The 72,089-nt window shown below is 40.6% G+C and overlaps 1 protein-coding gene and 1 non-coding gene across 2 annotated transcripts; both read right to left on the bottom strand.

The window, feature by feature from the left end:
- Window positions 1–49,503: 49,503 nt before the first annotated feature.
- On the bottom strand, window positions 49,504–49,576 carry TRNAE-CUC (transfer RNA glutamic acid (anticodon CUC)). Its single transcript has one exon. It is a non-coding gene; the product is annotated as a tRNA-Glu (tRNA).
- A 168-nt stretch (window positions 49,577–49,744) lies between these two features.
- LOC111886762 (uncharacterized) lies at window positions 49,745–52,924 on the bottom strand. The gene is made up of 6 exons (XM_023883007.3): window positions 52,575–52,924; window positions 52,343–52,475; window positions 51,439–51,542; window positions 51,201–51,345; window positions 50,964–51,104; window positions 49,745–50,869 (listed from the first exon to the last, which is right to left on the bottom strand). The coding sequence occupies exons 1-6, from the start codon at window positions 52,613–52,615 to the stop codon at window positions 49,922–49,924; spliced, it is 1,512 nt and encodes a 503-aa protein (XP_023738775.1). The 5' UTR covers window positions 52,616–52,924; the 3' UTR covers window positions 49,745–49,921.
- Between the last annotated feature and the right edge of the window lie 19,165 nt (window positions 52,925–72,089).

Genomic DNA, 72,089 nt, shown 5'->3' with positions numbered 1-72,089 from the left:
TGCATGGGTAGGTCGGCACCTCAGAATGGCCGCACGGGTAGGTCGGCACCCCAGAATGGCCGTACCGGGTAGGTCGGGCACCCCAGAATTGCCTGACAGTATGTATGCTATGTGATTGTATGGTATGTGGTACGATGGGGGAACTCACTAAGCTTCGTGCTTACAATTTTGGTTTCAGGTACCTCTTCAGCGAAGGGGAAGGAGTTGGCGCGGTAGCGGCACATCATACACACACTCTTTGTTTTCCGCACTATGAGTTATTCTTGGATTTGTACTCTGACATTATTATGTTTTTACGATTCGGTTTTCAGATACGAGACATGTTTTTATCAAATGACATGATCGGATGATATTTTGTTACAAATGTTTTGCAAATCACTTAATCAAAAATGAAATTATTGGACGTGAAAATTGGGTCGTTACAAGTTGGTATCAGAGCCCTGGTTTGAGGGATTCGAGCACACCTTCGGGGGTGTCTGGACTCAAACCAAGGGATTAAAAGATTTTTACAAGGAAAATGTCTTTCTAAAAGCTAAGGTAAAAGAGTTTTGAGAAGGAACAAGTGTGTGATGTGCGAAACCGGCCGAGCTCAAGTAAGTATTCCCCATAGTACCCATACAAGTTATCTTATGTTTATCAGTTTCAGTAGAACAACATGCTAGAATAGGACTAAGGATCTAGGAATGATGCCTTATGTGCTTGCCTTATGTGCTTCAACTTATGTGAATTGCATGCTAGTATTGAGTAGACAGCAGTAGGATAGCCTATTTAGGTTATGACTGATAGTATAAGCTTAGCATTGTATGCTAGTGAAGTTTCTCACTATGAGAACATATTTGCTTGAATAGTTTTCCTACATCCGAAAGTTACTTGCTTTGTGCTTACGGGACTCTGAGTGATGGGAGTTAGCCATTAGGTGAATACGTCACGTCACATGTGGTCAGGGTTGAATAATCTCAGAGTGCTGGATTGACCCTATTGTGTGACATCCCCAAAATCACGGCCAGAAAAGACCGGTTTGTTTATGCTTTGTTTAAAAATCAGAGTAACATTTTAAATAAAAGTGTTGCGGATTTGTCCCAAAACAAAATATGATAAAGATTTATCAAAAGCATTTCCATAGAAATGTATTTCATTAAAAGACTTGGGATGTCATGTTCGTACAGATCAAAAGCATAAACAGTACAATATAAGCCTTACTACATTATTTCATATCTATAGGCCTATATCCGATTAATCTCTCATCCCAAGACATCACATCTATGCTCATGCGCCACTACCTGTAATACAAGAAACTGAGTGGGTCAGGCTTGGGAGCCTGGTGAGCACATAAGGTTTTCAACCCACAATAAATAAGTTTATTAACTTCATTAAATTAAACAAACCCGATTACCCGTTCCCGTTATCCTCACATTACGTCCCTAAGCATCTATCATAAGGGACCTACCCTAAGGATTATCATCGGGACGAACACTACTGCTAAGGGGATTCCTCAGCAATAAATGTCCTTGAGGAAACCATGTGGGGGATGGAGTACATCTGGTGAGCACACAGTTCAAATAAACACACAATTCGAATAAACACCTACAGGTTGCGAGCCTGCTAGTGTTCCACTGGACTGTCTAGAATAGTCCGTGGTCGTCATCTATACTCCGCTAGATGACTGATTCATCAATAACATCTATAACGAGGCCTCTCATTATTTTATTTCGTCACACAACAACTATTACATCTACCCATGTTTTACCCAACACATTTTGTAGATATACAATACATATACAGTTTAAATCATTGAAAACATGTATAACAATGTTCATCCAACATAGATAGCAAGTATTCAGATAATATGCACACATAGCACGTAATTTATATAAAATACTTCATATCTATGTGTAAGATGAAAGTAACTATGCACTCACTTGAGTAGGTGGTGACTCGGCGCTTGGACAACACTTCGTTACTCTTAACACACTTTTCCTTTGGCAAAACCTAGTATCATTGCCACTAGGGTTTAGTCTAACGATAACCGCGATTAATTAATAGTCTAGCTATTATTATTATTATATAAGCGTTAAATGATACTTATATAACCCATAATAATAGCCCAAGTACTTATTATAAGGTCCTAATAACATTACTATATTAAAACGTAAGCTAAACTAAAGATAGGTTAGGCGTAGCTCACTTACAGCGGGTTTTCTCGAAAACCGGGCTTCGCTGGAGCAGCGTTCCCGAGTCGAAAGACCCCTTTTCTCGGGACTCCGGGAGCCTTGGGGCTTCCTTCGGGTGCTAGGGGGTTTTCCTAGACTTTAGGGGGCTTAAGGAGGCTTAGAGAGAGATTCTAGAGAGAGAAAGAGAAGTTGGAAGGTGTGAGAAATGAGGATGCCCCGACACCCTTTTTATAGGCTGGAAATCACCAAAACTCATCGAGTTTACCTCAAACTCATCGAGTTTTATGGCCAGGTGTCACCATCTGGTGGCTAGCCTTGGGGAGGAAGCAACGGCCAGGATTGCGCCACGTCACCCGATTTCGCACAACAGCCTCCCGACTTAGAAAAATCATAACTCTCGCATATGAGCTCCATTTTTGACGTTCTTTTTTTCCACGCGTAGGTAAAAACAAGCTCTACAACTTTCATTTAGACTCCGTCGGCTAATTCTTGACCGATCTTAAATTTAACAGTAGGAGGAGATAGACTGCCAAATGACCGCGAAGAATTCGTAACTCCTTCATACGGACTCCGTTTTCGTCTGTCTTTTTACCGTTGAGTTCCTATTAATGAGATCTTCAACTCTCATTTAGGTCGCGTAAGCCAAAAACCGCTCGAACTAAAATTTGAATTTCGGGCTATACACCGCTAATCCGAAACTTCGAAAAATCATAACTTCTTCATACGAAGTCAGATTTGGGAGTTCTTTTTATCGATGTTCTTAGTTTAACATACTCTACGATTTACATTTATATCATTAAGGCTAAAACTCGCTCTATCGTAAATTCACTATTTACGCTTCCCGGTGCCGTGTCGGTTTTGCCGTAAAACTTCGACGGGCCATAACTTCTTCGTTATAACTCGGATTTCGGCGTTCTTTATATGTACGGAAACCTTGAGACATATTATACAACTTGGTTAAGATTATTTATTCTAAATAATCTTTTGTCGAAAAGTCGTTTTCGACCCCTATTGCCTCTAAATTGACTAGCCCGGATCTACGGACGTTACATATTGCGTAGCTCTCGTTTTAGTCTAACCGTTGTAGGGACGAGTATGTTACTCGAAAGATTATCTGAGCCTCATCACATGTGATGGTATTCAGGTAATGGCTAATTGGCATTATAAGGAGACCTTCAGCAGCTGAGGACCGGGTTGGGTGGAGTCTGAGATTTTCCATAGGGCAAGCCTAGAATAGGAATAGCAGAGAATCAACAGTGGTGAAAGGGACTTGGTGGAGTCAAGGCAGACCTTGAGGAAGGTACGGATAGATTTGGAAGGTAGTATGGGCCCGTACTACTGAAAGCTGAGGATCCGTACCCGAATTAAGGAAGACTGAGGCAAGACCAGGGAACTTGTAGTTGATGTGATCCCTCTAGAGGTATCGGTATCACTAACGGTTGGTATTATGTCTTGCAGAATGGTGGTACTACGACAGAGGCCAGTAGTTGGCAGTTTAGGAGAGGGATCGGGTTCGGGGTTAGGTTCCGAGCCAATAGATGAAAGGCTACGCGAGTTCATCGCGTCAGAGATCACCAGAGGCATCCTTGAGTCGACCCCCATCATCTTCGGGTCGATCAAGGAAGGGATAGTTGAGCTGATGGAGGATCGCCTCAGGGCGTTCAGGAGTGATATGGCGTCTGTCCAGTCAGGATCCCGCACACTGTCCTTTAAGGACTTCAGGGCAGTGGTGCGCTGTATTTCCAAGAGGCGAAAGACCCCATTGCTTCCAGACGATGGATTACGGACATTGTGTCCGCACAGTTGACCAGCTTCTGCCCCGAGGGGTCGAAGGTGAGATATGCAGCAGGATGTTTAAGAGACAGAGCTAGAGACTAGTGGGAGTCCGTTGGTGACTCATTGGGAGCCTCGGCTGTGGAGGCTATGACCTGGTTGGACTTTGTGACCAGATTTAGGGCGGAGTTTGCGCCAGCTATAGAGCTTCAGCAGCTGGCCAAAGAGTTTTTGGACATGAGGCAGACTACAGAGACTGTGGCGGAGATCACCGCTAAGTTTCGGGAGAAGGAATTGTTGGTGCCCCAGTAAGCGGGAGATGAGGATATGAGCAGGACCCGCTATCATGACATGCTGCGGGCCGACATTCGGGAGCATGTTAGTGCGTGCCCTACCCTGGATTCCATGATTGCCAGGGAAAGGGAGAGGGAGATCGATCTGGAGCATGTCCGGAAGAGGAAGATTGAGGAGGGTCAGACGACTGGGGCTTCGGGGAAGAAGCCCAAGGGATCAGACGGTAGGCCGAAAGGCCAGTCAGGACCAGGCCGCTGCAGGAAATGTGGCAGGCCACATGAGGGGGCATGTAGATTGGGATCGTCGGGCTGCTATAAGTGCGGCAAGACGGGGCACTTCAGCAGGGACTGTACTACCCCTGCACCGGTTGTTCAGATGTCCGAGTTGCTGTGTTTCCACTGCAACCAGAGGGGCCACAAGAAGGCCAATTGCCCCCAGTTGAGAGCAGCATCAGCGCCAGTGAAGGCGCCAGCTCCAGCGACCCTACAGATCACTGATGGATGGCAGGGCAAGGCAGAGGCTCCAGTGGTGAGGAGTCGGACATTCCAATTAACTACCGATGAGGCACGCGCTGCACCCGATGTGGTGATGGGTATGATTTCTTATTTATGCTGTTATGATATGCTGCTGTGATTTTGATATGTTATGTATGTGCTCTGTTTAGGATCGTTCCATGTGAACGGTTTTCCAGTTCAGGTATTGTTTGATTCGGGTGCTACTCGATCATTTGTCTCTCTTGCGCTTAGCAAGAAGTTCCTTGAGTCTTCGGGCATGTTGGATTGCCGTTTAGAGGTAGAGATTGCAGATGACCGATCGGTGCGAGCATCAACGGTATTCCGAGACTGTGTGCTGAGAATATTCGAGGAGCGTTATCTGGTGGACCTGGTTCCTATTCTGTTGAGAGGGAACAAGGTGATTATAGGCATGGATTGGTTGAGACCCAATGGGGCAGTGATAGATTGCGCGCAACAGCTGGTTTGGATCAGGACCCCAAGTGGGGGAGAGTTGGTAGTTCAGGGCGAGAGGCCACAACAAGGACCAGCGGTATGTTCAGCAGCGAGAGCTAGGCGTTAACTTCAGCACGGTTGCGCAGGATATGTCGTTTATGTCATGGACACCCGGGAGGCGGGTAAGGCGACAGTGGGCGATGTGCCTGTAGTGCGAGAGTTTACAGATGTATTCCCCGAGGAGTTGCCAGGGATACCTCCGGAGAGGCAGGTGGAGTTCAGGATCGACCTAGTCCCTGGTGCGGCTTCGATAGCCAAGGCACCGTATCGGTTGGCTCCTCCTGAGATGCTGGAGTTGTTTACACAGCTGCAGGAGCTGTTAGACAAGAGATTCATTCGACCGAGTAGTTCTCCTTGGGGAGCCCCGATTCTGTTTGTGAGGAAGAAGGACGGGTCGCATCAGATGTGTATAGATTATCGGGAGCTGAACAAGGTAACGGTGAAGAACCGTTACCCACTCCCGAGGATTGATGACCTCTTTGACCAGCTGCAGGGAGCATCTTGGTTCTCCAAGATTGATTTACGTTCAGGATATCATCAGATGAGGGTCAGAGAGGAGGATGTATAGAAGACTGCGTTTCGGACGCGCTATGGCCACTACGAGTTTGTGGTGATGCCCTTCGGGATCACCAATGCTCCTGCCGTGTTCATAGACCTCATGAACCGCATGTGTAGACCGATGTTAGACCAGTCGGTGATAATGTTTATTGATGATATATTGGTTTATTCCAAGACGCAGGAGGAGCACGAGGAGCATCTGCGGGAGGTGCTGGAGACCTTGAGGAGGGAGAACTTGTATGCTAAGTTCTCCAAGTGTGAGTTCTGGTTGCGCGAGGTGCAGTTCCTCGGGCATCTCGTCAACCAGAACAAGATTTCAGTGGACCCGGCCAAAGGGGAGGCCGTGATGAGATGGGAGGTTCCAAAGTCTCCATCTGAGATTCAGAGTTTCCTAGGATTAGCCGGCTACTATCGGAGATTCATCCAGGATTTCCCCAAGATAGTCGTACCCCTGACCAGGCTAACAAGGAAGGCCGTGGTCTTTCGATGGGGGCCTGAGCAACAGGCCGTGTTCGAGACACTGAGACAGAGATTGTGCGAGTCGCCAATCTTAGCCCTGCCAGAGGGCATCGAGGATTTTGTTGTGTACTGCGATGCGTCCATCTCAGGTTTGGGCGTAATATTGATGCAGAGAGGGCATGTCATCGCCTACGTGTCGAGGCAGCTGAAGCCTCACGAGGCGAACTACCCGACGCATGATTTGGAGCTGGGGGCTGTTGTGTTCACCCTCAAGATTTGGCGTCATTACCTCTATGGGGTTTGCTTTACCATTTACACGGACCACAAGAGCCTGAGGTATCTCATGGACCAGCTAAATCTGAATATGAGGCAACGTCGGTGGCTTGATGTAGTGAAGGATTATGATTGTGAGATCCTTTATCACCCGGGGAAGGCCAATATGGTGGCCGACGCGCTTAGCCGCAAGGCAGCACCGATCAGAGATATTTGTCTGAGGATGACAGTGGTGACTCCGCTGTTGGAGCGGATTCGGGAGGCCCAACAGGAGGCCATGAAGGAGGAACATCGAAAGAGCGATCAGATTATGGGGCAAGTTTCCTCCTTCGATTATGATAGCCGAGGGCTGTTGACACTACACTGTAGAGTGTGGATGTCGTATCATGGGGGTGTGCGCCAGGTTCTGATGGAGTAGGCGTACAAATCCTGATTCTCCATTCATCCTGGGGTGACGAAGATGTATAGGGATCTTCGTCTGGACTATTGGTGGCCCTGCATGAAGCGGGATGTGACATCGTATGTGGAGCGGTGCTTGACCTGCAGGAAGGTCAAGGTCGAGCATTAGAGACCACATGGCAAGATGCAGCTGTTGGATATTCCGCTGTGGAAATGGGAGGATGTTACGATGGATTTTATCACCAAGCTTCCCAGGACCGCGCGGGGAGTGGATTCGATCTGGGTAATCGTTGATTGATTGACCAAGAGCGCCCACTTTATCCCGATTCAGGAGAGCATCTCGGCCGAGAAATTGGCCGATATCTATATTAGGGAGGTGGTGGCGCGGCATGGAGTGCTAGTTTTGGTGATTACGGACAGGGATGTGTGGTTCACCTCCAGGTTTTGGAGGAAGTTTCATGACGAGCTGGGTACTCGTCTGCATTTTAGCATAGCCTTTCAACCTCAGACGGATGGTCAGAGCGAGCGAACCATCCATACATTAGAGGATATGCTACGGGCATGTGTTTTAGACTTCGGAGGTAGCTGGGATACCTACTTTCCGTTGGAAGAGTTCTCGTATAATAATAGCTATCATGCGAGTATTGACCGTCCTCCTTTCGAGATGTTGTATGGGAGGAGGTGCAGGACCCCGATATGCTGGGGTGAGGTTGGCTAGAGGGTCATGGGGAGCACCGAAGTAGTGCTCAAGACGACAGAGAAGATTCAACAGGTCTGGAGCAGGCTTCAGACTGCTCAGAGTCGGCAGAAAAGTTATGCCGACAAGCACCGATCAGACCTGGAGTTCCAGGTCGGGGATATGGTTCTCCTGAAGGTGTCGCCATGGAAGGGCGTCATCCGATTCAGTAAGCGGGGCAAGTTGGGCCCCAGTTACATTGGACCCTTCAGGGTGGTAGCCCGGGTGGGCAAGGTGGCATACCGGTTGGATCTGCCAGCTGAGCTCAGACAGATCCACACCACTTTCCACGTCTCTCAGCTGCGGAAGTGCCTGGTGGACGACCCAACAGTGGTACCCTTGGAGGACATTCAGGTTGATGACATCCTGAATTACATCGAGTGGCCTGTAGCGATCCTTGATCGGAAGTCAAAGGATCTGAGGAACAAAAGAATGGAACTCGTGAAGGTGCAATGGCAGCACCGGAAGGGGTCGGAGTGGACTTGGGAGCCGGTGGACGATATGATGGAGCATTACCCCGAGCTGTTCCAGGATTGAGCAACAGACTTCGAGGACGAAGTCTAAAATAAGTGGGGGAGATTTGTAGCACCTGGTTCTTGGTACGTATTATTTTATTAATTCTTTAAAATGTTTTGCATTTTGGCCTTGGACTTGGCAAGTTGAAGGACCAACTCACTGAGTAGAAGCGGGATGAGACGCAGGGTTTAAGCAGTGGACTCGACGAGTCGGGTCCCGGACTCGGCGAGTAGGCTCTGTCTAGACAAAAACCCTTATCCGAGGGTTTGCACCCTATTTAAACACCTTAACTCGGCCTCCTTCGTACCATTTGCTCCCAGAAGACCCCCATAGCAAACCCTAGCTGTTATTGAAGAAATCTAAGGCATTTGGAGTGACTTTGGTGCTTTTGTGATCCAAGGAGGGAAGGAAAAGCTTGAAGGAACAAGAGGAGGCTAAAGGGATCCGAGTTTGTGCACCATTTTCAGCTTATTGAAGGTAAAAAGCCTGTACCTTGCTCTTCCATTTGCTTGATCCCATTTTGTGAAGTTTTAGGGCTTTTCTATGCCATTTTGGTCACAAACCATGATTGCAAGCATGGTTTGGAGTTGATGTTTTAGATCTAGGCCCTTAGAGGGGTTACAAGGCAGAAAGGAGTGGCTCTTGCACTCAAAGAAGGCCCCATGCTTTGAGAGGGCTTGTTTAATGACCTTTTAAGCTCAAAGTCCCATGCAAGCACATAAAGGTTGTAACTTTACGTGCTAGATCGATTGTAGAAGCATAGATCTATCTTTTGATCAAAGGTTGTACGTCAGAAATTGAAGATTCAGTGAGTGGTTGTGACCAACTCGACGAGTCCATTCTGGGACTCGGCGAGTCCAAGGGTTCTGTCCCATATCAATGAGGGTTAAAGGACCCAGTTGAGTATGGAAAGGTGTTAGGAGGGTCCCGGGGAGTGACCCAACGTTCTGGACTAGGCCATTGTTCTAGAAGTTCATGGGACTCGGCGAGTGCATGAACGGACTCGGCGATTCCAAGGCAATCTTCTAAGGATGAAGATGAACTCGACGAGTTGTTCATACAACTCGGCGAGTCAAGGACAGGACTTGTGTATCAGTTGAAGATGAACTCGACGAGTTGTTCATACAACTCGGCGAGTCGGATGAGGATTCAGTCGATGTTCATTTAGAAGGAAAACTCGTCGAGTCATCGCCTAACTCGACGAGTATAGACGAGCATAAGGACAAATGGAAGGATAGGGACTCGGCGAGTTGGCAAGCCAACTCGGCGAGTCAGGTTAACTGGAAGTTGACTTTGACTTTGACTTGGTCAGGGGTAAAATGGTCATTTTACCCTAAGAGCAGTTAGCAGTGTATGACTAAGTGTTTTGTGGGAATTATAGCCGGAAGATTTCTGGAGTAGCATCGGCAGCAGTTAGAGGATTCCCGCGCAGTTCAGTAGCTACTACGAGGTGAGTTACCTTCCAGTAGCGGTGGGTCTACGGCCACAATGCCGACCCACCAATAGGAGTTATATGTTAGATGATTGTCTTTGTGATATCATCTAGGTTGGCTACTACCTGATATGTTATATGCTGGCATGATATGTTATATGTGATAGTAGTAGAATTCGGTTGTTAGGACCGAAGGATAGGTCAGACACCCCAGATATGTCTGGCAGTATGTGATGATATGTTTATATGCTGGCATGATATGTTATATGCGATAGTAGTAGGAGGAGGGGAATAGTCCCCAAGTTCGGTTGTTAGGACCGAAGGGTAGTTCGGACACCCCGGATATGTCTGATAATATGTTTATGTTATGATATATGTGATAGTATCAGTAGGGGTGGAACAGTCCCCGAGGGTCGGTTGTTAGGACCGATGGGTAGGTCAGCACCCCAATATGGCTTGACACGGGTAGGACGGCACCCCAAAATGGCCGCATGGGTAGGACGACACCCCAGAATGGCCGCACGGGTAGGTCGGCATCCCCGAATGGCCGTACCGGGTAGGTCGGGCACCCCAGAATTGCCTGGCAGTATGTATGCTATGTGATTGTATGGTATGTGGTACGATGGGGGAACTCACTAAGCTTCGTGCTTACAGTTTATAATTTTGGTTTCAGGTACCTCTTCAGCGAAGGGGAAGGAGCTGGTGCGGTAGCGGCACATCATACACACACTCTTTGATTTCCACACTATGAGTTTCTGGGATTTGTACTCTGACATTATTATGTTTTTACGATTCGGTTTTTAGATACGAGACATGTTTTTATTAAATGACATGATCGGATGATATTTTGTTACAAATGTTTTGCAAATCATTTAATCAAAAAAGTAATTTTTGGACGTGAAAATTGGGTCGTTACACCAGTTATTCTGGAAGTCAAAACATGCAGAGTGAAACGCAATAATAATATTAATCCTATATGGCTCCAAAACTTTTGAGCGTAAATAAAACACTTTTATTTAAACACCATTTTGACTACTCATTATTCATTGTTTAATGTTTCGGATAAGCAACTTATTACTTGAATTACAACAATAGTTGTCCCATGCTCCGAGCATGCACACTATGTTTCCTATGGTCCATGCTTTGTGAAATAGATCAATTGAAAACTTTTCCAATGAAACTCATTTCACAATTCCCAATCCTTATCATTAGTGTAAGAACACAAGGTTCTTGCCACTACTAGAATATGTTAGACTCTAACATTTTATGCAACGACCCTTTCGCAAAGTCATAGCACAAAAGTCACCAAGACTTGGCCAATGAAATTAGAAGTTATTCTATCAGAAATTGTTACAAGACAATTCCATAGACACGGAGTCTCACATTCAAAGTACATTCCTTTGAACATCCTTCTTGCATAAAAGTTTCTAATCTAGACATAGACTCTCAATATCCAACTCCCAATATGGAAACATTTCCATATTTGCCAAACGACAACTCATTCTAAATAGAATCTTATCTATTCATAATAATGTCGATATGGTCCATCCAAAACTATACTTCCAAGTACTCACAAGCAACAAATCCTTGGCGAACCTTAGATCGTCCTTTGATAGTTGTTTAATTATTTTAGCCAAAACCGTTCTAGTCCTTTTTTCCCTCTTAATACGCTAATCATTTGGAAAATTTTAGAACGTCCAAACATTATAGCATATGCAATCGATCCTATACCCGAGGCGTATGGAACACAATTCATAGTCTCACATGAAGACGTGATACTTTACCAGTCTTCTGATATAATATTTCTAATTGCCATGTTCTCACAATTTTGATTATGAAAAGGGATGTCGTAATCATAACCAAATTTTGAGAATGCAATTATCCTTTCCATATATAGAATTTCCTCATGTTGAACCATTCCAACACAACATTCATATATATTTGACTAAATTTGATTAAAATTCCACAATCTAAGCCTTTAGATTTGAAATGAAGTATAATATTTTCTCCCTTAATAATAGCAAAACAACTTTTCAACCCCTACAACTTGGCAAAGTGAATCTTTGTTTTCTATAATTAATATTGCTAACTTGCAATACACTTATGCTCTCACTAGCTTTGACATATATTCAGAAAACATCTGAACTTCCAGAAAACAATGTTTATTGAAATCCTTAAGTTCATATTTCTAAATACCTGATGCTTTGATAAGCCTTTATCTAAGCTTCTTAACCTCATACACCTTTGCCTTAGAAAGCTCACATGTGTGTCTAAAGAAATTCAGAAGTTATGTTACTAAGTTCCAAATGTTCAAACTAATTGCCAAATCTCACAATTCGAACTATGAAGAGGGATACCGTAATCATAATCGAATTTGAGAATACAATTTTCACAATTGCAATCTTCTTAAAATATCTGTTAGTGAAAGCATTTCGTTACAATCATTTTCATGAAGGAGGGAAACCTCATGACACTTAGATTTTAAAGTGTATGTGTTCCTATCCATGTGAATTTGCCAAAACCAACGTTTGCGACAAATCCAAACTCATATGGACCGAACGTGCTCAGTCTCGATTTCTTGCCTCATGGTAACATGAATGCCCACCATGTCTTCCAAGAAACTCACCCTTTCATATCAATATACTTTCCATTGATCAAGATGCTTTGTCTTTGTGCATTCATATGAGAAATCATAGAACTCACATGCATAATTAACTCAACTGGAATGGCACAGAAAAGGATTATGTCATCCACGATAGGCTTTAAACCTCAAGTAGTGTGCTAGTGATGATCAACTAGGTTTAACTCTTGATTTGTTCTTGAAACCTTTCAAGACCATTAAGACTCCCACTAATTCCTTGACATATAAGATTCTCTTGTCAAGAAACATTCATTGACAAAACAAATATTCAAGAGTTAGTGTAGTTTTTATCAAGACTATTACTTCACATAATTGGTTTTAGTTGGTCTTTGTCTTATCCAAGACATCACAACTTACCAATATCAAATGTGCAGGAATAAGAATACTTTTTCCAATTCCACATTTTTTGAGTGTTATAAACCTACTAAAGACGTGTTACTCAATTCACAATCTTGGAGTATAACTCTAAGACTTGATATTGGAATGATGTATGATTGACTTCTTGATTTAACCATTTCCATAATTCTCGATTCCTCTTCTTAGACATACAAATGCACTAAGACTCGTCTAGAGGATCAATTGAGATATGGTTCTTAATCATTAAGACTTATCATAAAACACAATAAAAGGTACTTTCCCTTCTTCTTAGAATGGAGAAACTTTTATCTTTCTGCCTACTTGATTCTTTTTTATTCGTTCTGCTCTTCATTGAAAGTCTTTCAACCAACTCAGAATTACACTTAATCTTATAAGTATAATCATATTTACTAAACTTTAGTAAATCATGACGAATATTTATCACTCTTGTGGTGGACTTGATTAACGTACAACCTAGTGTACTCGATCTCTTAGTCCTTCACTTGACACTTTGCCAAAGATTTAGTCTAATTTCCAAATATGAAGTTTCTCATTCATCACGCAATGCATGTTGCATGATTCCAAGTTTCTGTCCAATTGAAACTCGTGCGATGAGAAACTCTGCCTATTTGGTAAATTCTTGACATTTCACAAATAACATAATCAAGAATCACATCCAATTCAACATTGGTAAAATTAGAAATACATAAACATCCATTTTCACATATGCCATTGCAAGGATAAATAAGACGAAATCAAAATTCATTTTTATTGCGGAAAAACTTTTCCTTACAATGAATTCAAATGAAAACTATGCTATTTCAATTTCTAAGCAACCTATTCTAACTCTAAAGTAGTAGCTCAAAAATCCGATCTTCAAGCAATGCGATCGAAATCCATTTCTTCATGATTAGATTCAACTTACTTCTTCCCTTAAGCTTCCTCTCTTTTCTTTGATCCTACAAAACATCAAAATGTAATCTTATCACATCATGTATTGAAAATCAAAGAATAGGAACTTATAGAGTTAGTTATTGGATTTTACCTGAAGTAGAGCCATACGTCTTGACTCTGCCATCTCTTAGATCTCTCAGGTAGTTTGGGCAGCTTCGTCTCCAATGCCCCTGCTCTTGGCAATAAAAGCAATTGGAATCCTTTGGCACAGCACATGAGATAATCTCATACTTAGTCCTTTCTGGACTTCCAATGTTGCCAGTGGCCATTGTAGTTTGGGAGTTTGATTCACCAGAAAAATTTGCTTGACCAGCACGCCAAATCATTGCTGATTTAGCAGCTATAAGCAAATAGGTGAGATCAATGAGGGTCACGTCATGATCCATCATATAGTACTCTGTAACAAACTCACTATATGATTTAGGAAGCGACTGAAGAACCTAGTCAACAGCCAACTCACCTGAAATCTCGACACCCTACATCCTTAACCTGTCAATGTGTGACTTCATCTCTAAGACGTGTGCACACACAAGTTTCCCATCCTTGTGTTTACTTGCCAAAAGGGCTTGAGTGAGCTTGAACTTTTCAAGCCTTCGAACTTGTGGGTCAAGGAGAATAATTGGAGGAGGTGGCGGAAGTGAAGCATGATCTCTGGTTCCTCAATCATATCGTGGAATATCATCTCCATTTGGAAAACTTGTTCCATGGGATTTGGGAAGACCATTGTTAGATTCACACATCTACAAAACGGGAGAAATTCAAGTCTAGTTGATTAGAACCCTTGATGTAACACCCAAAAGAAACATCAAAGATAGGATCTAACACAATACTCTACAACCTAGAAGAGAGATGACGTAATCTAGTTGCAGAATATTTGAAGGTAGGTAAATGACGATTTACCAATTTCCACCATGAAAAACAAAAAAGAAATTTAGGTTTTAAATGAATTGAAACTCCTAGATCTTTTGAGATTCATCGAACTTTTCAATGACATGTTTAATCTTGATTATGCCCTTCAAGTTTGCGACTGGGATGCCGATGATCACAAACAAGGTGTGAATAACCATGCGAATCACCTGGTGCACTCAATGCTACTATCACCTAATCAATGTGCCGGTTAGCCACACACACTCCGTTGATCTATGATAAACATCGAGTCACCCTTCGCTACCAATGCCAAACCTAAATTAGTTTGCCAGTTAACCACACACGCTCCACTAATGTTTGACAAGGGTACGAAGTGTAATTCCATGGATTAGCATACAATTTCACATTTTGCCTAAAGTAACTATGATTTGGGAATTTGAAAAACATTTAGTTACTTTGTACTTCATTATACTTATAATGGAAGGTTTCTGTCCTATCCTACCCGTTCAGCTAACGACCCTCCACTAGTCAAGAATGCGGTGGGTAAGAGTGGATACCTATTCAATCGCCATTTTATAGGCAATTTTCTTAAACACCCCTTATAGACCAGCTTCGTGAATGAGACCTACTAATTACGGTAAGACTGACTCTTTACTCATATATATATATATATATATATATATATATATATATATATATATATAATATTAGACCTTTAATGTTACATATATATAGTACAGGGTGTATTTTGTACTTTTAAAATACTAGGTGGTCTAATTTAATAAATTATACTTTTAATTTAATTAAATGTAAACCATATCACTATGGATTTATTAATTCTCTTTTAATTATACACTTAATTAATTTAATAAAATCATAAGGGTGTAATTTGAATTTTTCAAAATCAGGGTTTTAGAATTTAACATTTTAAAATTAAACCTTTTAATCAAAATTTAAATTCCAAAACTTAAGGGCAAGTTTTGAAACATTTCAAATCATTAGGGTTTAGAATTTAAATATTTCAAAATTAAACTTTATAATCAAAAATTTAAATTCCAAAACTTGAGGGCAGGTTTTGAAACTTTTTAAAACTATCTAGATCAAATTACAAATAATTAAATTAATCAAATAATTTGAATTATCTAAATTTGACCTAATTTAATTTCTTACAAGATAATTCAAATAAAAAATACAAATAATTAATCTTTATCATATAAAACAAGTAATTATCTTAAATTTGACAATTATATATTAATTTGATTAGGATATCAATTACCAAACTTGAAAAATCTGATTTTTATTTGAGAAAACAATTTATCGTAATTATCCAAAGCAAATTAAGGAAAAATTTTCGAAATCATGCTGTCAGACTGAATTCACGAGGTGAACACACTGTGTTCACGACATGAGTCTGGTTTAATTCGAAAATCTGCTGTTAGACTGAATTCACGAGGTGAACACACTGTGTTCACGATGTGAATCAGGTCAGATTCGAAATTCGCAAATTTTTAGCTTTGAAAACATAATTTTGCATCAAATACAATAGAAGAACACCCTAGGCTCTGATACCACTGATGGGTTTAGAGCAAATCATCAATCTTATGGTGCACATGCAAAACCCTAAACTTTGGATCTAGGTTTATCTAATTGTACATGTAAATTATCCAAAGCTCATAAACCCTAGATCTAATAAATTATAACTGAAATTAGGGTTTAGATCTTACCTTTGATTGTTATATAGCAATAATAATCAATCCTTGGCTTCAAAAAGCTTAGTGCCTTAAGTGCTGCACATCTAATGGAGTCACAAACACCACTAAGCAACTTGGATGAAGAGGGAGGAGAGAGGAGGCACCAAAAACGGCTGGAAACCCTAAAGGAACACTTAGCCACGTTTTTGGGGCATAGGGGTCAATTATATACATGTAGGCTATTAGGGTTTGCAACTAGGAAACCCTAATCTGACTGCTTAGGCCCTAAGCAGCCCATAGACAACTTTAACATATCCCTTGGACGAATTCCTTATGGGCTTCCCATAGAATTCGTCCAACCTATATATTATTAGGTGATCAATAGCCCAATTGTAATTATCTTATAATTACAACTCCAGTCCCCTAAGTTTAATTAATCTCTTTTAGTCACAGAATTAACAATTAATTAATTTTTGACTAATATTAATTAAATAATATGATTTCTCCTTTAATATATTATTCTTATAATATATTAATAAATCATAATTAATCCTTTCTATCCTTAATTCATCCTACATATTGCTATTGTGAAGGCAACCCAAAAGGACCATGCTCATAATCGGGTCAAGTACATACCAAAATTGTTATGGACTTAGACACTAATCCAACAGAGTTATCCTCTCAGCTTCAGGAGTTGTTAGGCAAAGCAGTTTATCAAACAGAGCAATTCGTCGTCGGGAGTATCGATATTGTTTGTCAAGAAGAAGGATGATTCACATCGGATGTGCATTGATTAACAAGAGTTGAACAAGTTGACAGTGAAGAACCGTTATCCCCTTCTGCGGATTGATGACCCTTTTGATCAGTTACATGGTGCATCTTGGTTCTCCAAGATCGATTTGAGGTTAGGGTATCATCAACTGAAGGTTAGAGAGGAATGAGGAGGACATGGAGAAAATCGTGTTTTAGACTCGTTATGGTCATTACGAGTTCGTGGTGATTCCATTTGGGCTCACCAATGCGCCTGTGGTGTTTATGGAGTGTAGGCCGATGCTCGAACGATCATTTATTGTGTTCATTGATGATATCTTGGTATATTCCAAGACTAGGGAGCAGCAGGCCGAGCACCTTTGAGAGCTTCTTGGAGTTTTGAGGCGAGAATAGCTATACGCCAAGTTCTCAAAGTGTGAGTTTTGGTTACGAGACATCTAGTTCTTGGGGCACCTCGTTAACCAGGATGGGATTTTGGTTGATCCAGCCAAGATCAAGGCGGTTATGTAGTGGGAGGTCATGAAGTCTCCTTTTGATATAAGGATTTTCTTGGGTTTAGTAGGGTATTATCAAAGATTTATTCAAGATTTCTCCTAGATTATTGTACCCCTCACTCGTCTGACGAGGAAGGGCGTGGATTTCCGTTGGGGGTCTGAGAAGCAGACGACGTTTGAGACACTACGACAGAACTTTTGTGAGGCCCCGATGTTGACCCTTCCGGAGGGTGTCAAGGATTTCGTTGTATTTTGTGATGCATCCATCAAAGGTTTGGGGGCGGTTCTTATACAGAGGGGACGAGTGATTGTGTATGCTTCCCAGTAGCTGAAGCCACATGAGGCACGATATCCTACTCATGATCTGGAGTTGGGGGCAATAGTGTTTGCTCTCAAGATTTAGTGGCATATTTGTATGGGGTCCGATGTAATATCTACACGGATCATAAGAGTTTGCGATATTTTATGGACCAGCCGAACCTGATCATGAGGCATCGCAAGTGGATTGACGTGGTCAAGGATTATGAATGCGAGATCCTTTACCATCCGGGTGAAGCGAATGTGGTCGCAGATGCTTTGAGCCGCAAATCGGCTGGATCTTCAGCTAGGGATATGTATATGAGGATATCCATTGATTCTTCACTTTTGGATTCGATCAGAGGGGCACAAGCAGAAGAAGTCAAGAAGGAGAACTAGAAACATGAGTGAATCAGGGGCGAGATTGATAGATTTGTCACCAATAGTCGAGGATTGTTGACCCGGTGCAGTCGGGTTTGGATTCCGGTTTCTGGTGGGGTCAGACATACAATTTTGTAGGAGGCACATAAGTCTTGCTTTTCGATACACCTGCGAGCTACCAAGATGTATCGGGATTTGATACTAAGTTACTGGTGGCTGTGTATGAAGAGAGAGATAGCTTGGTACCTCTCACTACGTTGATAGGTTCTTGACCAGTAGGATGGTCAAGACCGAGCACCAGAGGCCGAATGGTAAACTGCAACCTTTGGAAATTCCCATGTGGAAGTGGGAACATGTGACATCCCCATTTTTACAGCCAGAAAAGACCAATTTGTTTATGCTTTATTTAAAAAATCAGAGTACCCTTTTTATAAAAATGTTGCGGAATTTGTTCCTAAAAAAACATGATAAATGTGTTATCAAAGCATTTATGAAGAAATGTATTTCATTTCTTTTAAAACTTTGGGATGTCATCGTCAATACAGAAAAATAAGCATACACATACCTTATATTCATTTACACTAGTGATCTACATCTCATTAATCTCTTAGTGTAAAGTAGCTTCGTATCGACACCTATGATACAAATAAACTTGAGTGGGTCAGGTTGGGAAACCTGGTGAGTACATAGGGTTTTCAACCCACAATAATATAATTATGTTTAATCATTAAACAATCAACCCAATTATCCATCCCCGTTATCTTCTTTATTTTTTTTAGGATCTATCCTAAGAATCATTTATCATTCACTCATTCATTCCTATGGATTGTCCTAAGGAATAGGCATGAAGTCCATCGTTTGCCTAATAACAAAGCTATCAATATTATCTATTAAGCACAACTGCCAATATTATCATTTAGGCGCAGCTGCCAGAATTATGACATTCTCTATTAGGCGCAACTGTCGATATTGTCCTTTGGGGGCAACTGCCAGGGTTATGATTTTCTCTATTAGGCGTAGCTGCTAGGATGTTTAGAGTACATCGTAGATCAAAACATCTACAGGTTGTGGCATAGCTGCCCATGCTCATCTATAGGGTACTAAGTCCATTGTTGCCAATGTTCACCTATAGTGCACTATGTCCATAACTACCAATGTTCCTGTATATCAACTTTCATCCCTTATCATTCATCTACCTATGTTTTACCCAACATATTTTGTAGATATAAAATACATATATAGTTTAAATCATTTAAAACATGTATAAGATCGTTCATCTAGCATAGATATCAAGTAAACAGATAATATGCACACATAGCACGTAATTTATATAAAATACTTCATATCTATGTGTAAGATGAAAGTAACTATGCACTCACTTGTTAAAGTGATGACTCCAAACTCAGAGAGCGCTCCGTTTCTTAATATAATTTCCTTCGAAGAAACCTAGTATTATCACCACTAGATTTTAGTCTAATGTTTCTCATGACTACTTATTAGTCTTAGTATTATTATTTATATAAGCGTTAGACAATACTTTTCAACCACTATGTACACACAGGGGGCCAGACATGAAACACCGGAGGGTAGGACCATTTTAACATTTAAGCCGTTTTGAAATCCAACAACCCTATGCGGCCCTTCAAACCAGATTCCCCGTACCGCGAGTAGCTAAAAAGATATTATAAAGACACTTATATAAGTCATAATACTAGCTCATATATTTATTATACGTTCATAATAATGATACTAAGTTTAAACATGAGCTATACTTGAAGTAGGGTAAGCATAACTTACTTACAAGGGTGTTTTAACTAGGAGTCGGGCTCTATAGGGGCAGAGCTTCGTCGTTGAATCTTTCTAAAAAAAGATTCTTGTAGTGCTTCATCGTTCACCTTACTATACTAAAACTACAGAAAGAGAAGTCGAATCACGAGGGACCGAAATGCTCGGGGGATAAGAAGAGAAACACTCTTGAATCAAGAGAATGGTGCAAGAAATATGAGAGCCTAGAGGCTCTTATTTATAGTAATTGAATTTTCCAAAACTACCATCTATAGTTACTTAATGACCTTATAGTTATATAAACGACTAAACACCTCTTTATAATACTATTTTAGATAGATTTAAAGATATTTGTACTAAACTAATGTCGAAAGTATTCAACACTAGTCTTATAATGACCGCATCGTCGATACTTTTCTAATGATATATACATATGTATATATCTGTATACGTATATATGATTTATACTTTATTTTAATACGTAAATATGTTATTATAATTTATAACTAGTTCATACGAACTGCGTTTTTGACGTTCTTTATATCCACACGTAGCTATCGACGAGATCTACAACTTTCGTTTAGACTCCGTCGGCTAATTTTGACTTTATTTTTCGTCCATATTTTTTTTAAAATTAAATGATTTTGCTAAAATCATAACTCTCTCATACAGACTCTGTTTTTGGCATTATTTTTCTCAAAATTCCCATTTTAAGGAGTACTACGATTTTTGTTTTGGTGACATTAGCTAAAAGTCAACCATTCTTTTCGTAGCTCTTTACGTCACATATTCCTTATGCGCGACTGACTTTTATATCTTATAAAAATCATATTTAATTCATACGAATTCGGATTTTGACGAAATTTATATTTTCGGGATCCGGAAGATATGTACTTTCTAAATATAATATATATATATATATATATATATATATATATATATATATATATATATATATATATATATATATATATATATATATATATATATATATATATGTTTTGGCACACTTATTTTTACGATTTATGGATGATTCGACTGATTTTTTCTATTTTATTATATTATAATAATAATGAAACATATAGTATTCAAATAATTCTTCTTTATTACATCAAATATGTTACAATTTGTGAAATCCTATGTTTTGGCACACTTATTTTACGATTTATGGATGATTCGACTGATTTTTTCTATTTTATTATATTATAATAATAATGAAACATATAGTATTTAAATAATTCTTCTTTATTACATCAAATATGTTACAATTTGTGACATCCCCCTCTGGAACGTATCACAATATTGTCCGCTTTGGGCCACTCGGCACGAGGACTTCCTAGGGGGTCACCCATCCTGGTACTACTCCCGCCCGAGCACACTTAACTGCAGAGTTCTTATGGGATCTGCTGCCCTCACGACTTTACAACAAGTTGTGATAACAAAGGTATCCACACCCCTTATAACGAATTCTTCGTTCTCCTTCCAAGCCGATGTGGGATCAGATCTAACCCACTTTCACCCCCCATTATAGGGTTCGGCGTCCCCGTCGAACACATCGACCCGTGCCCTGGCTCTGATACCATTTGTGACATCCCCCTCTGGCACGTATCACAATATTGTCCACTTTGGGCCACTCGGCACGAGGACTTCCTAGGGGGTCACCCATCCTGGTACTACTCCTGCCCGAGCACGCTTAACTGCAAAGTTCTTATGGGATCTGCTCCCCTCACGACTTTAAGGAATGCTTAGTTCTCATTCCCAGCCGATGTGGGATCAGATCTAACCCACTTTGAAAGTGGGTTAGATCTGATCCCACATCGGCTTGGAAGGAGAACGAAACATTTCCTTATAAAGGGGTGTAGATACCTTCCTTGTCACAACGCGTTTTAAAGCCGTGAGGGCAGCAGATCCCATAAGAACTCTGCAGTTAAGCGTGCTCAGGCGGGAGTAGTACTAGGATGGGTGACCCCCTGGGAAGTCCTCGTGCCGAGTGGCCCAAAGCGGACAATATTGTGATACGTGCCAGAGGGGGATGTTACAAATGGTATTAGAGCCAGGGCACGGGTCGATATGTTCGACGGGGACGTCGAACCCTATAATGGGGGGTGAAAGTGGGTTAGATCTGATCCCACATCGGCTTGGAAGGAGAACGAAACATTTCCTTATAAAGGGGTGTGGATACCTTCCTTGTCACAACGCGTTTTAAAGTCGTGAGGGCAGCAGATCCCATAAGAACTCTGCAGTTAAGCGTGCTCGGTCGGGAGTAGTACCAGGATGGGTGACCCCCTGGGAAATCCTCGTGCCGAGTGGCCCAAAGCGGACAATATTGTGATACGTGCCAGAGGGGATGTTATACAATTGTTGACCCTAACTATTACTTTGGTTAAGATTATTTATCCCAGTTAATCTTTTATAAAAAAATCATTTTTAACGCTTAGTATATCTTAGTTGACTAGCCCGAATCTACGGGTGTTACAAAACATATCACCATGGATTTTATCACCAACCTACCGATGATGGCCAAGGGGTTTGATCCTATCTGGGTCATTGTGGATCGATTGACCAAGAGTGCTCACTTTTTGGCCATCCGGGAGAGCTCCTCGGCCGAGAAATTGGCCGATGTGTATGTTCGTGAGATTGTTGCTCGTCATGGAGTTCTGGTTTCCATTATATCATATCGAGATGTTCGGTTCACTACTCGATTCTGGCAGAAGTTCCATAAGGAACTGGGTACGAGACTGCATTTCAGCATTGCTTATTATTCGCAGACTGACAGCCAGAGTGCGCAGACCATCCAAAGACTTGAGGTTATGTTGCGGGCTTGTGTCATAGATTTTGGTGGGAGTTGGGATTCCTACCTACCTCTTGCAGAGTTTTCCTACAACAACAATCATCACCCCAACATATGTGACCACCTTTCGAGCTTCTATATGGTTGGAGATGCCGTACCCCATTTTGTTGGGAGGAGGTCGGTAACAGAGTCATAAGAAGGACTTAGGTAGTCCTCCAGACCACAAAGCTCATCTAATAGATTAGGAAGAGGTTATAGACAACTCAGAATCGGCAGAAGAGCTATGCCGATCGACGTCGATTAGAGGTAGAGTTTTAGGTGGCGATATGGTGCTACTGAAGGTATCGCCCTGGAAGGGTGTGATACACTTCGGGAAGGGGGGGGGAATTGGGTCCCCGATATATTGGACCGTTCTGTGTGATCGCCAAGGTAGGCAGGGCGACCTACCGGTTGGAGTTTCCGCGTGAGCTCAGTCAGATTCACAACACTTTCCATGTTTCGCAATTGTAGAAGTGTGTGTTGGGTGAAGAGGCAGTGGTCCCTTTGGATGATATTCATGTCGATGAGAACTTGAATTATATTGAGAGATCGGTAGCGGTGGTGGAACGAAAGATGAAGGTCCAATGCAACAAGGAGATACCTTTGGTAAAGGTTCAGTGGCAGCATCAGAAAGGCTCTGAGTGGACCTGGGAGCTGGAGGCAGAGATGCGAGAGCATTATCCTGAGTTATTTGTAGTAGCAAACTTCGAGGATGAAGTCTAGTTCAAGTTGGGGAGACTTGTAACGTCCCGACAATGAGGTATTTCCAAAATTAACTCTTAAGTATGAAGGTTTATGATTTTTAGCCCTTGTGTATGAGAAAGCTGGCAAAATGGGCCATAGTGGCATTTTCATAAAATCTGGCCAACGCTTAGTATGTGAGGCACATGTTGTGTACGTTAGGCATACATGTGTGAGTCTTAGTACGCTTGGCATACACCGCGTATGTAGGGCGTATGTGAAGGATCTTGAAACCCTAACTTTTAGGGTTTGGTCCATATATAAACATCATTAACTCCTCATTTCTCATTCCATCTTCAGCCTCCACCTACCATTTTGTCAATCTAGAACCCTAATCCATCTTGCGAGTGTTATTGAGCTTTTGTGGGTACTTTTGGTGATTAGGAAGGAAGGAGAAGAAAAGAGGACCACCTTGGAAGAGTGAAACACCTTAGATCCATAATCTCATCACCATTTGGCACCATTTTAAGGTAAAAAGCTCTGAACCTGATGATTAATTGTTTAAGATCTTGTTAGCCTTGAAGTTGTGAACATTTTGGTCCCATTAGCTTGAGATTTTGAGTATGGGTTACTCTAAGTTATTTGAGTCATCCTTTTATACATTTCAGAGTGTTGTTGTACATAAAAATATGATCTTAATGTGTTAGATGCTCTTATTCGGTTAAGAACATAGGGTTTTGGACATTAAGCACTTTATAGCCATGAAAAGTCATAAAGTTGGAAACATCATGACTTAGGACATCATTTTGGGCTTGGATTTGAATTTTTGACAAAAAGGCTTAATGGAATAAGCTCTTAATGGAGTTTTGGAACTAGGCAGTGTACACTGGGCGTACCTAGAGGTAGGTTGCGCATACGCGGTCAGCACCCCACTTTTTTGTCAACATCAGAGTACGTTGGGTTTACTCCATCTATATGTAGGGTGTACTCTACTGGGAAAGATTATTGACTTTTGGACCTTGACCGTTGACTTTGACTTTGACCAAGGTTGACCAATTTTGACTTAAGGGTATTTTAGGTACTTTGAGCTATAGTAAAGCCTTGGTCTTTATCTGTTAAATATGTGACCTGTAGAGCCGATATTCGGAACAGTGTATTGTTTAGCTATTCGTCGGACTGCGAGGTGAGTTTTCCTCACTATACTTATGGGTTGAAAACACCAAGGCTGGCCCATTGGATTAGATATCCTGATTTGTTGTATGCTGATATGCGGAGTTATGTGCCACTGGTTATGTACTTAGGCTGGTAGATCTATAGGAATACATGTGCTTACTATTATTGATTGATAATGTTATGCATTGATATGCTATGGCTTACTAGGTTGAGGCAGACCAGTGGATAGGCTGAAGGCCAAGATACCTAGGGCGGTCTGGATAGACCGAAGGCCTACGAGGCAGACTAGTCAGGCTGAAGGCCCAGAGAGCGGTCCATATAGGTTGTAGGCCTGGTGAGGCGGTCCAGCCATGCTGAAGGCTCTGTATGCATGTTGTTGTTGTTATGTTTATGTGGTGGTACTTTAGGCGAACTCACTAAGAGTTGACTTACAATTTTAGTTTATTTCAGATACTTCTAAGGACCGTGGCAAGGCGAAAGCGTGACTGTACACATCCTTGGTTTTATGTTGTTGGATCTTGAGAGACTCTGATTTTGAATAATGTTTTTGGAAATAATGGTTATGTAACACTTTTTAAGTAAATGGGTTGTTTTTATAAATTTTAAGTTTGTTGTGATTTTTGAGATGTTATATATATATATATATATATATATATATATATATATATATATATATATATATATATATATATATATATATAAGCCATTGTAAACCTTAAAACAAAGGAACCACTATTTTTTTAAGTTTTAAAACTTATTTTTATCGAAAAAAACTAAAAATATCTAAATTCATAACTTTACATTGTGAATGCTAAAAAAATAAATTATATATTATTCATATTCACATTGTGAATTTATATTAATGCAGATTCACACTATGAATCTGAAGATCAAAAAAGTAAAAAAAAAATTATACTGAATTTGATATCAATGGGAAGAGGATAAAAAGTTATGAATATCTATATTTTTTTTATTGTTAGTTATTTTTTATACAAAAATAGGCTTTAAAGTTGAAAAAAATTGGTTCCATGGTTACATGGTTTCAAATGGTTTTTTGTTGAACCAAGCCTCATATATATATATATATATATATATATATATATATATATATATATATATATATATATATATATATAATTACTTTTTGGGTAAAAAAATATGCCCCTTTGATGCCTTGGGCCTTAGCCCAACTCGCCTATGTATCACGTTGGGCCTATGAGGAACCAACAACCTCCAACGTGATGTGGTATCTCGGATCGCACTCCTCTAAATAAATGAGTATCAAGTCAGCTCAAGCTGCATAAGCAATGTGTGGCTCATCGCACAACCCACGACTCTCGTGGGCGAGGTTCGAACGTTCTCTCTATTATTTAATGTATTAGTGCTTTGTTTAGTCCGATCCGGTTGTTAGCAATTCAATCACATCGGACTAGGGGGACTTGACGACGCACAATTTATATGACTAAGTCCAGTTCGATGTCATTGGACGCGTACCAATAACATTAGAGTGGTGGGACTTGATGATATATGGTCCATTAGCATGGCCTAGACTACTCTAGGGCGCTAGCCTGGCCTAGCGCGCTCTTGCCAGCCCTGCCTGGCGTTCCCTTGCTAGCTTTGGCTGTCGCCCCCTTGCCATCCATGCTGGGGACTCTCCTGCCGGCCCGACCCGATGCTCCTTCGCCTGGCGCTCCCCTGCCAGCCTTTCATGGTGCGCGCCCGCCAGCCCCGCACGACACCTCCGGGCGGCCTTGCCCAACTCCGTGCTAGTTGGGCCTGAATTGGGTTAGCCCAAGGCCTGACCTAATTGTCCATTATAAATAGAATAGTGCCTTCTCCATGGAGGAGGAATATCCCCCAAGTGGCTCAGCCACCACTAAACTTCCCCCATGTCTCAACCACCACACTATTACTCCGGCCGGGTGGCTCAGCTGCCACCCGCCGCTGTTAGCCACGATACACCACCACCAGCACCAAGATGGTTCTCTCCAGTTATGGAGGACCATCTCAGATCTACCAGCTGATCTAACTTGATCGTCGGAGTCCGCTCTCGGGGCACAGTCCCTGGGGCGGCTTTAACACATCTCTCTGATTGTGACTAGCAGATCTCCGCCGCAGCAGAAGACAAGAAGAGGTGGTTCAGATCTATGTCACATTAATATATATATATATATATATATATGTATATATTTATATATATATATATGTATATTTATATATATATATATATATACACATACATATACATACATATATATATATATATATATATATATATATATATATATATATATATATATATATATACACATTTTGGGTAAACAAATATGCCCCTTTGATGCCTTGGGCCTTAGCCCAACTCGCCTATGTATCAGGTTGGGCCTGTGAGGAACCAACAACCTCCAATATGATGTGATATCTTTGGTCCCTCTTATGAAGTTGTGTCTTTTACCCCTAAAGTGTTTGTTTTTGCAAGATTGTCCCTTTTCCACTAAAGTCTGGGTCATCATGAATATCAAGTTTTAAAGTCTCTTATTTCCAATTGTTTAATTTCTTTTACAAACAATTATCTAATACTTTATGTCATGTCTGTCAATTAGACATAAATATTAAATTTCCATTTACTCTTTTGAATTCCAATGTGATATCATCCTATAGGGACATCTCCAATATCTAATATGTAATATTTTTTGGACCATTATAGACATTTTTTATGGGCATACCTACTTAAATGAAATTTTGATGTTTTTGCCAAATTTCTATATTTTTCCGCACTAATAAAAATCAATTTAGTTGTACCATAAAATCACTCCAATATGACAATGGTGGTCGGTACAACAACATTGCATTTCATGAGTTCTTTTACATCCCAATGTATTCAATTTTGTTTCTCATGCCATCATTCATCCCATCAAAAAGACATGTCTTGTAATGTCCCAAAAATTATGAGGTAAAAATTTTATTTTTAACTCAAGAAAAACATTAGTTATCTTTAAGTCAAACATTCATTATCCTTTTTCTAAATATTCAAAAGTACTTTATAAGAAAACAGTTATTAGAGTACAATCCCAAAATCATCATAATGTTGAACATGGGTGGATGCGCTACGATCAAACTGGGCCTTTTCCTTTTGAACCGAAAGTACCTGAAACCATAACCATAAAAACCATAAGCACAAAGGTTAGTGAGTTCCTCAAAATACCACATACCATACATATCATTGGGCGTAGCCCTCACATTGGGCCAACCCACACATTGGGCCTAACCCACCATAATGGGCCTAGACCTGCCAGATCAATGAGTCCAACCAAATCATATAAATGCAAAAATCACAAAGACAGTTAGCACCTACATACCATACAATGGTCCTAGCCCAATATAAAAATGGGCCTAGCCAGCCATACAATAGGCCTAGCCTAACATATAAATAGGCCTAGCCCATCATACATTGCAAGATTCACAAAGACATTTAACATATTAGAAACTAGATGGACATCATTGGTGCCTTCGACCCACGAGACCAGTGAGGAGACTCACCTATAGCTGCTGAAACACTCGAATAAATCTCTGACTGCTGGTCCGAAAAAATCCTCGTGCTATCAACATTAAATGACATCAAAAAATTAATTAGGTTCTGACCCATAACCAATAGTCTAAGCTAGTATCCCATAACTAAGGTAAAAGACCATTCTACCCTTCATCTCACTTGGCCCAAATCCAAGGCCCAACTCAACTACTTCCAATGATCAAATCCTAAATGATATTCCAGAGCCCAATATGGCCTAATATTCCAAATTAGGCCCAAAACTCATCGTGGGCCTAAATCTAAAGGAGCCTAAAATAAAAACCAGAAGCCCATCAAGTCCCAAAAAATAAGACCCAACCAATGACCCAAACTGAGAATACCAAGCCCAAACTACCATCTGCTGAGTACGTGGGCGTACTCAGCTCGTACGTTAAGCATACTCCGTCCAGGGTCAGTACTTGCAGCGTACCAACTGGGTATGCCCAGCGTACTCCCAGACCACCTTTTTCTTGGATTAGGTGTCTAAGCCCATAACTATAATTGGTATGTATTTGACCCGATAGTAGCATGGTCCTTTTGGGTTGCCTTCACCATAGCAATTTGGTAGGATGAGCTTTGGAGAAAGAGGTTAATTAATGATTTATTAAGATATTATAAGAAATATTATATTAATTGAGAAATCATATTATTTAATTAGTATTGATCATAAATTAATTTGGAATTAATTTAGTAATCAAAAGAGACTGATTAAAAGTACAAGGACTGATATTGCAGATCACTGATAGTTGCAATATTGGGCTGCTGGACTCCCTTGTAAAGGGTTGGACGAATTCTATAGGAGGCCTAATAGAAATCGTCCAAGCTCTTCTAGAAAGGGGGTTCATGGACTGCTTGGAGCCTAAGTCAAGAATTAGGGTTTCCACCTAGAAACCCTATCAACCACAAGTATTTAAAGGCCCACCTAGCCTCTCAATTTCGGCCACTACTTTTAAGGGAAACCCTAGCCAAAATTCTGCTCTCCTTTTCCTCATTCTTTGCTTGTGGTGTTTGTGACTCCATTAGAGGTGCAACGCTTGAGGCACTAAGCTCTTGAAGGTGAAGACCATGGAAAAGAATTCTTGTGACTACTAGTTAACAAGAAAGGTATTCTTCTAACCCTAGTTTGTTCATTGAATCCGAAAATTGTATGCTAGTTTAGGGTTCTTGCTTTGGAAAATTGAATTACATGTATAACTTGAAAAAAACCTAGATCCAAAGCAATTATGGTTTCATATGAACCATAGGAATGTTGTAATGCTCAAAACCCATCAGTGGTATCAGAGCTAGGGTGTTTTCTGTTATATTTGATGCTATTGTGTTTTGCCAAAGCTGGAACAAAATCGATTTTGGCTCTCTGACTGCAAAACTCGACGAGTCATAAGATGGACTCAAAGAGTTGGACCAACTCGACGAGTCCATGCCCTGCTTCGATGAGTTGGTTCATCAGATGGCATATTTTTCGGATTTCAAGCCTAAATTGGATAGGGATCATTACCTTAAATTGTTTTAACTGTTAAAACTCGAATTTTTTGTTATGGTAATGAATATCCTCATCTAATTTAAAGATAATGGTCAAACTTTAAGATAATGTCCACAATTATGTGATTAGTTTAATTATTTAAAATTTGATCTAGAATTTTTGAAAAGTTTGAAAATTTACCCTCATGTTTTGGAATTTAAAATTTGATTAAAAGTTTTAATTTTGAAATATTAAATTGTAAAACCCTAGTATTTTAAAAGTTTAAAAATTAAAATACAACTCTTATACTATTATAATATTAAAATATTAATCTGTATATATATATATATATATATATATATATATATATATATATATATATATATATATAAGATGGGTCTATCTTACCATTAGTAGGTCTCATTCACGAAGCTGGTCTATAAAAGGTGTTTAAGGAAGCGACCTATAAAATGACTGTCATTGGGTATACACTCTTACCCACCATACTCTTGACTAGTGGAGGGTCGTTAGCCGAACGGGTAGGATAGGACATTAATTCCTCATTAATAAGTATAAAGAATATTATAAAGTAACTAAATGTTTTTAGCAATTCCCAGTCTTAGTTACTTCAAGAAAAATGTGAAAATGATGTTATTCCATGAAATTGCAATTTGCACCTTGCCAAATCGGTAGTGGAGTATGTGTGGTTAACCGACTCACTAACTTGGACTAACAAGGGTGGTGAAGGGTAGATCGAAAATTACCATAGATCAATAGAGAGTGTATGGTTAACCGATACATTGATTAGGTGGTAAACGACATCGAGAATGCCAAGCTAATTTGCATGGTTATTCACACCTTGTTTGTGATCCTTGGTATCCCAGTCACAAACTTAAAGGGCATAATCGAGATTAAACCTGCCATTGAAAAGTTCAATGAATCTCAAAAGAATCTAGGAATTTCATTTCATTTAAAAGCTAATTGTTCATTTTGTTTTTCATGGTGGAATTAGTAAATCATCATTTACCTACCCTCAAATAATTTGCAATTGGATTACGGCATCCCTCTTCCAAATTGTAAATTATTGTGTTGGGTCCTAGCCTTAATATTTCATTTGGGTGTTATATTAAAGATTCTTTATCTAATCAAAACTTTGTTCCTTTTCTTTTCAGATGTCTGGCTCAAACAACGCTTCTGGCTCGAACTCCAACTCCTCAAGCTCCTTTTCTCTTTTGAACATTTGTGGCAAGGTCACCTTTGATGGATCCAATTTCAATGATTGGATTCATAACATTCAAATGGCCCTGCGATACGAGGATAGAGAATATGTCCTCGACAAAGAACTCAAAGAGATAGATGAAACCAAAGCTTCTGCTGAACAAATAGCTGAGTATAGGGCTCACAAAAAGGACGCTACAAAGGTGTCATGTATAATGGTAGCTACTATGACTCCTGAGCTGCATCGGTTCTACAAGGAGTAATGGCCTTATGCCACGTGCCAAGATTTGAGGGAAAAGTACCATCAAAACGCACGTCAGGAAAGGTATGATATTGTCGCCTTGCTAATAACAACCATGATGAAAGATGGAGAGTCCATCACGAGCCACTTGCAAAAGATGCAAAGGTACGTGGATCGTCTGCTCAAGTTGAATGTCAACTTTGACGAAATGTTAGCGATTGATATTATCCTACACTCTTTACCTACTTGTTATGATCAGTTCAATATGACTTATCACATGAACAAGGAGGAAGTCACCTTGAGCAAACTTCAAGGTTTGTTGAGAACTGCTGAAAGTGGACTTAAAGGCAAAGCTGTCGAGTCCACCCCTACTGTTGCTGCCCCCTTCCTCGCTATAGGACATGGAAAAGGGAAGAAGATGAAAGATCCCTCTAAGAGCCACAAAGGAAAGTGCCATGATGGATCATCTTCAAATGGATCCAAAGGTAAAGCCGATTCTGCCACTCCCTCATCCGATCCTAAAGAAGCAATGTGCTTCTATTGTAACGACAAGGGGAATTGGAAACGAAGCTGCCCGAAATACTTGCAGGACATCAAGGATGGGAAGATAAAGCCCTCCTTCGCAAGTATTTATACTATTCAATCTAATAACTCATAACTGCTAGTTCTTGGGGTCCTTGATACAGGATGTGATTTTTCATATTTGTTCTGATTTGCAGGGGCTAAGAAGAAGTATGGATGTGGAGCATGGGAAGATGAACCTAATAATGGGGAATAGGAAATCATCGTCTGTCACCAATATCAGGATTTAATCTTTAGTGCTTAGTAGTGGTTTACAATTAGAGTTGAATGATTATTGTTACTCGTCAGAGTTGACAGTGAATATTATTTCTTTTCATGGCTTGTACATACAAGGTTTTAGATTTTTATTTAATAATGAAGTGGGTTCTATTAATTCTTTCTATAATGGTACTTTATATTTTGAAGCATTGTCTTGTAATGGTGTATATGAAACTGTGATGATTGTAGACAACTTACGAAATAATGTGTTGCACATCGATTCGTCTAATGGTTCAGACAAGGCATGTTTGTGGTATTGTCGTCTTGGACATGTTAAATGAAGCGCATAGCCTAACTCCAAAAGGATGGAGTCTTGGAGTCATTTGACCTAAAGTCGGATGACACGTGCGAATCTTGTTTACTTGGAAAGATTACTAAATCACCTTTCACTGGTACTTGTGAAAGAGGTGAAGGATTGTTGGATCTCATACACACAGATGTGCGTGGGCCCTTCAGATCTACCACAAGGGATGCTAACCGCTTCTACGTTACGTTCACCGAAGATTATAACAGATATGGGTATATCTACTTAATCAAGAACAAGTCAGAAAACTTTCAAAAGTTCAAAGAGTTTAAAAAAGATGTGGAGAATCAATTGGACAGAAGATAAAGATGCTCAGATCCGATAGGGGTGATAAGTATCTTAGTATCGAGTTCCACGACTATCTTAAGGAATGTGGAATTGTTTCACAATTGATGCCACCTAGGACACCGCAGCTTAATGATGTGGCTAAGAGGCTCAATCGAACCTTGTTGGACATGGTTTATTCCATGATGAGTCGAGCTTCGTTACCTATCTCATTTTGAGGGTATGCCTTAGAGACTACCACCCATATCCTTAATCTAGTCCCAACTAAGAAGGTTTCCAAAACACCTCACGAGATATGGATAAACAAGGTTCCCTTGTTGGCACATATCAAGGTTTGGGGTTGCAAGGATTTTGTAAGACGAGAGACTCACGACAAGCTTGAATCTCGCATTGAGTGGTGTATTTTCATCGACTACCCGCAAAAATCTTTTGGATATCTTTTCTACAGGCCTAGTGACAACATGGTCTTTGTAGCAAGGAGAGGGGTTTTCCATGAGAGAGAACTCATATTCCAAGAGGACAGTGGAAGGCAAATTAATCTTGAAGAGCTTCAAGAGTCAAGCGGTGAAGGAACGTCTAACACTAGCACTCAACCTGAGGAAGAGATTCCTGTTGAACCAGTTGATGAGTCCTTACCTCTAAGACGTTCTAGTAGAGTTAGTGTTCCGCCTGCGTTTTATGGTTTCCATATAACTGCTGAAGGTGATACGTTTATCAGTGATAGTACACTGATAAATTTGGATGAACCTAACAACTATAAGGAAGCCATGGCAGGCCACGAGTCTGCAAAATGGAAAGAGGTAATGGACAGTGAGATTCAGTCCATGTATGACAATCAAGTTTGGAACTTGGTTGACAATGTACCGGGTCGTAAGACAGTCGGGTGCAATTGGATCTTCAAGAAGAAGACCGACATGGATGGGAAAGTGCAGACGTTCAAGGCACGACTGGTTACGAAGGGCTTTACTCAAACCCCCGGGGATGATTATGATGAGACCTTCGCACCAGTGGCCAAGATCAAGTCTATAAGTGTTATGTTGGCCATAGTTGCTTTTCATGATTATGAAATATGGCAGATAGATGTCAAAACTGCTTTCCTTCATGGGAAGTTGGCTAAAGATGTTTACATGTGTCAGCCAGAGGGTTTTGTAGACGCAAAGTACCCTAATAGACTGTGTAAGCTTGAGAAGTCCATCTATGGATTAAAGCAAACGTCTCGCAGATGGAATCTTTGTTTCGATGAGAAAGTCAAAGAGTTTGGATTTTTGAGAAGCGAGGGCAAGTCTTGTGTGTATGTCAAGGCTAGTGGGAGTATAATTAGATTTCTAGTTTTGTATGTTGATGACATACTGCTCATAAGAAATGACATCCCGACCTTGTAGGATGTTAAGTCCTGGCTTGGGAAGTGTTTTGCTATGAAGGATCTAGGGGAAGCTGCTTACATTATGGGGATAAGGATTTTGAGAAATAAAATCACGAGACTAATACGAATTAGTCAAAGTACTTACTTGGACAAGGTGCTGAAACATTTTAGCATGGAGAATTCCAAGAAAGGGGAACTGCCAATCCAAAGCAATACCAAGTTGAGTAAGACTCAGAGTCCGAGTACCGATGCCAAGATAACAAAAATGAGTTGCGTGCCATATGCTTCCACCGTTGGCTTAATCATGTACTCTATGGCATGTACTCGCCCTGATATGGATTTTGCGTTGAGCATGGTGAGCCGATATCAAGGGAACCTGGTTAGAGCTCACTGGACAGCAATTAAGAACATTCTCAAGTACCTGCGAAGGACTAACGATTGGGTCCTTACACTTAGTGGGAGTGATGACTTGAGAGTGATAAGGTATAGTGACGCCAACTTTTAGACCGACAGAGATTACTTCCACTCTTAGTCGGACTGGTATTTACCCTAAATGGAGGAGCAATTACTTGGAAAAGTTCGAAGCAGGAGACCGTGGCTGATTCAACGTGCGGATCAGAGTACATAGCAGTGAGCGAAGCGTCGAAGGAGGCAATATGGTTGAAGAACTTCATTGGAGACCTTGGAGCTGTACCAACCATAAAGGAGCCTATGGATATTTTCTATGATAACGAAGGAGCGGTTGCCTTAACCAAGGAACCAAGGGATCATGGTAGATCCATACACATCGACAAAAAATACCACTTCATCATACATCGGGTAGAAGAGGGACTCCTCGTAGTCAAGAGGGTATTGTCAGAGCAGAACCCAACAGGTCCTCTCACAAAGGGTTTGAGCAGGGTTAAGCACTTACAACATGCGAGAAACATTGGTCTGAAGGACGATATTAGTTTTAGTGATTAGATAGATGTTTAGAAACTTGTAATAGATGAATGTAATTGACATTTGATGATTAAGTAGTGGAGATTTATTTATGAGTAAAGTTTACTATCTTGTGTTGATTGTTTACTATTGTTTAAATTTTGCATGTTTTACTTCCATAATTATTAGATTTTTCAAATTATCCATAGTCAATCATACTTTGGGAGTATTGTCTAAGTGCTTAGACATAGCAAAGGTTTGCTACAACGTTCATGAGTACTTTTGAAATAAGGTTTGAGTATTAGATTAAACCCACGCTCATTTGAACCACTTCATGGAATTTATCACGAGTGATTGTGAGACTACAATATCGTATAATCTTTAAACCGAGATATATGAGTTGTTGTTTACAAGTCGGTTGTGCATTGATAATGCGTAAACGCATCAGTAACTTGATGTTACAAAACGTGTTGTTGTGTATGATTTGATGAGTAAATAGTACAAGCATATAAGTCAAAGTTTATTTGTTCCTTTTATCCTAGGAGGGTAAAAGCGATATCTTGGGCCCCTCAATGATTTTGTGTTGACTTATGTTCCGGGCCAGGTCAGGACTGAATTGATGTGTTCAATTAAATTCTATGTAAAAAAATCAGAAGTCGGGAAACAAACTGTTGGACATTGAGAATGATTATGTTCCATGTCTTTGTCCACATGATATCTTGCAGAACAGAGGATTACATGATCCCTTATCTAAAGGACGCATCATTGACTTGGTCAGAGTTCGACAATGGCTTTTGAGAGCTACGATTGCTAATCGGATTTTAAAGTCGTACTTGCAGTTATAGTTATTAGACTTATCCACGTGGGAGACTGTTGGATTGGGTGTCTAAGCCCATAACTATAATTGGTATGTACTTGAACCGATAGTAGCATGGTCCTTTTGGGTTGCCTTCACCATAGCAATTTGATAGGATGAATTTTGGAGAAAGAGGTTAATTAATGATTTATTAAGATATTATAAGAATAATATATTTATTGAGAAATCATATTATTTAATTAGTATTGATTAGAAATTAATTTGGAATTAATTTAGTGATCAAAAGAGACTGATTAAAAGTACAAGGACTGATATTGCAGATCACTGATAGTTGCAATATTGGGTTGTTGGACTCCCTTGTAAAGGGTTGGACGAAATCTATAGGAGACCCTATAGAAATCGTCCAAGGCCTTCTAGAAAGGGGGTTCATGGACTGCTTGGAGCCTAAGTCGAGAATTAGGGTTTCCACCTAGAAACCCTAGCAGCCACAAGTATTTAAAGCGCCCCTGACCTCTCAATTTCAGCCACTGCTTCCAAGGGAAACCCTAGCCGAAATTCTGCTCTCCTTCTCCTCATTCTTTGCTTGTGGTGTTTGTGACTCCATTAGAGGTGCAACGCTTGAGGCACTAAGCTCTTGAAGGTCAAGATCAAGGAAAGGATTGCATGTTACTACTAGTTAACAAGAAAGGTATTCTTCTAACCCTAGTCTGTTCATTGAATCCGAGAATTGTATGCTAGTTTAGGGTTCTTGATTTAGAAAATTGAATTCTATGTATAACTTGAAAAAAAACCTAGATCCAAAGCAATTAAGGTTACATGTGTCCCATAGGAATGTTGTAATGCTAAAAACCCATCACTTTTCACTCCAATAAGCACTTAATCGATTAAGACAAAGTGCCAAACTCTCAGATCTGATTCTTTATGGTTACCTATCACGTAAAGTTTGCAACTTTACATGCATGCATGGCTTAATGGGGTTCAAGTGCTCAAAAAGAGCTTAACAAAGATCTTAATACATGCAAGGGTCAAGATACACCATAAGGCTTGCATTTTTGCATAAGGGACCCCTAAAACGTCCAGATCTAAGGGCTAAGCTTCTGAAACAACCTTTACTCACAAGGACCAACCAAAATGGACCAAAATATTCCATAAACAAACCCATACTAGATCGACATAAGGAGTTGTCAAGCTAAGAACTTTATACCTCTAATGGCACGAAATGATGATGTTATATCTAGATCTCTAAGCTCCACTGCAAGGAATGAGTCTTCAATCGTCTTCTACCACTTCAAAATACACAAGAACACACCAAAATTCTTCATAAGAGCTCAAAAGCACCAAAACAATGGCTTGGGCGAAATTAGGGTTTAGAAGATGTAGAGGCTAGTAAAAAATGTCCAGTAGGTGAGTTTAAAATGCTTAAATAGGGTGTAAAACCTAAAAATTAGGGTTTTCATCTAGATGGAGTATGCTCCGCATACTCCCAGTACGCTCAACATACTCCATGAAGGTCCACGATCCTTTTTGCCTCGTACGCCCAACATACTCCCTTTTACGCATTGCGTACAAGGCTTAGCCTTTTAACTCACCAACTTCCGGAGGCATAACTTCTTAGTTCTGAGTCTGATTTCGACTATCCTTATATGTAACACCTGAAATCAGAAAGGTCAAGAAAGGAAAGGAAAAACCCTAAGTTAAAGAGGGTTGACTCGTCGAGTCCAGGGAGGAACTCGGCGAGTCGGAGCGGGATCCGGGTGTAAAGTAAGTGACCGACTCGGAGAGTCGGCAAATGGACTCGGCGAGTCTGGTTTGGGTTGGGAAACCCTAATTCCGACACTTGGTACCCTATTTAAGCATCTTATTCTCTTCCCTAGGGCTCATTTGCGGCCCCTATAGTCCAGAACCCCAAACCCTAGCCACCAAAATCGTTTTTGGAGCAAGATCTACCCTTGGTGAAGTAATTTTGAGCTTGGAAGAGAAGAGATTCATAGTGGTGCAAGAGGAGGCCTTGGATCCAGAGTTGGTGGAACTTTTTAAAGCATTTGGAGGTAATGAATCGTTATCCTTGGCTTTCTCCTTTCTAGATCCATCTTTCATGGAGTTTTAGGGTTTCTTTGAGAGTATGTGATGAGAAATTGGTGCATAAGCTAGATCTGGAATTGAGACTCCAGATCTGAGCTCTTTTTGGATCGAAAATGCAGAAAGCCATGTTAGATGCTATGCAAAAGCCTTTCCCCATGAGTTGAGTTCCTCTCTAGCTTGGTTTTTGGTATTATGAGGCAAGAAGCACGTAAAGTTAGCAACTTTATGTTGCTAATGGACTCTAGGAACCCAGATCTATTGTTTGGAGCAAAGGAGAAGCTCTGTGACTCGAAATTATGGAAATGCATGTATGGACTCAGTGAGTCTGGGAGATGACTCAGCGAGTCAGGCTAGATATCAGACTTAAATCGCGTAGCAACTCGGTGAGTCACATGGGTGGACTCGGCGAGTTGGATGAAGATAGGCAGGAACTCGACGAGTTGGAAGAACAACTTGGCGAGTCTGTTGAAGATTGCCTTGAACTCGGTGAGTCAAGTCGCAAAACCCCAAACCCTTCAAGTTAAGACTCGGATCAGTGAGTTGAGTGGAGACCCAGTGAGTTGGACAGGTCAAGACTCGGAAATCAGTAGACTCGGCGAATCATGGTCTGACTCCGCGAGTCGAGTTGAGAATGGAGGAGGTTTCTGAGCTCATGAACTCGGCGAGTCAGTAGGCTGACTCGGTGAGTAGGGTCAACCTGGAAGGTTGACTGTGACCAGGACTTTGACTTTGACCAGAGTTGACTTAGTTGACTTTTGGAGGACTGACAGACTAAGTGTCATATTGATATTGGTAGTTCAGAGAGCTAGAGGAGCAGCGGCTCAGAGGGTTGTCGGTTGGCAGCCAGAGGGTTATCAGCAGAGCTCAGCAGTTCATGTGAGTTTCCTTTCAGTAGGAACGGGTCTAAGGCCACAATGCCGACCCGTTTAGTTAGCAGTAGTTCCGGACTTCGGTCCGACGCAGTAGTTCACTATGCTTGGTGTCTCTGTGATTCAAGCATGTGTATGTGTTATATGTTTTGGACTTCAGTCCGATGCAGTATGCAGTATATGTGTTTATACTAGTTGATATGTGTTTATTCTATGCTATGATCAGTCAGTTCCGGAAATCGGTCCGATGCAGGGGACAAGGTCCCAGTTAGTCCGGGCTTCGGCCCGATGCAGTTTCCGGACTTCGGTCCGATGCAGGGGACAAGGTCCCAGTTAGTCCGGGTTCCGGCCTGATGCAGTTTCCGGACTTCGGTCCGATGCAGGGGGCAAGGCCCCAGTTAGTCCGGGCTTCGGCCCGATGCAGTTTCCGGACTTTGGTCCGATGCAGCGGGCAAGGCCCAGTATGTGCTTTATATGTTATTGTATGGTATGTGGTAGTTTGGGGGAGCTCACTAAGCTTCGTGCTTACGGTTTCAGTTTTTGGTTTCAGGTACTCAGTTTTCAAAAGAGGAGCTCGGAGACGTTTCAATGCACACACCATAGTCAGTTAGCCTAAGAATGTTTTACTCTGATAATAAGTTATGTTTGGAATTAATATTATGAAATTATGTTATGACTTATGATACGGTCTTTATAAATGTGGTTTTAGTAATGTTTTAAAAGAAAATTTTTAGTCGTGAAAGTTGGGTCGTTACAAGTTGGTATCAGAGCCTTGGTTTGAGGGATTCAGACATACTTGAGAGTGTGTCTGGACTCAAACTAAGGAAACGAAAAAAAAAGGTTTTTAAAAGAAAAACATTTTCGAAAAGAATTTTTGAGGAAAGAAAAGAGTTTTAGAAAAAGCGATAAGAAATTTTTAGAAAGAAAAGAACTTTGAAAAGAGAAAAAGGGTGTGGTGCATGCAATCAGCCGAGCTCAAGTAAGTACTCCCAAATTACCTATACAAGTTTATGATTATTTGTTTCAGTTTCAGTTTCAGATCAGTTCAGTTTCAGTTTCAGTAGAACAACATGCTAGTATAGGACTAAGGATCTAGGAGGATGCCTTATGTGCCTGCTTTATGTGTTTTAGCTTGATAAGAATTGCATGCTAGTATTGAGTAGAAAGAGTTGGGATAGCTTGTGTAGGTTATGCCTGCTAGTATGAGATTAGCATTGTATGCTAGTACAGTCTCTCGTAATGAGAATAGTTTCGCATGAGTATGTTCCCTTTATCCGAATGCTGCTTGCTTTGTGCTTTGTGGGACTCTGAGTGATGGGAGTTAGCCATTAGGTGAATACGTCACATCACAAGTGATCAGGGTTGAATAATCTCAGAGTGCTGGATTTGGCCCTACTGCGCAGCTCTCGTATGAGTCTAACCGTTGTAGGGACGAGTCTTTTACTCGAAGGATTATCCGAGCCTCATTGCATGTGATGGTATTCAGGTGGTGGCTAATTGGCATTACAAGGAGGCCTTCAGCAGCTGAGGACTGGTTTGGGTGGAGTCAGAGGTTCCCTAGGGCAAGCCTAGGAAGGTAGTAGCAGAGATCAGTAGCAGGAGAGTGACTTGGTGGAGTTGAGGTAACTCTTGAGGAAAGTACGGATAGATGTGGAAGGTAGTATGGGACCGTATTACTGAAAGCAGAGGATCCGTACTCGAGTCAAGAGGGGCCGAGACAAGACCAGGGAAATTGTAAAGTGTGTGAGAGATCCCTCAGCAGTGGTATGTATATTGATCGGGAAGTGTTATATTTTCAGCATGGTGACATTGCACGAGTTACCAGTTAGCGGTTCAGGTACCGGGGAAGGGTCTGGCTCCGACTCTGGAGTCGGGCAACTTGATGATCAGATGAGGGATTTCATTTTCGCAGAGATTATGCGCAACATCATTGATCAGACTCCATTAATTTTCGGCTCGGTTAGAGAGGTCGTTGTGGAGCTTATGGACAGTCATCTTGAGGCCTTTAGGGCCGGGATAGTTTCAGGGCAGATTGGGGCTCGTCTAGAGCCCGATGCTTATGGAGATCAGGGATCCATCAGGGAGGGAGATCCCATTTCTAGTTTTGCCATCAGGGGACAGGAGTGAGTGGGGCACCCTATCTCCAAGAGATACCTCTGCATGATTGGATAGTTGAGGATGTCTCGCGAGCCATTTGCGAGGATCTGCCCGACATGGTCGGGAGGATCAGTGATAGGTTGACCGTGAAGCTCCAGGATCAGACAGCTGTTGTTCAGACGATGGATGGGGTCGAAAAGGCAACGCAGGAGCGAGAGACGGGCAGTGAGTCGGAAGGGATGAGGAAAACGGATGAGACTCAGGTAGCCACATGTTCAGGCAAGAGGCCCAAGGGGTCGGATTTGAGAACGAGGGACTATTAGAGCCACAGTCGATGCAGAAAGTGTGGTAGGATGCACAAGGGTGCGTGCAGACGTAGAAGTGGTGGCGATGCTGGATGTTTCAAGTACGGCCGGATTGACCATTTTAGCAGAGATTGTACTGTTACCATCACCCAGGAACTTGACCCAATATGTTTCCATTGCAGTCGGAGGGGCCACAAGAAGTCCCACTGTCCGAGTTTGTATACAACAGAGCAGGTGATAGCTCCTGCTCCTGTGACTTCGAGTACCACCAGCGGTTGCCGGGGCCGGGCAAGGGCGCCCACGGCTCGGAGCAGAGTATTCCGGATGATTTCAACAAGGATTCAGGCAGCACTGGATGTTGGGGGTACGTATCTTTTACCAACCTGACAATTATTATTCATGATATTATTGTTATGTTGCTGCATTGATATCAATAAGCATATGTGTTGGGGTATTATATTACCTGCCTATGGTTAAGTTATATGCCATTTGCATACATTGGGATTAGAATGGTGAATTGGAGGTCGTTCCCTCTAGATCAGGTTACTTCAGATGCGGCGACTGTAACATGTATGTGTAAGATTTAGTAGTGCCTCACTACTTGCGGAAGGTGTTAGTCGGGTAATGATCAATTATATTCTCAGTAGTGACAATCCAGAGCTTTTAATGGAGTAGCTAGCGGTCGGTAAGGAAGTGGGTTAGAGATGTTCACCCTAAACGTAAGTTCTCGGGATGCAATCACTAAGTAGATACAGTGAAGGATTGAAGAGTGCTCGGTTAGTTAAGCAGGAATGGTTCGGACCCGGTAAGGGTTAGTTGGAGCACCAACAGAGGTAAACGTAGGCGGGCAGCGGATTACCCCTTTTCATGGAAGGAAGGTTGGGGAATCCTTTCGACCAGTGAGCAGTGAGGAGTTAGCCGGATCCAAGTGGGGGAGAACCCTCCGAGTATACAGGGATAAGAGCACGTAGACCCAGAATGAGTACGCGGCCTCTAAGAAGAAAAGATAGTAGCACAGCGATGGATGTATTGAGGAGTTCAGGATTGGGAGTTTGAGGAACTTCCCAACAGTTAGTTCATGAAATTGAGATGGTTAGTAGCTGGTTGGGAATCCAGGATTGGAGGATCGCCTGTAGGAATCTAGTGAGTCGGAATGAGGATCTTGAGAACGGTTAGCAAGAGATGATTCCGTGTTAGTAGCCAGTGGCAGAGACAGCATGCAGGGTTGTGTAGATTCAGGAGTTGGGAGTTTGGAAACTTCCCAACAATAGTTTCATGTATCCAGATTAGTAGACAGTTGGTTTAGGAACCAAGCCGAAGACTTCCTCGACGAAACGTGAAGTATATCAAGGATATAAGATGTCGAGGTTGATGCAGTATTCGATGAATGAGGGCTGGTTTTGAGAAATCAGAATGAGGGATCGCTAGCAGGACTAGGGATAGTCAGGATGTCCTCGGAATAGTAGGTTAGTAAAGCAGTCAGATAGTAGTAGTGTTGTAAGTCTGCGGGGGTAGCCGTAGCATTCACTAGCAGTCAGATAGTAGTAGTAGTGTTATAAGTCTACGGGGGTAGCCGTAGCATTCACTAGCAGTCAGGTAGTAGTAGAGTGTTGTAAGTCTGCGGGGGTAGCTGTAGCATTCACTAGCAGTCAGATAGTAGTAGAGTGTTGTAAGTCTGCGGGGGTAGTCGTAGCATTCACTAGCAGTCAGATAGTAGTGGAGTGTTGTAAGTCTACGGGGGTAGCCGTAGCATTCACTAGCAGCCAGATAGTATTAGAGAGTTGTAAGTCCGCAGGTGTAGCCGTGGCCTTTATCAGATTGGTAGGCAGCATGAGCGCGTTGTTGGACGTGGGGAAAGCAGTAGTACCCACCAATTCGGGTGCAGCAGTGAGGATATGGGAATCCACGGGTTAGATTTCGGATTTCCCAAATGGTTCAGTTATGGTTAAGTCGGCGATTTGGCAATAGATCGTCACCTCAATTATGAGATTAGGGAAGCAGTGGACCGCTTGGTTTCACGTATGTTAAGGGCTACCGCTAGTCTGGGAGCCATCATTTTTAGTCTTGGATCTAATGATGTCAGGGCCGTAGTGACAGGAGAACTAGTGGAAACTAGTTCCAAAGAATGATTTCGTTCAGAAGTCGTGGGAGTGACAAAGTAAGGAGTCCTTGGACTCCACAGTTGAGTTGGAACTTGGTGTTGCAGATAACCGACGAATGATTGGAGACCAGGAAGGTCTCGAGATATTTGGGAAGTAGCCATAAGGCAGTTCAGTGTTTCAGTCAGCTCAGTGTTTCAGGCAGTTCAGTGTTTCAGGCAGTTTAGTGTTTCAGTCAGTTCAGTGTTTCAGTTAGTTTAGTGTTTCAGTTAGTTTAGTGTTTCAGGCAGTTCAGTGTTTCAGGCAGTTTAGTGTTTCAGTCAGTTCAGTGTTTTAGGCAGTTCAGTGTTTCAGGCAGTTCAGTGTTTCAGTCAGTTCAGTGTTTCAGGCAGTTCAGTGTTTTAGGTAGTTCAGTGTATCAGGCAGTTCAGTGTTGTAGGCAGTTCAGTGTTTCGGATAGTTGCAGTGTGATGGTCAGTATTAGTATGTGTGTTGGAATGCAAGTGCTGACGGTATAGTTGGTTGATTTGGAAATGGCAAGTCCCTCTCAGCAGGATCAGTTGAGCCTTCTGCCAAGTATAAGTGATATGTAAGGATAGTTAGGCAGGTAGCTTTTCTTTCAAGATGGAAGGCTTGAGTTAGTAGGAGCTGAGTAATCAGATGGGAGATAAGCAGGTTGGTTTCAACAACATCGTTTCAGTATGAGCGACAGAGTGGATAGAACAGTTATAGATAATCGAAGTATCTTCAGAAGTCGCTGGAAGCAACTAGTAGGTTGCGATGGGGTGTAGTGACCGGTGGGAGTCCGGTAACTCAGATATCGGCAGATTAGTTGGACCAGGGTGGTCTCAGTACATCCGGTAGGCGGATGAGGGGCAACAAAATTTTCAGTCGGAGGAAGTAACGTTAAGGAAATTATGGAAAAGAGAAGAATTCAGTATGTACCAACAGTAGTGACCAGCACTGAGAGTGGCTGGAGTGATGGAAAAAAGGGTTAAAGTCACCAGGCAAGGGTGTTGATGCGGATTGCAGGTCAGTTGACCATAGAGAACTTCGAGGACGAAGTTTAGTTTAAGTGGGGGAGAGTTGTAACACCCGAAATTAGAAAGGTCAAGAAAGGAAAGGAAAAACCCTAAGTTAAAGAGGGTTGACTCGTCGAGTCCAGGGAGGAACTCGGCGAGTCGGAGCGGGATCCGGGTGTAAAGTAAGTGACCGACTCGGAGAGTCGGCAAGTGGACTTGGCGAGTCTGGTCTGGGTTGGGAAACCCTAATTCCGACACTTGGTACCCTATTTAAGCATCTTATTCTCTTCCCTAGGGCTCATTTGCAGCCCCTATAGTCCAGAACCCCAAACCCTAGCCACCAAAATCGTTTTTGGAGCAAGATCTACCCTTGGTGAAGTAATTTGGAGCTTGGAAGAGAAGAGATTCATAGTGGTGCAAGAGGAGGCCTTGGATCCAGAGTTGGTGGAACTTTTTAAAGCATTTGGAGGTAATGAATCGTTATCCTTGGCTTTCTCCTTTCTAGATCCATCTTTCATGGAGTTTTAGGGTTTCTTTGAGAGTATGTGATGAGAAATTGGTGCATAAGCTAGATCTGGAATTGAGACTCCAGATCGAAGCTCTTTTTGGATCGAAAATGCAGAAAGCCATGTTAGTTGCTATGCAAAAGCCTTTCCCCATGATTTGAGTTCCTCTCTAGCTTGGTTTTTGGTATTATGAGGCAAGAAGCACGTAAAGTTAGCAACTTTATGTTGCTAATGGACTCTAGGAACCCAGATCTATTGTTTGGAGCAAAGGAGAAGCTCTGTGACTCGAAATTATGGAAATGCATGTATGGACTCGGTGAGTCTGGGAGATGACTCAGCGAGTCAGGCTAGATATCAGACTTAAATCGCGTAGCAACTCGGGGAGTCACATGGGTGGACTCGGCGAGTTGGATGAAGATAGGCAGGAACTCGACGAGTTGGAAGAACAACTCGGCGAGTCTGTTGAAGATTGCCTTGAACTCGGCGAACCTGTTCTTGGACTCGGCGAGTCAAGTCGTGAAACCCCAAACCCTTCGAGTTAAGACTCGGATCAGTGAGTTGAGCGGGGACCCATTGAGTTGGACAGGTCAAGACTTGGAAATCAGTAGACTCGGCGAGTCATGGTCTGACTCGGCGAGTCGAGTTGAGAAGGGAGGAGGTTTCTGATCTCATGAACTCGGCGAGTCAGTAGGCTGACTCGGCGAGTAGGGTCAACCTGGAAGGTTGACTGTAACCAGGACTTTGACTTTGACCAGAGTTGACTTAGTTGACTTTTGGAGGACTGACAGACTAAGTGTCATATTGATATTGGTAGTTCGGAGAGCTAGAGGAGCAGCGGCTCAGAGGGTTGTCGGTTGGCAGCCAGAGGGTTATCAGCAGAGCTCAGCAGTTCATGTGAGTTTCCTTTCAGTAGGAACGGGTCTAAGGCCACAATGCCGGCCCGTTTAGTTAGCAGTAGTTCCAGACTTCGGTCCGACGCAGTAGTTCAGTATGCTTGGTGTCTCTGTGATTCAAGCATGTGTATGTGTTATATGTTTCAGACTTCAGTCCGATGCAGTATATGTGTTTATACTAGTTGATATGTGTTTATGCTATGCTATGATCAGTCAGTTCCGGAACTTGGTCCGATGCAGGGGACAAGGTCCCAGTTAGTCCGGGCTTCGGCCCGATGCAGTTTCTGGACTTCGGTCCGATGCAGGGGACAAGGTCCCAGTTAGTCCGGGTTCCGGCCCGATGCAATTTCCGGACTTCGGTCCGATGCAGGGGGCAAGGCCCCAGTTAGTCCAGGCTTCGACCCGATGCAGTTTTCGGACTTTGGTCCGATGCAGCGGGCAAGGCCCAGTATGTGCTTTATATGTTATTGTATGGTATGTGGTAGTTTGGGGGAGATCACTAAGCTTCGTGCTTATGGTTTCAGTTTTTGGTTTCAGGTACTCAGTTTTTAAAAGAGGAGCTCGGAGACGTTGCAATGCACACACCATAGTCAGTTAGTTTGGGAATGTTTTACTCTGATAATAAGTTATGTTTGGAATTAATATTATGAAATTATGTTGTGACTTATGATACGGTCTTTATAAATGTGGTTTTAGTAATGTTTTAAAAGAAAATTTGTAGTCGTGAAAATTGGGTCGTTACATTATATCCACGAAAAGGTGAGAAGAAGCTCTACACTTCTATCAACTCATCCTTTCTTTGAAACTTCCCGAAAAAAGAATACAATTTCCATAAAAGCCTAAACTGCCACTTTATAGGTATACCCTTGGGCTCTAAATCACCAACTGGACTCCCAGATCATCTAACTTACATTACCAACACCCAAATGGGTCTAAATCCCTCTTTTCCAAAGGCCCTAAGCCTTATGATACCTGATCTTCGGGTCACCGCCCCGCATTAGGAAACGATTCATAACATGGTGTTACATGTCTGAACGAATGCTTTGCACCATAAATAATGTCATGCACACTCTTATGTTCCCCTCCCATCTTCCACCTGAGTTATGGGTTGAAGCTCTTAACATTGCAAATCATCTCCTCATTATCATTCCATCAACTTCTATTGAATACGAAACCATATATGTCTGCCTTTTCCAACGTCATCCTATCTATACGCATCTTTGTGTATTTAGGTGCCTATGCTACCCAATATCCACTTCTTTGTTACCAATGTTACAATAGTGTATTGTGACAATGCAAGTGTTGTTTATCTTTCTACCAATCCAGTTTAACATCAACGTACGAAACACATTAAGATTGATATCCACTTTGTCCCGGAAAAAATTGGTATGGGCCATATATATATATATATATATATATATATATATATATATATATATATATATATATATATATATATATATATATATATATATATATATATATATATAGGGTGAGATTCAATAAAGAACCATAATTAACCAAGGAACCAAGGACCAATCTTTTTTTCAACTTTTAGAACTTATTTTTTATCAAAAAAAAAAGCTAAAAATACAGAAATTCATAACTTTTTATCCTTTTTCCAATGATATAAAATTCGATTTTTTTTTATATTTTTTTACGTCAAGTTCACAATGTGAATCTTTGAAAATTCACACGGTGAATCCGAAAAATATTTTTCACTTTCACAATGTTAATATATGAATTTAGATATTTTTAGATTTTTTTTTCGATAAAGAATAAGTTCTATAAATTGAAAAAAAGATTTGGTTCCTTGAAGAACCCATAATTATGGTTCTCTATTGAACTTTTCCCTATATATATATATATATATATATATATATATATATATATATATATATATATATATATATATATATATATATATATATATATATATATATATATATATGGATTTTACATGTGCGGTCTTCATCTCGGTACACAATGTAGATCTTCACAAAGAGACTCGGCCAATTACCCATATTTCGACTATGGGGGCTGGGGTAGACCTGCACAAAAAGACCGGTCTCGGACCCAAAAAAAGACCGAGACTGAACCGATTTAAAACGAGACCGGACCGAAAAAAGATCGGCTCGAGACCTGCCACTCTCCTGCTCGTACCTCGCTAACAACCGTCAACAACCAGTGTTGCAACAACTCCTAAATCAATAGGACCATCCTGGACCGATCCGAAAAGATCGGACCGTTCCGAGACCGGTCAAAAAAAAAAAGACCAGACTGGTCCGAGATTGAACGAGACCGATCTGGAAAAAAAAAAAACCATAACCAAACTTTATAAATATATAATTTTTGTGTTAATTATACACTTTTTGATCACAAAATATCTAATTTATTTCATTTTTTCTTTTATTAAATTTAAATTATCACTTTTAATAAATCTTAATTTATCATTTTGGTGATAATCTCATATTTGTTAATGAAAAAAACTCGAAACTAAAACAAAAGAATCGAAAAATACCGAAACCGAACAAAAAAAACCCATAAATCAAACCAAAAAATGCGCATGGAAGACTGAGAGACGAGAATCAAAAAGACCGGTCCGTTCTGAGAAAAAGACCGGTCCATTCTGAGACCGATCTCAAAAGACCGGACCGTTTCAAGACTTGTTTGGGACCACCAATATGCAACTCTAGCCTCGGGGGATGTATTTTAGTCCATTGGGCTCGGCCCGTGTAATATTGTGTTTCCAGGTTATGTTGCATTGTGTATGTATACTTGTCTAACGAGAGATATGTTTTCATCGGAAAATAGTATAAACCATAGAGATATGTTTTCATCGGAAAATAGTATAAACCATATAATATAGGGTCTTGAATATTAACTTTGAAGTATGCGTTTTAAGATTATGTTAAATTTAAACTACGTCTTCTATATGCAAAAGTTGCTTCATAATAGGTTAGAAGGCTTTCAACAATCACTCAATCACGGAGCTATTTGTTTGTGGTTTGTAATATTAGATTATTGAAGTCATGGCGAAAAGAATATAAATAAATAGTCAGATTAATGATTAAAATTGGTATTATTTATAATTACTAAAGTACAAACCCGTGATATATAATTGTTTAGAAAAAAGTAGTTGGTTTTACAAATTGTTTAGAAAAAGGTAGTTGGTTTTACAAAAACTACGTATAATATTTTAATCAAAGTATTGATGAACCTTTTCTCAGTCTTTTTTTAAAGTAATGATTGTAACGTTACGTCGAAAATGGCAAACTATAACACCTCATAACAACAAATGGACATTTGGATTGCCTTTAAAAAAACATATTCATGGCAAACGTGTATTTACCACCTAACTAAAATAATAAGAATGAATCTATTAAGTTAATATATGAGGTAATACTACTAACAACACATAACATTCAATTTATGAGTGACATCTAGTGTTACTAACAAAAGTACAAAACAATTAAGTGTATTAGCCATCTAAATCCTGCAATGATATCTACACATCTTGGAAAATATTCATCTCAACCACGAGACTCACTCTCATTGCAAGATCAAATATCTACATATGTTATATATGTTAGCACAAAAAGTTGTTCTTGCTTCAATAAATAGTACACTCGCTGCACGTACCTTGCTATTACATGTATCACCTGGGAGTGCATGTGAGATGGTTTTGGTGAGTTATATATATGCCAACAATAACAACAATAATTAAAGGTCAATTAACCATAAGAAAATTCAGTATTTGCTTATAATATGAATGATGCAGATGCATATATCTGGTTTCAAGACCAGGCCAACATGGAACATGCGTCGATTCTTTATCTTAAAATTTTCATCCTAAGAACACATGATATCTCATCATTTATTATAGTTGATTGGTACACATGTCTTGTCTTTTTCTTCATAATCTTCTAGGAACACACCCTTCCATCATTAGCCAACCTTGGGACACAAGCTATTCCTTTCTAATATTTTTATAAATCAAATTGGGAGAAAAATAGGTGTAAAAACATTTTGCTTGATGTGCATGCTGTTTGTTATTTGCTCGAAATAAAAAAAAAATTCCGTTGCCGGGACTTGAACCCGGGTCTCTCGGGTGAGAGCCGAGTATCCTAACCAACTAGACTACAACGGATTGTTGATTGAAAGCCACGCAGAAGCATTATGACTTTAAGTAATCCTGCTTTTGATAATATATTTGTCTATATCGGATCAAGTTGTTTTAATCTTTTTAATAAACGCTACTTTTGGGGTTCGTTGGTGGGTCAAATAGTTTTAAAGAACTTCGGATCCATATACCATATGCAGCTGAAAAATTAATAAATTTCATATACTCGTAACAGTTTGAACATCGTAGTATTACAACTCTCTAGTCTAATCCTAGCAAAGTCAACAGCAAGACGCTGATACTAATTGACCCACCAACAAACACATTACACATATCACATAACCAAACCAATCTACACAAAACTTGTATGGACTATGAAGTAGTATTGGTGGCTCTAAAAGCCGCTAATCTTGCTACAAAATCATCATAATCAGGAAGTTTAGGATGCACATGTCCATGTCCATGGCCTTGACTCAAATCCGTAACTGCCCTCGCAAGCCCTTTTTTAGTTTCCTCTGTTTCCAAAGATTCCACCTCAACAGGAAGTGAAGTTATCCGTGTCGGAGCATGAGCTGATTGTCTAAAATCACAACCTAATTTGTTCAATGTCTTTCTCTCCCTGATTCTTTTATTATTCTCTTCCTCTTCTTCATCATCATATGAAACTTTGGATGTTGGTGTTTCTTTTGAAATTTCATTGTGGCCATGAGAGCCTGACACTGCCTGTAATGGTCTTCGAACCCTCATTGATCTTGGTACTGATGGCTGCTGCTTAGGAGGTGTAGTAAGTGTAGCATTTGAATTCGTTGCCGCTTCTGTTTTAACGTAAGGAGGGCCCACTGACCTTAATGTACATGTACCCTTAGAAGCACTTTTTTGGGTATACTTATCTGGTTTCAAGTAAGGAGGCAATGATGATTTTGATGCATCATAAACTCCTCCTCCATCCTCAGAAGCACTACTACTACTGCTGCTGCTACTATTATCATCTTGGCTAATTGTGGAACAACTACTTCTACTACTACTACTTGTACTTGACCAATAAGGGGAATGTTTGACTTTCACCTCCTCCTCTTTCTCTTTCTTTACAACTTCACCCCTTGACTTGTAAGGCAAACTGTTTCCAGTCCTCTGCTTATTGTTATTTTTCGTTTCAACTTCAGCTTCAGCCCAAGATTTGTATTTGTATGGGAATTCATTTTCAACTGTATGCTCCTTTTTTGCAACTTTACTTTGCTTCTTTTCTGTTGTTTCAACCCCATTTTGATGATGAAGTTTAGGTAATTGTTTGTTTCTTTCATTCACATTTTCACACGAATCCTGCAAAAACCAAAACATATGTCTTATTAATTTTCTTAAAAAATATAATAACAATAATGTTTAACAGTTAGAAGAAAATCAGAAAATGGTTTACCTGTACAAACTGAGGTGGTTTGTATAATTTATGTTCTGAAGCCTTTGGAACCCATTCTATACCATATTCCAGTGTAATCTCTAGCATCATTACCTGCTTTATGTCCTCACTAGGAGTCTCTGCCTTCAAGTTCTTCACAAACTAATAACAACATAATTCTTTCCCTTTTACTTTTACTTGATCAAAAGAATTAATAAAAAAAAAACATGTTTTTGATTATGTAGATGTAGTAAGCACCTCTTTGTTGACATAAGGTTCAAGAGAATTTCCATATCTTTCAGCAAATAAACTTCTGAGTTCACGCAATTCTGGCAAATCGGCAAATCTTGCAGCAGCAAACATCAAAGTTGAGATAGATTCCTTGCATTCCTCTGGGCATTCCCTATAGATCATGAAGAATTAATTTGTTAATTTTTTTTTTTAATATTACATGAACCTTTATAAGTAATAAATATGAAAAAGTTTACTAGTTTACTTTTGCTTATCCATGGCTGAGAGATGATTTAGAATGAGCAAGCATGATTGTTCGACAAATTCATAACATGATGACAGATTTTGGTCAACATATAACTGTTCAACCTGTTTCCATCAAGTAAAGTTTTCATTAGAACAAAAGAATCTTTAAAGAGAAGTCTTTTTGAGATTATTTAGAGAATAAAAGGATCTTTAAAGAACTCAATCACATCACAACCTAAAAGTTTAAATGCTTACATTTAATATTTGAATAGAAGTCTTTTGAGAATAAAAGAATCTTTAAAAGTAGAGTTTCATTAGTAAAAGGCATAAATGATCAATTTATATATCTAAGTTATCACATGAACCTTAGTCATAAACCTGCCTAATCTACATCCAAATTTAATCTAATGTTTTATGTTGATAAATCAGTTTTTATCATACTAAAGAGGTCATCATCCTAATGAAATCAAACAGATAGATAAATTCACATTTTGGACCCACAAATACATATTTTTATACCTTAGACATAATTTAATGGAATCATAATTCTTGTCAAGTATGGTACACATATATTCCCAGCTGTTCTTACGCTATCATCCTTGAATTATATGCTTTTTAGAAATAGCAAAACATCTCTTACACAATCAAGTATCCGAATAAATGCTTGTTTATGCAATCAAGACTCCTATCAGATGCAAGTTAATGCCATGTTCTAAAATTTCTAAAATCAAACAGCCACAAACTCTTCGGATGTGAAATCAATCTATTTATGTTGTATCAAATTCAAATGGTGCATTAACAGAGGATGATTGTATTCAATGGTGCTGATTGTCATAAACCTTAAATTAATTACATCAATCCATTTTTATTTTCAAACTAAAAAGAGAATACAAGAAGATCAAGAAAGTTAAAGAAGTAATTACCCTGCCATAGGCATTGGAATCAAGACCATTCTTAAGAAGATCAGCAACATCGTTCCTCAGAAACTTCTGCATTGCGTTCCTCTTTCTCTTTATAATCTCAATTCTCCTTCTTGTCATCTTGATTTCTGACTTGCTGATATCGCAAACAAACAATACACGAAAACAAATCAAATACGAACAGATTTGAACGAGAAAAATCACAAAAAAATAACTCCGTGAGAGAATTGCTTACCATTTCGAGTAAAACTTGCTTCTTAATATTGCGTCAAACATGTTTGCGTTTCTATTAATTCCTCAAACCCTTACTTTTGTAACTCCAGACGAACGATTATCAAAAACCGCGATCAAAAACTTCAAACGACCGCCATTGCAGCGAGAATCTAGGTTCGCAAGCAGCAATAATATCAACCAATGAATCAGAATGGAGAAGGATAAAACGAATTTGATTCAGAAATCCAAGAGAATATCGCATACAGATATATATGATACACACAGATGTTGGAAATATATTTTCTTATCGATATTTGAATGTATATACGCAGATTTTGTAACGAAGAGGATGAAGGGGGTGAGTGAAATCAGGTGAGCTGGACAATTCAATATTTGTCCATAAGTTTCAACGATGGGACCATGTCAAACAGAATATGACCCTTTTTTTCTGCAAGATCAACGGCTGAGATGAGTTTGTGAGATAGTGGGACACCGATAACATGGTGCGTGTATGACACGAGATGTTTTCTCCGCCGAATATACTAACGGAGTGGGTTGCCACGTCGGAACAGCTTTTTGCCGAAATGACAATAATACCCAGAAAACACCGGCAAATAAACCGTCGAGTACCCGTACTTTTTATTTTATATTTTTTAATTGCGAATTTTCATATTTTAATTTGCCGGATAACATTATATATTTGTTTGTTATTTTATAAACCGATGACATGATTCGGTAAATTATTTATGATTATCGGTTTCTAAATCATTTAAAAACATATGTATATTTTCCACATTTCCATTAGAGATTGGTTTCTCTATATATTTTGTGTAAAATCTTTTGATATTGTATGATTATCGTTCTTAAAAAACAACAAGATAATTTTTCTGATACATTTTATTTGGGATAGTGTTTGTATGACCAGAAAATAGTGATATGACGATATCTGAAAATTTTAAATGTTATAACTCTAGAAAACATATGTATATTTTTGACAATGCGATAGAGATATTTGCTAAAGATTTTTTTTTTTTTCGAATTAAAATAGGTTGGATCAAAACATGGATGATGTTAAAGGAAGTTATTTTTGGAAAACAATCAGGAATCGTATGCCAATTGTCTAGTTAAAACTTAAAAGATAGGAAGTATATGTCATGGCTCCATGCATTTAGCTGGCACTTGGGACAATGACATTTATGTAACTTATGTCTTTCCAAATTAGTGACCAAATCTCCTACAAATTGCAAGGAGAAATTACATATGGAAAGTAATTCGTATACAACAGTTTTTTGCCATACATAATAATTTATGCATTATTGAATTGTATAGTACAACATTTTAAAGCACCAGTTGTTATGTATGTAGAAAAATTATTGTGTACAAATCATCTCTCATTCCATATAGTTAATAGAGAAAATTACACTATTGGTCCTGCCAAAAGTTGTATGGAGGGACAATTATGGAAACATTTATGAATTTGGTCCATATGGTTTGTAAATATTGCTCGTTGGTCTTGTGGTTTTCTTTTGTAGCCTCCCTTATTCACAGAACCATCAACCATTTTTTTTTCCTAAACACCACCTTCACCATGAACCACTTCACCTGAACATCGGTCGCCCATCAAGGAGCCCAACCTCCACACCACCCGTTTCTAACCTCTACACCATCGAAAACAACAATCGTTGCTGCCACCACCCTCGAAAATGGTTGCCTTCAAATGCTACCACCTAACAATCAAACCTGATGTTGAATACCAAAAACCATTTTTGAAACTCACCTTCATGAAAACCGCCTAGAACTGCCACGAAATTAGTCCCCGAAAACCATCTCAAACACCTCCTGGAATGTGATCCCCTTTTCGTCTCAGTCGTCGATGGAGAAGATTTAGGTTCGATCCGAGCTTGCTTCTCCAATCCGAATCTCCCTCTTCTACGATTTACAAGTTTAGGGTTCATTTTTTGAGATTTGAATGATGACCGGTGATGGTTACAGGAGGTACTTGCGGCGATAGGTGGAGGTTTCGGAAATTAAAAAGAGGATAGTGAATAGAGAGAGAGAAAGGGAGCAATCTGTGAGAGAGAGAAAGAGAGTGGCAGAGATTACCGATCGAATTCAAAGAAGAAGAAGAAGAAGAAGAAGAAGAAGAAGAAAGGAATTTGGGGAAATGGGAGGGGTGGATTGGTGGAGTCATTCGGAGATGTCGTCGGAGTATTGAAGTCGGCCAAAGGTGTCGTCTGAGTCGCCACTGTGGGTGGTGATGGTGGATAAGAGGTGTTTTGAAGAAGAAATAGGGGGACAAGTTATGAACGTATGCTTAGGGCCCCATTTCTTTTTAAAAGTTTTTCTAATAAATAAATCAATAAATAAATAATAATTACAAGCGAATAGAAAAATAAATCAAAAAAGAAATAAACAAGGGCAAAATTGTCTTTTTATGTCTAGAGGGATGAAGCGTGCAACTTTTAACGAAATGAGGGATGTTACGAGTTAATTTTTAAAAATAGGGACTGAACGTGCTTTCTAACACTTGCACGAGGGACGATTGGTGTAATTTACCCTAACACAAACTTACATATATTAAGTTTTAATCGCATCCGATAATAAAACCAACTTTCAATTTTGGTTCTAAAATACCATTGTCTCCAATTTTGATAGGTTATACCCGATTACTTACCCACATGACATCAAAGTAAAAAAAACCAATAAAACAATAAAACAGACTAGGGGTGTTGAACGGATAATTTTTTCGGGTTTCGGGTAATTCGGGTTTTTCATGTTAGAAAAATTACTCGTTACCCTACCCAAACTAAATTTGGGTAATTCGGGTATCGGGTCGGGTTTGGGTAATTTGGGTATTACCCGAATGTAACATCCCGAAATATCGGAAGTAGAGTTGAAGGGCTAAAAGTGTAAGTGTGAGAGGGAAACTCGGCAAGTCCATGAGTGGACTCGGCGAGTAGGGTCGCGACTCTGGTCGCGTGTTAAGTGGCCGACTCGGCGAGTCGCAGGATGGACTCAGCGAGTAGGCGCTGAGTGGAGAAAACCCTAATTTCGGAGGATGAGCCCTATATAAAGGACATTATACCTTTCCCCCAGCCTCTTTACCCTCTCTTGAAGTCTAGAAAACCCTAAGGAGCGTTTGTGAGTGATTTTGAGGGCTTTTGAACCTTGAAGAAGAGACTTTGGAAGAGATCTTGGAGAGTTAGAAGGTTTGGAGCAAGGGGCCTTTCTAAGACACGGAATCTCTTCTGTTGGAGCTTCCTTTGAGGTAATATTTCGTTGCTTGGGCTATTATGCATCATTTTGGAGTGTTTGGAAAAAATAGCTTGTAATGCTTTGAGTTTGGGGGTTAGATCTGAGGTTTCTACCTCAGATCTGGAATGGAGAAGGTCTAGGGTGCATTAAAGTCCCTGTTCTTGAGTGATTGGTAAAGCCATCTTGTCCCAAATCCTAGCCCTAGAGTGTAAATGCTTAGATCTCTTTGGATTCATGTAAAGTTTGCCAGTTTACGTGATGGATGGGTTGTAGAAGGGTAGATCTACGTTTTGGATCAACTGCATGGCTTGGAAAGCCTCTGTATGGATCCAGATCTAGAGGTACTCGGCGAGTCACACGGGTGTACTCAGCGAGTTGCTTGAAGATAGGTTGGAACTCGACGAGTTGGAAGAACAACTCGGCGAGTTGGATGAATATGGTCAGGAACTTGGTGAGTTGGTTGCAGATAGCCTTGGACTCGGCGAGTCTATTCTTGGACTCGGCGAGTCTGGTCGTGAGGTCCTAACCTTTATTCTGGTTGAGCTGTGAATCGGTGAGTCAAGGGATGACTCGGTGAGTCGAGTATGAAAAGACTCAGAGTTGTTGGACTCGGCGAGTCTCGAGGTGACTCGGCGAGTTGAGTCGCGGATTGGGGAAGTTCTGTGCATGGGGACTCGGCGAGTCATCGGGTTGACTCGGCGAGTAGAGTCAGTCAGGGGTTGACTTTGACTTTGACCAAGGGTTGACCAGTTGATTTCCAAGGGCATTTTGGTAATTGTTGGCTTTTGTTTTGAGTTCAGAGTTTTGGTTTTGGCCAGTGTTGGAGATCGTATCAGTGGTCGGAGCAGCTTGAGTTTATCTATTCAGTCGGTAGTTGCGAGGTGAGTTATCCTCACTATATCCACAGGGTCTACGGCACCAAGGCTGGCCCTTTATCGGATTGTGATACGGGTATCATTGTTATGTTATTGCTTTGCTATGTTGCATCCTGGTAGTTAGGATGGTATATGTTAGAGACCTGGTTAGGGTCGGAATCCTGGTATGTAGGATGATGTTATGCTAGTAACCGGTTAGGTCGGTATCCTGGTTAGGATGATGTTATGCTATGTGATATGTTAGATCGGTTTGATTAGATGTGATATGTTATATGATTGAATGTTTATGTGCACATGGTTGTTGGACTGGGGTTAGGTTGAGGCGGGACCTGCTTTGTGCTGTAGGCCAACATACCCAGGGCGGACCGGTTATCCCAAAGGCCCAGCGAGCGGTCCGGATAGGCTGTAGGCCCCAAGAGGGCGGACCAAACGTGCCGAGGCTCGGAGAGTGGACCAGGCCGACTGAAGGCCCAGTGCGGGCGGACCAGTCATACTATAGACTCAGAGAGTGGACCAGGTGGATTGAAGGTCCGGTGCGGGCGGACCAATCACACTGTAGACTCGATGTATGTGGTTAGACTCAGAGGGTGGACCAGGTGGACTGAAGGCCGGTGCGGCGGACCAGTTATACAGTAGACCCGGAATGCATGGGTGTTCTGTGTTTTGTTATGATATGGCATGTTATGCGTGTATGGTATATGTGGTTGGTATTTTGTGGATATCTCGTTAAGTTTTCGGGCTTACAGTTGTGGTTTAATGTTTTTCAGGTTCTTCAGGAGACCATGGCAAGGCAAAGGCGTGATCGTACCGCTCCTCATTATTATGTTTTGTGATGTGATTCTGGGAATACTCTGAAATAATTGTATTGAAAACCTTTTTGTAACAATTTTATGAAACCGGGTTGTTTTTGAAAAGTTTAAATTGGTTGGAATTTTATGGTCGTTACAAGTTGGTATCAGAGCCTTGGTTTGAGTGAATTGGAGGAACATTCGTGTGAATCCAGTCTCAAATAGAGGAGGGTTTTTTCAAAAGAGAATTTAAAATGGTTTTCAAAATGAGTAAAGGAGGACGCGGAGGTACGATCAGATGGAGCCAGTAAGTAACCCCAAAATACCATACATGATATTTGTTTTGAGCTTTGATTGAACAACATGCTAGTACTAGGCTAGGGATCTTTAGGATTTCATGATAATGTTGCCTTTTTTATGATGCCTATTAGCCTAGGGTTTCCTTTGTGGGAGATTTCCAGTGTTCCTCTAGGAGTGAGGGTTGAGTGCTTGTTATGCATGTTTTTTTCGCTAGGGTATTGTGGTAGTACTTAATACAAATATGGGTAGGTGTGGAAGGTAGTATGGGCCCGTACTACTGAAAGCACAGGACCCATACACGTATCAGGGAAACCATGACCCCTAGGGTTGGATTGGGAGTAGGTTCCCGGGTTAATGGGAAGTATCTGAGATTTTGCAGTGTTTTTCAGTATGGAGATTCCGAGGCATGTTGGGAGTGGATCTGGGTCAGGATCGGGAGCAGGAGAGGGAGTTCAGGGTGGGTCAGTTATTGGTCAGATGAGTACAGGCGAGTTGGATGCTAGGATTCGTGAGATCCTGCATGATGAGGTTGCTGCGTTGTTCCGGGCCGAGCTGCCAGAACTGTTTGGGTCGATCAAGACTGCCATGGTTGAGTATTTTGATGAGCGCTATGCGGCCCTCACAGAGACGGATGTCGCGGCGGCTACAGCAGCGGCAGGGGGAGGAGCTGGTCGGGGTTTTCAGTATCGGGACTTCGATAATACGAAGCCTCCTACCTTCGACGGGGTTCAGGACCCGATTGTTGCTATGAGATGGTTGTCGGACGTGGAGGGGTGTTTCTTCACGTGTTCGTGCCCTGCTGATCAGAGGGTGAGGTGTGCTCTGAACCTGTTAAGGCTCGGGGCGAAGGATTGGTGGAGATTGACCACGGGGTCGTATTCGGATGCACAGAGAGCTGTGGTTTCATGGGATCAGTTCCGGGAGATGTTCAGTACTCGTTATGTTCCGCGGGTTGAGAGAGAGGCTGGATCAGGAGTTCCTGGAGCTGAAGCAGGATTCGGAGTCGGTGACGGAGATCACCAGGATGTTCACTGAGAGGGCGATGTTTTGCCCTGAGTTCGCTTAGGAGCAGGCTCAGATGTCCCGATATCTGAGTATGCTCAAGAGGGATATCAGGCAGTTTGTGTCTACGCAGAGGTGTGAGACTTTGTTGGAGTTGCAGGAGGCCGCCAGGCGGCGTGAGTTGGAGATTGAGTTGCAGTTGCGAGAGCTGAGGTAGGCTCCGGTGCAGTCGCAGCCGGCGCCGAAACGGTCCAAGACCGTTGATTCTAGATTGGGAGATCAGAGCAGCCACACTTGTGGGAAGTGTGGGAAGGGTCACAGCGGGGTCTGTAGGTCCGGTGGTGCATGCCGCAAGTGCAGAAAGGAGGAGCACTATGCGAGGGATTGTCGGCAGGCAGCCCCGGGTCGGGATTTGAGGATTTGTTATCATTGTCATCAGGTTGGACACTTGAGGGTCAATTGTCCACAGCTTGCTGCAGGACCGGTGCAGGCTCCAGCACCAGCCACTTTGAGAATTACGGGTGGAGGTCAGGGTGGAGCGGAGCCCCCAAGGGCTCAGGGTCGTGCTTTTCAACTTACAGCAGAGGAGGTCAGGGCAGTGCTGGATGCAGCCGCGGGTATGTTAATTTCTTTCTTGATGTCTTGTTATCTTATGATTATTGTGGAGTATTGTATGTCTGCTAGTCTTGATGTGTGATTTCTGGTATTGTATTCGTTGTTCCTCGCGGGTTATGGTATGGTTAAGGGTTTGGTGTTGGGAATTTAATTGGTTATCATTCATGAGGGTTATTAGTGGGAATTTGGCTTGGGTCTGAATGTTGGGCAACATCTGCAGTCTGAAGAGTGGTTAGCTGAAGGTCGGGTTTCTTTCGAGCCGTGATGATCCGTGATAATATGTGATTTTGGGAAGGTTGCTCGTTCTAGTAGGAACCAGATCGCGTGTAAGGGATTGTGTTGTGTAGGGTTGATAAGGGAGGTCGGTGATGGCGACCGGTGGTTGATAGTCAGTGCTCTAAGTGGGGGAGAATTGGAAAATTCTCCGGAAGATCGATGGGCATGAGAGGTTGTTTAGCTGCTTGGGATTCAACATTGGTTCTGTCAGCCAAGAGTGTAGGCTGGTATGAGTAAGTGGCAGGCATGCGGGGCGGGATACAGACCAAGGGTGATCGATTGTGGAAGGCCTGGGATCGGGCCGGGATTGAGTATGTAGGGTGGAGATAGAGTTCGGAACCCCTAGAGGGCTAGAACAATATGCATGGGATAGTTTTCCTGGAGGGATAATTCGGGATGTTGGATGCTGGTTGAGCGGTTCGGATAGACTGAAGGCCGGTATACCAGTCAGGCCGAAGGCTCGGAGAACGGTCCAGACAGGCTGAAGGCCCTGGAGGGCGGTCCAGACCTGCTGAAGGTTCCGAGAGTGGTCCAGATGGGCTGAAGGCCTGGAAAGGCGGTCCAGTCATGTTGAAGACTCTGCTTGTGTTGAGAGATCGGTTTGAGGATATGGATTGAGTATGTCGTGACGTGTTAGCGTCAGAAGGTCTGACCCCGGGTATTGATCGTGGTAAGTGGAAGGTAGAGCATGGACTTGAGAGTCCTTGCGAGTGGATCCAGAGCATGTGTGGTGCATGAGATAGCGGTTATGCTATAAGGAAATGGTGTAGTATTGGGTGAACACCGTGGCACTTGTCATAGTGACAAGGCGGCCAAGTGGATTTCCTTGGTAAGGAAAGGGAAAGGAATGTAGCTCCGAGAGGGAGTGTAAGTTCACGGAAGTGAAAGCTGTAGTGTGGAGTTGTGATTGGGGTGTTCCCAATTATGGTTACTGAGCAGTAGGTTGCGGCGGTGGTTTGGAATCACATCCGGGTTGGATGTCTGCTAAGGTCACGGAAGGAATTCCGCGGGTGTAGAGCCAAGAGGCTCGGAAAGGATGCAGGGATGGAATCTTGCATTTCCGGTTTGATTTCGATCAAGGATTTTTGTATATGGTGGAAATTCATCTTGGGGGATGTTTGGAGGTGTTGTCAGTGTATCGGGTTTTCCCAACCCGAAGATGCTAGAGCCAGTTCAGCATGGGTATGAGATTGCGGTGGAGAAACTCATGGGAGTTGCTTTGTGGCTGAAGGATGTGTCATCCTGTTAGCATGGAATGGATAAGTTGGGCTCAGACCGGGAATTCCGGTGGTTCATGGTTATTTCTAGCTCGTTGAGTCGAGTGATTGTTGTGATTTGGAGCGGGTGAAGTATCATGGAATGATACTCAATTGATAAGTTGGTAAGTGTGGTTGTCAGAGGGCGAGGCCAGTGGCCAGCTTGAAGCGGTGGTGAGAACACCGCAGGAAGGAAAATTGGGTCTTGGATTTCGGTGGTTGTGTTTTGAGGAACCTGGTCTGGTTAATGCCAGGTGGTGCATTGCGAGAGTAGTTCTGGAGTTGTGTTACCGCAGGCTTCGAGGACGAAGCCTAATTTAAGTGGGGGAGATTGTAACATCTCGGAATATCGGAAGTAAAGTTGAAGGGCTAAAAGTGTAAGTGTGAGAAGGCAACTCGGCGAGTAGGGTCGCGACTCTAGTCGCGTGTTAAGTGGCCGACTCGGCGAGTCGCAGGATGGACTTGGCGAGTAGGCGCTGAGTGGAGAAAACCCTAATTTCGGAGGATGAGCCCTATATAAAGGACATTATACCTTTCCCCCAACCTCTTTACCCTCTCTTGAAGTCCAAAAAACCCTAAGGAGCGTTTGTGAGTGATTTTGAGGGCTTTTGAACATTGGAGAAGAGATTTTGGAAGAGATCTTGGAGAGTTAGAAGGTTTGGAGCAAGGTGCCTTGCTAGGACACGAATTCTCTTCTGTTGGAGCTTCCTTTGAGGTAATATTTCGTTGCTTGGGCTATTATGCATCATTTTGGAGTGTTTGGAAAGAATAGCTTGTGATGCTTTGAGTTTGGGGGTTAGATCTGAGGTTGCTACCTCAGATCTGGAATGGAGAAGGTCTAGGGTGCATTAAAGTCCCTGTTCTTGAGTGATTGGTAAAGCCATCTTGTCCCAAACCCTAGCCCTAGAGTGTAAATGCTTAGATCTCTTTGGATTCACGTAAAGTTTGCCACTTTACGTGATGGATGGGTTGTAGAAGGGTAGATCTACGTTTTGGATCAACTGCCTGGCTTGGAAAGCCTCTGTATGGATCCAGATCTAGAGGTACTCGGCGAGTCACACGGGTGTGCTCGGTGAGTTGCTTGAAGATAGGCTGGAACTCGACGAGTTGGAAGAACAACTCGGCGATTTGGATGAATATGGTCAGGAACTCGGCGAGTTGGTTGCAGATAGCCTTGGACTCGGCGAGTCTGGTCGTGAGGTCCTAACCTTTCTTCTGGTTGAGATGTGAATCGGTGAGTCAAGGGATGACTCGGTGAGTCGAGTGTGAAAGGACTCAGAGTTGTTGGACTCGGCGAGTCTCGGGGTGACTCGGCGAGTTGAGTCGCGGATTGGGGAAGTTCTGTGCATGGGGACTCGGCGAGTCATCGGGTTGACTCAGCGAGTAGAGTCAGTCAGGGGTTGACTTTGACTTTGACTTTGACCAAGGGTTGACCAGTTAATTTCCAGAGGCATTTTGGTAATTGTTGGCTTTTGTTTTGAGTTCAGAGTTTTGGTGTTGGCCAGTGTTGGAGATCGTATCAGTGGTCGGAGCAGCTTGGGTTTATCTATTCAGTCGGCAGTTGCGAGGTGAGTTATCCTCACTATATCGACAGGGTCTACGACACCAAGGCCGACCCTTTATCGGATTGTGATCCGGGTATCGTTGTTATGTTATTGCTTTGCTATGTTGCATCCTGGTAGTTAGGATGGTATATGTTAGAGACCTGGTTAGGGTCAGAATCCTGGTATGTAGGATGATGCTATGCTAGTGACCGATTAGGTCGGTATCCTGGTTAGGATGATGTTATGCTATGTGATCTGTTAGATCGGTTTGATTGGATGTGATATGTTATATGATTGAATGTTTATGTGCACATGGTTGTTGGACTGGAGTTGGGTTGAGGCGGGACCTGCTTTGTGCTGTAGGCCAACATACCCACGGCGGACCGGTTATCCCGAAGGCCCAGCGAACGGTCCGAATAGGCTGTAGGCCCCAAGAGGGCGGACCAGACGTGCTGATGCTCGGAGAGTGGACCAGGCCGACTGAAGGCCCAGTGCGGGCGGACCAGTCATACTATAGACTCAGAGAGTGGACCAGGTGGATTGAAGGCCCGGTGCGGGCGGACCAATCACACTGTAGACTCGATGTATGTGGTTAGAATCGGAGGGTGGACCAGGTGGACTGAAGGCCGGTGCGGCGGACCAGTTATACAGTAGACCCGGAATGCATGGGTGTTCTGTGTTTTGTTATGATATGGCATGTTATGCGTGTATGGTATATGTGGTTGGTATTTTGTGGATATCTCGTTAAGTTTTCGGGCTTACAGTTGTGGTTTAATGTTTTTCAGGTTCTTCAGGAGACCGTGACAAGGCAAATGCGTGATCGTACCGCTCCTCATGATTATGTTTTGTGATGTGATTCTGGGAATACTCTGAAATAATTGTATTGAAAACCTTTTTGTAACAATTTTATGAAACCGGGTTGTTTTTGAAAAGTTTAAATTGGTTGGAATTTTATGGTCGTTACACCGAAATATATGATTTTTTTTTTGAATTTCACCTAAAAATAAATTTAATGAAATAAATACGTCGTGCTTTATTAGTCTTGTTTATATAAACAAACGAGACATAAACGAAGTTACTCAAGCTTTGAACATTGAGATTTTTTAGTCAATAGTACATGAGATATCAAGTAATTTTTTAACAACTTCATCTAATCTAATAGGATGTTAAAAAAACAAATACCTAAAGATCTTAATTTAAAAGTTTAAAATGTTTAAGATAAATGTAGCCATAAGTTTTGCAATGTTCTAAAGTTTCGTCAAGATAATGAGTTTGTTAGTTGTAATAAAAACTATAATCTAGAAAACAGTTATGTTTTAAAGAACGTGATGATATATAAAAATTACTTTTAATATTGTTAGTGTCGTATTGTCATAATAAATATCTTTATGTTTTACAATAATGATACTTAGTTTAAGCGTGATCAAATACCTGCTATATAGTGTAAGCTCTAAAAAAAATAAATTTTTAAAATAATTTGGGTAATTCGAGTATACCCGAAACCAAAAAAATGTACCATTTACCCGACCCGAAAAAACCGGGTAACCCATTACCCGAAAAAATTTACCCGATACCCGATACCCGAAAAAATATGACGGATAATTCGGGTATTGGGTATTTTCGACAGGGCTAAAACAGACCAATGACTTAATAGTTATGTTCTATAGTTTATTTATACTTTTATATTAAGATAAATTAAGTAATATATATGTTTTTTTTTCTTAATTAAAAAAATAGTATAATTATTAATATTTTTATTTTTATTTAAATTATTTAACATAACTTTATTATTTTTGTTTCTTTTTATTTAATTATTCTCTATAATGTTTTTTTGCACATTGTTCAAATACAATGTTGTTTGTTTTTTAGCATTTCAGTTTACTATAGTTAGTGTTGTAATTTAATATATATTTTGACGTTTGTTTGTTTGAATTCAATTTATATTTTTTAATTACACTCCATCTTTCGATGGATATATGTTATGCAAAAAATCCAGTAAAAACCGGTTTAGATTTAACCCTTTTTTTTTTTTTTTTTGTTTTTTTGTTTTTTTTGTTGTTGTTTTTGAATTTAACAAACAATTCGGGTGATAAATACGTCATCAATAATAATCCGGTAAAAAAATCCGTTATACACTTTTTTATTATATTTAAATTATTATTTATTTAGTTTTTATTTTAACTCTATTTTAGTAGAAAATATATAATGGATTTAAAAAAATAGTGTGTTAATTTGAGAAAAAGAGTGGACAAATATTGATTCGATATGAGTATAGTGGGTTAAGTCCAAACCGGTTTTTATCAGATTTTTTTTTGCATAAATTATGAATTTACAGAATAACTATTAAAAATTAGCTTAAAAAAGATGGAGTATAACTGAAAAATGTAAATTGAATTCAAAGCAACAAAGCGCCAAAAAAATATATTAAGTTACAATACTAAATATTGTAAACTTTAAACGTCATAAAAAAATTAACATTATATTTAACAAAACGTAAAAAAACAATTAAATAAAAATTAAACACAAATAATAAGATTATGTTAAATAATTTAAACGAAAACAAACAACTATTAATAATTATATTATTTATTTTTTATAATAAAAAACACACACATATATATATATATATATATATATATATATATATATATATATATATATATATATATATATATATATATATATATATATATATATATATATATATATATATATATATATATATGCTTAAGTTATTGTGTTTTCACTAATAATTGTATGCCAGTAAGCACAAATCTGGACCACCGTTCGTTCTTCAATAGTCTAGATAATCTACTTGATTCAAACTATTCTTACGACAATGTGATGTATTATCGTAAGAATGTAATTCTTCGCATATATACTTGTTGTTGAACTCGATTCCATAAATTTCTCTTGTATGATCCATATTGAATTCATTCTCCATGCAATTCTGAAAGAATAAAATACATTACTCGTTAGTATTACTAGTTAAACAAATGTACTTGTTAACAAACATTCTTAAAGACATTCTAACATAATGCATTTATATAAATAAATTATTACAGAATACATTACATAATGCACTTAAATCATAGTCTTTTCTTCTATGTGTATATACATTCTAAAGCATGTATAAATGTATTCTGTCAGAATTACTAGCAACACATGTTTTTTGTAGTATTTATATTCTCATAACATAAACAGGTGTTTGCATTATGATATGAAAAAATCTCCAACTTAACCCTTTTCATGCACATTCTGACAAAATGCTAGCATAACCCTTTTCATCAAATACAAATTTAGAACAATCAAATATTAAGGATAAATAAAGAAATTAAGGCTGAAACAGGTCCAATGAAGAAATAGACAATGCAAAGACAATTTTAGAACAATCAAATTACCAAGTTATTGCTTCAAGAACATTTTGTACTTTAACGCAACACATGTTTTATGTAATATTTATATTATCATAGAATGAACATGTGATTGCATTATGATATGAAAAAAAAATTCCTTACTTAACCCTTTTCATGCAAATTCTAACAGAATACCAACTTAACCCTTTTCATCAAAGACAAATTTAGAACAATCAAATATCAAGAACAAATGAAGACATTAGGGGTGATAAAGGTCCAAAGAAATAGACAATGCAAAGACAATGCGATTTTGGTTCCCAGAACATATACAATGAGATTTTGGTAACTGGTAATAACGTAAAAACAATAATAAAAAATAGAGAAAACAAGATTGAAATACAAACCTGTTGATTATTCACTATTAAAAAATTTGAACCCAAAATGGATTACTGAATCGTAGAAGGAGGCATCGAATAATAGAAGAATTGAGTAGCTGCGATGAAGTGCTTAACTTTCCATCTTAACCCTTTCCATCTTTCAATTTTGATTTTTTGAAACTGGATCTGTTATCGACTTCACCCACTTGTCCGAACTTTAATTATTGGGAACCGACATACCTACTCCCTCTTACCTATAGTCGAGAAACTAAATAACAAGACAAATATATTGCTTACATAGTTGTGATGAAGTGCTCTGTTGCAACTAATGTCCGCTTAAATTTATGGAGGCATGGGTGAAAATTAACATAAGTAATGGGATTGGGTTTGGTCGATAGATTAAGGGAGTGTAATAGGTTCTATGTAAAAAAATGAAGAAGACTATTAGTTGAAGAAGGAGGACGAAGATGAGAACCGGTGGCGAGATGTTGAGGGGGATGATATGCTCGATGAGGATGAATGTGATGAGAGGTCAATATTTTGTAGGGTTTAAAGCAGATTTCCTAGTTTAAAGGTATCACCTTCAACCCTTGCAACGGTATCGATACTAGATCCACACGAAACCTCTCGCCCAACACATTCAGGACGCAGTCCTGATACACCCTCGTAGCATTCACAATGTGGTCATCTATAATCTCTACCTCGAGTGGGGAATCCAAAGTTCCCGGTGCGTCCCAAAACTTCTTGCTAAGTGCAAGGGACATGAATGATCGGGTAGCACCCGAATCAAACAAGACATGAGCAGACATACCATTGACCAAAAGGTCCCTATACAAGTGATAGTTTCGTTTTTATTACTTCTTTTCATAGTTTATTTTTAGTTAAAACCATCTCATTTTAGTCAATCTTCATGCATATTTTCTCTTTTTGTCATTTTTCTCATTTACCGGGTGCTTTCTAGTCTTTTGAGCTTAATTGCAGGATTTACTGAAGACTATTTGTTATTGGAGACTTAGAAGGATGCGGGACTTATGAAGGCATGTGATTTGCTTGTGGACTTGAAGTGGTGCGATTGGGCTAGGTGATTGCGTAAAAGAAGAAATCAATTTGGATCTAATTTATGGGCAAGGATGATGATGATGCGGCGCGGAATCGAGCCACAAGAAAATTTAAGTAGTATTGGGTCAATCATTAGAAGGCTTTGGAATGGAAAATGGGTCTTAAAGAGTTATGATTATGGGCTGAAGTCGAAGAAATGAAGATTGGGCTTAAATGCATGTTAAATGGCCCAAGTTTCACATTCAACGTGACCCACGCGGTCCGCGTGAATTGTGCTGAGTTGTTTTCGGGTTTTGACTTGTTGACTCTATTTGTGGAAGTTTGGTGGGTAGCTTTTGGTCTCTTTTTGAATCCGGAAAGTGGCTCTCCTTAGCTGGTGATTGGAGGCTCATTTGAGAGGGAGGACTTGAAGAACATACTCCATATTCTCTCTAAGAAGCTTTGGAAGATTTGAAGAATATTTGGAAGATTAGTGTAATTTCCTTTCATCTTGCATCTAAGACAATGTTTGGTATCACTAAACTCTATTGTTTTTCTTTTACCTTGGCCATGCTTGGCTAAACTTTCATTTGGTTGATTAGGGTTTGACCCATGGATGATTATTTGCTTTGAAGACTTATTATTACATTGTGTTTGAAGTTTATGGGAATGTTTTGTAGTTAAACATCTTGTTGTGTTTATTTATCTTTGATCATGAGCTTGGATGAATGAATGCTTGTTTTTGTTGACTAATTTCTTGGTTAAGTAATGGATCTTCAAATTAGTAAGCAACAAATGGTTTATATGTTTGTTTTCATTTCATTTAGACCATGGAAATATTTCCTCCATAATGATAATGTAAGCATTTGATTATCTTTTGGACTTGGTAACTCTTACAACTTAAAGCTAATTGATTTTCACAAGATTTTATGCTTCATTGATTTTGTGACTTCAATTAAGGAAATGTGTTAAGAGCTCCTCTAACCATTTTTATTTCTAAGAAGAGTTGATGCAATTTATGCTTATGAATTGCTATAGCCAAGTTAAACCAATTCACAAGTGGTATTCCATTAAGTCTAATGATAAGTCAATTATATCATCCATGAGGTGTACCCCAAAATCAACCAATTCCACTTCTTTGAATTTAATCCAATCTTTTACTTGTTTACTTGTCATATTTTCATCCTAGCTAGTTTTAATTTTTGTCAAACACTCGAAAGAACTAAACACCCCCCCATTATATTTTTATTGTTATTTTACAAGTATTTTTACAAAGAGATTTTTCATAGAGTTATAAATTGAACCAATCTCCGTGGATTTGACCCCTTTACCACTATACACTATTTTAGTGTGTAATATTTAGGGTTATTAATTTTGTTGGCCTCGACAACCACCAACAACCATAAAGCACACATAAGTCATACAAATAATAATAGTAGAGAATAATAGACACGTACCAGCCACAATGTCTGGCGCTGTCCGAGCCTCCTCGGTAGTCAGTTGAAATGTGTGACTCTTCACCGCCGGGGCATCCGCCTTAGCAAGGCGGCCATCGGTGATCCTCAGTGTGGCGGGTGCAGGCCCTACCACTGCTCCTCCCCATCCCTGTAACCTCGGACAGTCGACCTTTTTATGGCCAGTCTAGTTGCAGTGGAAACATATTAAGCCCTTCTTGGGGCAATCTCTGCTCAAATGGACCTGCTGACCACAAGAGTAACATCCTGATATCCTTGCTGTCCGACAAGCCCCACTGTACGATTTAACGTACCTGGCACACCAGCCCCGACCCTGCTGGCCCCTGCTGGAAGTGTCTGAGGTATTAGGCTTCTTAGGCTAACTTACCACTGTCTGTGCTTGCTTCGGCTTCCGCTTGGTGCGGAAGTCTAACTCCATCTCCCGTTCTCGGGCCTTCTCCATCATATTGTTAAGGGTTTTCCACCATGTAAAGCTCATAAACTCCCGTATATCATCCCTCAGCATAGAATGATATCTCGTCCTCCACATATCCTCATCGGTAGCATACTGTGGAATCAACAATGCTCGCTTACGAAACTTGGTGGTGATCTCCGCCACAGTCTCGGTGGTCTGTTGGAGTTCCTAGAACTCCCTCACCATCCTTTTTACCTCAATGGCTGGTGCAAACTCCAAATCAAATCGCCGGACAAACTCGACCCTTGTCATCTCAGCCACATCGGCTTCTCCTACCTGACTAGTGACCTCACCCCACCAATCTCGGGCCTTGTCTCTCAACATGCAAGAAGTAAATCCCACCTTTGCCATATCCGGGAAAGAACTCGTGCGCTGGGAGTTCTCGTTACCCTCCACCTAGCGTCGGCTAACAATGGGGTCCCTGACCCCGAAAAAATCTGGTGCTCCGCACGCCTTGAACTCCCGGAATGAGGGAGTTCGGGCCCCAACCTGGCCTGCAACAATCTTGGCTTTGAATGCCCTAAGCCTTTCCTCCATAATCTCCATCATACCCTCCTTGATCGTCCCAAAGATGATTGGGGTAGCTTCAAGGATGCCCTTAGTAACCTCGGCTGCAATAAGCTCGTGCAGCCTCTCATCGATGACATCGGTAGTGTCGCCTGATCCAACCCAGGATCCAGATCCCGATCCTGACCCCTTGCTCCAAATCATGTCACCACCATACTGAGCTGAAATGTCATAAATTATAACGATCAGGATACTCATAAAAGGGATTTTCCTACACTGGTACTCCTTGGAGTCGTAAGATCTAACATTGGTTCGGGTACAGGTCCTGTGCTTTCAGTAGTACGGGCCCAATACTACCTTCCACACCTACCTGTACCTTTCCCAATGCTCTACCTAACAACTTCAGTTCGTCCCAAAATAAATCACATTCCACAAACTACCGTACCCCTCAAATCCTAGGTTGTCCTAAGATTTGCTCTACCCATACCAATCATATTTGGTTGCCTTTATGCATGCAGATTACAGAAAAGGATCAAATAGACTTTCGAATAAAAGATTTTACCCTAGGACCACAACCAAACGAGGAACATGTTATAAGGCCAAATCAATCATTCTGAGGCTATAAGCTCCTAACCGTATACAATTTTAAAAGCATACACATAACAAGTTCCAAATGATTATCAAAGCTCAAGCATCAGTATAACATGGCTAACACATTGGGGAACTACTTACTTGGCTCAACTGATCACATGCGTTGCACTCTCATCTTTTCCTTTCTTTAAATGATTTTTCATTTTATTTTTGAAAACAATTTTAGCATTTCCTTAGTTTGAGTCCTGACACAACCAAGAGTGTGTCCGAATCCCTCAAACTAAGGCTCTAATACCAACTTGTAACGACTCGATTTTTCAAAGGAAAATTTTCATTTTTGATTATCTGAACACATTTCCATAAATTACAAAATCCCATATATATATATATATATATATATATATATATATATATATATATATATATATATATATTTCAAACTCATATCAATTACAACTTTTATTTAAAATATCAGACTATCCCATAAAATGCTTGTGTAAGAGTGCATGCCGCACCATCAAGCCTTTCCCTTGACCTTGGGATCCGATGTACCTGAAACAAATCCATAACCTGTAAGCTAATGCTTAGTGAGTTCCCCATAGCATACCCCACACACAATCCACGTAACACATATCATATTAGCTATAAAAGCTACATATACCACATAAGCTATGCATACATAAACTTGTAAGGATGTTGTGGGCTCCCCCCAGGATCTTACACATTCGTGTCATGGGCTACCCGCTACCCCACATGGTGTTTACCTTGGAATTCCATGGGCTACCCCACATGGTCTTATATCTAACTACCACGGGATCCCCCCCGGGGTATTTCATGCAATAACATACATAATCAACCTAGCATATCATATCACAGAAGTGTCTAACATACTTCATACACATACATAAACCTGTAAGGATGTCATGGGCTCCCCCAGGGTCTTATACCATCATGTCATGGGCTACCCCACATGGTCTTTACCTAGGAATGCCATGGGCTACCCCACAGGCTCTTATATCTAACTGCCACGGGCTCCCCCGAGGTCTTCCATGCAATAACATACAATCACTAGCATACTACTTAGCATGAAGCTAACTATCATACCACATATCCCTAGAAACACTAGTGTACCACATAACATAAAATGGGACGGCCTTGGTACCTTAGACCCATTGGTATGGTGAGAAGACTCACCTCTCTCATATGCTGAAACTGACAATGCTAGAACCAAATATGTCCCACGTGTTGCTCCAACTCAACTGCCTGTAAGCATCAAAAGATAGACTTGTCAAAATCCCAGAATTACCCTCAAGGTCAGCCCTGGTCAAACCCTGGTCAAAGTCAAAGTTAACAGTCCATGTTGACCTCAACTCGTTGAGTGCATCTAGCGACTCATTGAGTTCCTACCGAGTCCAAACAACCTGATCAAACCCTAGCCAACTCGCCGAGTTGTTTCATCAACTCGACGAGTTCACTTGATATTTAGAAGGTGTTATGTTTTGATGATCCTGGAGTACGAATCAAACAATTATGGAGTTGTGTTTTGTAAATTAAATCAATGAGATTTTTGTGAAATGTGCTATGAGAATTATATGATTTTAAAATGAAAAAATTTGTTTGAAAATTTACGTTGTTACAACAACATCCTCCGCTCATGTTTTCCGCATTTGAAATACTTGTACTCTAATGTTTTGAACATTATGATTAGGTGTTGATTCAAACAATTAATGAAAGGTTTGGTAGACTTTTAAATGAAAAATTTTATTACCATATTTGGGACGTTATAAGTTGGTATCAGAACCTTGATTTGAGGGATTCGAGCGCACTT

Source organism: Lactuca sativa, chromosome 4 (genome assembly GCF_002870075.4).
Source record: "Lactuca sativa cultivar Salinas chromosome 4, Lsat_Salinas_v11, whole genome shotgun sequence".
NCBI classification, from domain to species: Eukaryota; Viridiplantae; Streptophyta; class Magnoliopsida; order Asterales; family Asteraceae; genus Lactuca; species Lactuca sativa.
This window is presented reverse-complemented; position numbering and strand designations above follow the sequence as displayed.

Coding starts and splice junctions, on each gene's coding strand:
- LOC111886762 (XM_023883007.3), bottom strand. CDS start 52,615: ATGTTTGACGCAATATTAAGAAGCAAGTTTTACTCGAAATG. Junction 51,543..52,342: donor ATTCCAATGCCTATGGCAGG/GTAATTACTTCT, acceptor TGATGGAAACAG/GTTGAACAGTTATATGTTGA. Junction 51,346..51,438: donor TCAGCCATGGATAAGCAAAA/GTAAACTAGTAA, acceptor CATGATCTATAG/GGAATGCCCAGAGGAATGCA.